This window comes from Melozone crissalis, unplaced genomic scaffold (genome assembly GCF_028551555.1).
Source record: "Melozone crissalis strain CALT ecotype California unplaced genomic scaffold, PUWL_Pcris_2 ptg000075l_1, whole genome shotgun sequence".
Taxonomy (NCBI): domain Eukaryota; kingdom Metazoa; phylum Chordata; class Aves; order Passeriformes; family Passerellidae; genus Melozone; species Melozone crissalis.
This window is the reverse complement of record NW_026535852.1, coordinates 246942-307889: the sequence shown is the minus strand read 5'-3', so window position 1 is coordinate 307889 and position 60948 is coordinate 246942. Positions and strand designations below refer to the sequence as shown.

The window sequence follows — 60948 nt, the reverse complement described above, 5'->3', positions numbered from 1 at the left end:
AGTGAGAAAAGATTTGGCAGATCCCAGCTCACAGTGGCTCCTGTGGCACCTGAGTGGTGAAGTTTCCAGAACTGCAGCTCTGTCTGTGTCATAAATGCTATGAAGCATTTTTTAATTGCTGTTTTTTGGCCACGCTCTCAGTTCTGATCTGGGTTTAACCTTGAATTACAAGGAGCCTGTTGCTGTGCAGCCTTTGCTTTTTCCTCTCAGTGTTTGTTCCTATTAATAAAGGGTTTGCTTTAATTGTTTATGCTCTTGCTTTACATGAAAACAATATTGATATTGTCCCTGATGGTGCTGAAAGCTGGTTGTTTCTGAGACAAAACCCTAAAATCCAGAAATGATAGGTGTAACACATCCATACTAATGTCAGGAGTCTGCCTTCTGCTGTGCCATTGACTGCAGCTTTGAGTCACTGAAAACAACAGCCAGTGCATTGCAATTCCATTTGACTGTGCCATAATCCCAGAGATGGGAGTAATGAGAACAGAAAGCCAATTTGCTAAAGAGTCCAAATTGATCCAAGCCACATTGCTCAGCAGCAAACTGCTGGCAGCAAAATAATTGAACTCTGTGAGTGCCGAAGCTTGTTTTGAATGGTCTGGAAGTGATAGATGAGGCAGAGGCTGGTGGTGCTGCTCCTTTCCTTGACACCTTCAGTCCAAATTCTTGCACTGAGGGCATCTTTTTGTACCACCACAGCCTCTTCTCAGAGCTCCTCTTTATGCTTTGGCAGCCTCATTCTATACCTAGTGTGTGTGTGTATGTGTGTATATATATATGTATATATATGTGTGTATATATATATACCTAGTATCAATGTTTAAGTATGAATTATGACTTCATATCTGCTCTGACAGCTGTAGCTTCCAATTATAAACTGTGTCTAATTCTACACCATCTTATTCTCAGTTTCATACCTGTATTTATGTTGCACATTGCTGTAGAGACTAAGCCAGCTCAGCTGACACTGGAATTTTTAGCTTTCTGGTGCTGCAGCCTCAGCTCTGCACGGACAGCAGGAATCCTCAGTGCTCTCCTTACTCAGTTTTTCCCTTCCAGTCCCTGCTTTGCTCTTGCCAGGCTTTATGTGAGCCCTGGAGAAAAGGAGGGATCATGGGGATGAGGAACAAAGCTGAGCTCTTGCTTCTCACCTGCCCTACTCCCCTCAAACCTGATTTTATTCTGTAACAGTCTGATTCCTTAATGTAGGAGTTTCTCATTTTCATAGAACAATATTTGTCCTGCTCCTGCCTCCTTCCCTGGTCACAACAGATGTTTGTTTCCTCTCCAAGGAAAGGCTATAACCAAAATTATTTAGGTATTAATTCTGTTCCACTCTGGTTATTTAGCCATTCAGGTTCTATTGGCCCTAATCTCTGCAAATCTCTTTTCAGCTGTGGCTTTGACAGAATAACAGAAAAGTCTGCAAGGTTCTAAGAAATATGGTTTATATTTAACTGAGACTCACAAAACCACATAAGTAATTTTTTTAAAAGCCCCAAAAACAAATTAAAAAGTTGGAGCAAGACTTTTTTCCCCCCACACCTACATGCCTAGGAGCATTTGCAGAGAAAGGTATTCTTGGAGCAGTGCTGGCACATGGCAAGGGAATGCTTTCCAAAATGCAATGACAGCTGCCTGCTTCTTGTCAGGCACTTGTGCCTCGTGTGAGGTGCTAATGGATCAAACATATTGAACAAAAAGCAGCCCTTGAGCTCTGGTTCCTGCTCCAGAACCCACGTTTGCTTTCCTTTCCCATTCTCCCAGAGAGTTATCCTAAAGTTAGCCAGAGGGAAAGGTCACCTTGCCTTCTCTGGCTCTCTTCTCCTTCCATCTCCTCCTGCACAGCCCTGTCCTGGTCAGAGCTCCATCCCAGCCTTTGGGCTCCTCTCCTGGCTGGGATGGAGTTCTGACCAGCTCCTCTCTCAAACTTCTCCACATCCCTGGGATACTTTAACCCTTTCATCCACTGCCTAAGCATAACTTCCTCAACAGAGGACAAAACATTGCCTCTCACCTCATTGACCTCTCCTGATACAAAATACTAGGCCCAGAAGGACTAGCCAAGGCAGGGTTTAGGCTTGAGCCAGCCTGGGTGCCTTCTGTCCCTCCTGACCACCTCCCTGCACGCCCTGCTCGGGGACACAGAGCAGCCTGGTGCCCCTCAGGGGTGTGGGGAGCTCAGCTGTGTCCCCAGAGCCCCAGGGAGCAGACACAGGGCTGTCCTGCTGGCAGGAACAAGCAGGGATGATGTTTCCGCTCTCAATACTTTCCTGCTGACCTGCTCCAAGCAGCAGCACAGAGCCCCTGGAACCTGCCTGGAGCTCTCTGGCTCTCACAGGCTCTCCCTGGAGCACAACCCAGCCCTCTTGGGTTGGCTGTTGATAATTGCAGTCCTGAGATGTGCAGGATGTCTCTGCTTCAGCCCGTGCGGCTGAAGAACGAGTCTGGACTCTTCACTTTTCAGTCTTGAGGTTGTTTATTAATTCTTATCTATAAAATTTTCTTTCTGCCCAGCCGAGTTCTGCTCAGCAGGGCAGCCACAGGCACTCGGTGTTGTCCTTTTATACTACAAACTACATATATCATATTTACACTTAATTCTCAATACCTACCACCAATGTTAGACAGTGCACTTCTACTCTAAACCAGTCCTAAAGTGCCAACATCACTGCAGAAAATGGAGAACAAGAAGAAGAAAGAAGAAGGACTAGACATGCCCTTTTTCCTCCATCTTGTCCCCATAACCCCCATAACAAAATTCCTAAAATCTACATTTTCACCCCGTGAATATTTTATTGTTACACTATTCAAACCTGTGTGACTTTCAGGTCCTCACACAAAGTTGGCAACTCACTGCAAGGATCAAAATCAAGTCTCCAGGTGTTCTGGGCAGCGTGCCAGGGTCTGCGAGCCCCTGATGGGGTCCTCAGCAACTCTGGACATCCAGAGCTCTGCCTTTGGCTGCAGGAGAAAGGCACAGAGGAGTGAGGCAGAGCAGAGCTGGGCTGCCAGAGGCCATTTCTAGACACCAAAGTCTATTCCATGTTTTCTTCTGGACCTGCGTTGCAAATGGATCCTTCTCTCCAAAGCTCTTCTCCTAGTCCTGCTCAAATTGCACAAATGTGTTTTGTTCAGCTGTGATAAAAGCACAGGATTCCTAAAAGCCTGACAATTATTTTTTTCCTTCTTGAGTTGTTTTTACCACATTTCATGTTTTCAGACAGGAGGTAAGTTATACAAATATGATAAACTGCAAATATTTTAATTGTATTCCTGTTGTGTATATTGTGTTAGCTTCAGTCTGTCTGTTGGCTGACCCTGGTGCCCTCAGAGCTCTCAGAAAAAAAGAAAACAGTCCTGCTATATTTGAATCTCTGCAGCTAATTCATATTTATCCTTATTAAAGTGTCTTCTGCTTTGGCTAGAGGATGATGCAGGCATTTTAATTCCATCTGATCTGTTTCCCAAGTGGGACACAGGGTGACTCAGCCCCTCTGGCTTCTATAACATCTCATTAGGAGCCAGCCTGATGTCTGTGACATGACTGTAGGTTGCTCGCTGCTAATTCTTAAACTCCATCTGCTTTTGTTGCTGTTGTTGGGGTTTCTCTCTGTTGTTTGGTGTTAGGGTTTTTCCCCTATCCCTGCTGAAGTATTTCAGTTTTAAGCAAAGCACCTTGTGGTGGTAGCAGTTGTGAGTTTCTCTGGGTCTGGATTGAAGACACTTCAATGGTGTTGCATGTTCAGACTCAGGGGTTTATTATTTCTTATCAGTAAAGCAGTCTCACTGCTGTGAGTTCAGCAGCTTTTCATCAGAAGGCACAAAATGGCAGCAATCTCTTGGTACAAGGGCTTTTAAGACTAAACTATCCAAGGAAGAACTGACACCTGGATTATTTTCCCTTTTAACCCAATAACTGATCCCAAAGAGCTACAATGGGGACTTTTCTGCCCAATTACAAAATGCCACCCAAACCCATGGAGAAGAAGGAAGGAGAAGCATGAAGAAGAAACCCAGGACAACACCCTGTGCCCTCCATCTTGCTTCCATCCACAACATACTAAAAACCCCAAAACCTCAATTTCTCACCAAGTGATACACCGACACTGCTCTCTATAATCTATTTCACACTTTTGTGGATTCCAGTCTATCTTGAAGTTTAGGAAACTTTCTCCATGGATGAGGGTCAGAGTCAGTGCTGCCCTGGGGGTCAGGGCACCCCAGAGCAGACAGAGAAATATTCCCCGTGCCCTGGGTTTCCACAGCACCTAACAAGTTCACTGCTCATCAGAAATGGTTTCAGAACTCTGGAGGCTGAGTCCCATCCCCAGGCCTGTGTGAAATGATGCAGTTAATGACCTTATCCCTGACTTTGTTTGTACCCAAAGTCAATGAAGCACTGCAGGTTCCCAGTGGCTGATCAGCAAGGGCTGCTACAAATGCAGAGAGGCAGTGCAGGATCTCCAGGAATACCTTCAGTGTCAGATACCTGGAAGTGCTTCCCAGTGATGTATGAGCCCCCAATTTTAGCCTAGGGTGATGTCTGAAGGATGTCTCATTCCAGACATCCACTGTGACTCATCTGCCCATGAGTTCCTCACCCTTTGTTCCCTTTGCAGTCAGTGGGGAGTGATGAAGGCTTTGGCAGCAGGAGGCTGGACTGGGCTTTTAAACTGCTTGGATGACTCTGCCCTGCAAGTGCCTATTGTGCTCTACTGTTAATTTATATTAACATATGTAAATTTCCTTAATATTAACTTGAGTTAAACTGCCCCTTTTCTGCCTCGCACCTGAAGGCACCAAGAACTCTTTGAATTTTCTGCCAATCTTCATTGTTTCATGACCAAAGTGGTGCCTATGACAAGCAGTCACTACCAATTCTTTCTTGTGTCTGTTTTTTGAAGAGATGTTCTTCCCAACGTCAGCCTTCCTGGAAATCATTCATCTGTGTTGGTTCTGTCACTGCTTTCTTGTAACTCTGTTTTCCACTGGGTACTGCAGGGAACTCCTGCTCTGGGGTGATGCTGGAGTTCTGGATGTTGACAATTTTAGACTTTCTGTACAGACAGACTCTGACTTCCTGGAGAACACTGCACTTGACCTGGAAGGCCTGGAACAGGCTTCCAAAATTGATTGATAGCGCTGGGATTATGGGTGTGGAGTTGCTTAGAAATATGTAATATTATAGGGTGGAAAACTTAGATTTTTGGATTTTAGAATATAATAAATATGAAGCAAGATGGAAGGTTTAGGGTGGAGGAAGGTTGTTCTTCTTCATCTTCTTCTTCTTCATGGGTTTGGGTGATATTTTGTAATTGGGCAGAAAAGTCTGCATTGTGGGCTTTGAGTGATCAGTTTTGGGTTAAACAGGGGAAATAATCTAGGTGTCTGTTCTTAATTGGATAGTTTAGTCCTAAAATACCTTGTAACAAGAGATAGTTATCCATTTTTGTGCCTTGCTAATGAAAGACTGCAGAACTCACAGTTGTGAGGGTGTAACATTGATAATAAACAATAAACACCTGAGTCTGAACACAAACTATCATGTCAAGTGCCTTCAATCCCAACCTCAACAGAGGTAGAAAAAGGAAGCCAAAATCCATCAGGGTGACAAGTTAATGCTGATCCTTTTCTTTCCTGTTTCTGCTTCCTAGAAAAAGGCCTCTCTTTGCTAGGGTACCACCTGTGCAACTACACCCTGACCAAAAGTGTGCTTAAAATGGTCGCCTACCAAAAGTCCTATGAGAAGAAGGCATCCTGTGGAGTGTGGATCCCCTGGATGGTGTGTCCCCAGACACACCACAGAACAGAGTTCCACAGTGTTGAAGTCCCTGAGACCATCACTGTCACAGATTGCTGTGAAGGATATGAACAAGTTGGACTCTACTGCTCTCTAGGTAAGTTTTAGTCACAATAAGAGAGGAAATAAATGCTTCTTATGGAAGAAGATTCACTTCAGCTGTGATGTGTAAAGGCTTAATTCAGTCTGGGCCATAGGTAACTATTCACTGAAATAAATGAGTGTAAAATAATGTAAATTTTGTCCAGCATGGCAAGGAGTAGACATAGCAGATTAAAGCTCCTGATTCTTGCTCTTTGCCACCTCTAGTCACAAATTCACTAAACTCCCAGAGAGCCTGAGGAAGGCACCCGCTCATTAGCCCTCCAAGGGCTCATTACCTGTCCAGGTTCAGGCCACTATCCCTGGCCAAGAGCAATAATTCACTGTCTGGTGCCTGCAATTCACTGAACCCGCCTGCATTGACACCAGGAGCTTTCTCCTCAAAGGTAATTCAGGATGCTCTTGGGATAACATCTCCTCTGATGTGGAGTAGGGTCTGTTCCCAGAATGCAAACCCAATTTTGGTTCCAATTTGAAACAGCCTGTGACCTCAGGGCAATGTGATACCAGATGCTTTCCAATCAAAGCTAGACTGAGAACCCATTTTCTTAGGACTTCCTTGGTTACCTGTGACTGTGTGGGAGGTCTGAGGACTGGTGAGCTTTTTGGTGGGTCTGATATAAAATCTGAGTGTTAATAAGACTCTATTCAGGAAGATTTTATCACCTTTGATAAAGTGGAAGCTTTCCCCCCTTCCTATATCAGGGTTATCAGTTGTCAATCAGAAATTCCCATTTTTATCAGAAATTGAGACCTAGATTGAGGGAATTCCTTGGGGAAAAGGAACTTTCTTTTTCCAATGGATAAATTTAGATGCTTTTAAGCTGAGCAGGCATCTTGAATTATCTAAACCAGCGCTGAACTTTTCTGTCATCCAGAAAAGTTCTGCAGGACATAATTTTGTCTCTTATTTTTGCATTTTTCCTATTTCCACTTTTCAGTATGGACCTGGGCATTTACATAACCACACACAGGAACAGCAGATTGGAAGGAAAGGTCCTGTGGGAGCCCTGGCCCTTGTTTTGGGTCATAAGACTTGGGTGACTCAGATCTGTGGGAATGTCCCCAAACCTGCTCCTGCAGAGGATCATGTAACCATAAGGGGGGATGAGCCATATGTCCTGTCATGGGATCTGTCAAGAGCAATGTGCCCATCCCACATTTAAGTTGCTTCAGAGCATTGGAAAAAGAATTTCCAAACATTATTTTTCCCCCCCCACCCCAGGCGTTTTCTCCACAGTCACAGGTAGAATATTGTGTCTAGCAGGATTTTAACAGGATGGGAACACAAAAATGGTTGATGTATTTTATTTGTTCCTAAAATGATTTGCTAGAGAAGAGAAATTAAAGCATAATAAAATAAATAAATAAATGAATTCCTAATTTACTGTATCCTGCTGTTGTGGAGTCCCAGCAAAGCAGAATTTGAGATTACTGTGTGCCCAAGCAGATCTGTCAGACAGGCAAAGGACCTGCTGCTGATCATCTCTGTTTTCCAGCATCAGTTCCATCTCTAGTACATCTAATTAAGGTTGGAAAGTTACTTCAGTGAAGTCCTTTGGATATACAGACATGTGCATACATGTGTGCCTGTAAGTATCAAGTGGCAAGACTGAGAGGCAAGCAGAGAAAATGGCTTTTAAATTCTGTAGTACAAGGAAAGAGCTGTGCCAGCTAAATGTGGAAAAGTCACCATGGTTGTCACTGTTTGCACAAGAAATTCCGGTGTTTCTGAACCTCTGAAAGTCAAGACCATCTTCTTGTGTGGGGAAAAAAGCATGCTGGTAATGCTTGAAATATTTCTTTCCCACTATAATTCTGTCTCTTAAAAGCATCTCCAGGGATATTTTAGGCTTGAGAGCTGTTGATGATTCTGTTTCATCCAACATGAACAAATCTGTAAATCTCTTATAAAGCTGAGCTGCAGAATTTCCACCCTGCCCTTGCCATGTTGTTGATGGGTATTCTGGACAAGTTTGTCCATGAAATGCTGTGGTCACCCTGACACTTCTTCCTGTAGAAGTTAATTTGGGAATATTTAAAACCATTTAAGGATTTGTATGGCTTCTAGGTGATTCCCATGTTTACATTATTCTGGTATCTTTGCTTTTCAGGGCATTAGTCATAAATTCTGTGAATGGTAATGCACTGTCTAGACACAGTCTTAAATAAATGATGAGAAGAGAAACTGGAACTGCAGAAATTACTGCACAGCTCACTGCTGAACTGCTGTTATTTTCTTCATGACATTATCCATGCTGGCGTGCTCCCCATCCTGCCAGGGGTGGAAAGGTCTCCATGACCTTTCACAGCATCCTGCTCCTGGCCAGTCCTCACCTTCTCCTCCTAGCAGGAAACATTTACCCAGCCTGGGATATGGCAGGCCCTGCTTTTATTGTTTCTTTACTCTGATCAAGTTGCTCTGGTAGTTCTCACAGTTGTGTGTCTGTCCATCAGGATATTGTTACAGGTGCAAACACAAATGACTTTGACATTTTAAAATAACAGCTGGAAAGTTAAATATCTAAAAGTTAGGAAGTGCTGAGATTAATTCTTAAGGTAGAATTAAATTTAAAAAAATATTTTCTCTCTTTTTACCCATGCATGGAGATCAGTGAACCATTTTAATTAGCTGATCCAGCTCTGCCGTGCCCCAAGGACACATTTCCCTGTGCCCAGGGATGATGGAGCCCCTCAAGGAGCTCCCCAGTGTGCCACCCTGACCTGCACATTCAGTGCTCTGCTCAGCCTCTCACTGAGTACAGAATTATTTATCCCCTCTGAAGGTGAATCCTGGGGGATTCACAGGCAGAAATTTGTCTTCACAAAGGCTGTGGGTGTGCTGTTCACAGATGGGCAACTGAGCTGCAGAGAAACTGAGATCAAACCATTCTCTGTTGGTTTCAGACAACTTAGGTGCCATTTTTATTTTCTTCATGGATTGATTCTGATTTTCATGGTGCTTAGTGCTGCTTTTAACAATTTCTATGGTTGGAGCACAGGGCTGCAGGTCAAGCTCGTGGACCTGTGAAACCCTGAAGGTTGCTTCACCATACAGAACTTCTCCCAGCATCTTGTCTTTTAGTTAGAGACAGGATCCAGCTCTCCAGGCTTGTTTCCAGCTGCCTGAATGGATGCTGAGGGTATTTCTCCTGGTGGCTGGCTTGCTGCCCACTTTCCAGCACAAGATGAAACCAGAGAGCTCCTTATCTGCCATCTAACCCTGCCTGATCCCAGCTAGGGAGGGAAGGAGTACATCAGCACATGATGAAGGCTGGTTTTTAAGCACACACATACAAAAATACCTTGAAATAAAAAAGGTCAAGACAGCTTTAATTGTGGGGTTTTTTGAGATCACTTGATTTGCAATGTTAAAGTCAGGCTTCAATCAGCGTGCTTTGTGTGTACAACATCTGAAGAAGGTTTTTCAGAAAAACTTTTTCAGAAAAACAACTAAAAAGTGAAGAAAGGCTCATTGAATATGTCCCTCAGCAGGGCTGGGCCCTTGCAGAGCTGGCATGCAGATGTGGCCATGCTGGCTGTGAGCAGAGCAGCAGGAGCTGGGCACAGCTGTCCCTGCGCTCGGCTGTCACAGGGAAGCCAGGGGACACTGGTGTCACACATGGGCAGCCCTGCAGCATCAGCCTGGGCTGGGAAGGTGCCAGAATGTCCTGTGGGACTGCACCCAGAAGCAGGTGGCTCTGGCTGCCCTGCAGTTTGTGTCCCTTGTGTGCCCCCAGCAGCTGCAGGAATGGGATTATTGACACCCCTGCCTGTTCCCCTCGGTGTCTGCTGATGGGAATCCTGTCTGGGAATTGCCTTGTCCCTTTTTGAGCCCTCTGAAGCTGTCTGTCTCCACACCCCCTGTGCTGACAGATTGCAGAAGTTTCTTCCTGTTTGAGTAAAGAAGTGAGTTCTTTCACCCATTTTATTATTGTGGGCACTGGTGAAAACCAGCTCTGCCTTCACCTTGCCCCTTGCCTTTGGGATTTTGTAAATTTGATCACATCCTCCTTTGCCTTCCCCCCTCCAAGACAAAAGGAATACCCAGGAAGGCTGTTAAATATCTGTCAGATGTTGGATCAGCACAAATCCCAATTAAACCCCTGGAGAGGCAATCAGGATGGAAAACACCCACCTGAGCAAGCAAAGGCTACCAATGCTCAAGGACCCCAAAGTCAGGGTTGTGTGATGAAAACTGCCAGCCTGCCTTTGGAAGGCCCTCTGAAGCTGTCTGTTTCCACACCTGTGCTGACAAATTGCAGAAGTTTCCTCCTGTTTGGGTAAAGAAGTGAGTTTTTTCACCCATTTTATTATTGTGGGCTCTGGTGAAAACGTTCACCTTGCCCCTTGCCTTTGGGATTTTGTAAACTTTGATCACATCCCCCTCAGCCTTCTCCCCTCCAAGGCAAGAGGAACACCCAGGAATGGTGTAAAATATTTGTCAGATGCTGGATCAGCACAAATTCCAGTTAAACCCCCGGAGAGGCAATCAGGATGGGAAGCACCCACCTGAGTAAGCAAAGGCTACCAATGCTCAAGGACCCCAAAATCAGGGTTTTGTGGTGAGAACTGCCAGCCTGCCTTTGGAACAGACTTTCCCAGGGGCTTCTTCTGTCATTTCATAGATTTGTCTCCACCTTCTGATACCTGAGACAAATGCAGGGTGCTGGTCCCTGGCTCCACCACCCCCTCTGGAAGAAGCCATCCCTTCCAGATGGAAGGAGGGAGAGGAAGGGGGTTATGGCTGAGCTGATGCTGTCCCTCAGCATCAATCTCCTGGGAGATGCCCCATCCTGCAGCCACAGCAGATCCAGAGGCAGGCTGGCAAGTGACCTTTGGTTGCTAAGCTGCAGTTCTGCCTCCATACATTTATGTAAATAACAGAGGAGAAAAGCCTGTGCTTCATCCAAATGACACAGAAGTTGGCTGGCTTGCTCCTCACTGCTTGCCTGGTTGGTGACTGTCCCCAGCATGATTGAAGGGGAGAGCATAAATTGAATTTCCAAAGTGCATCTGGTACAATTAGGCAGCAATGTGAAGTGAATCCATCTCTGTTTCCGTTGATCTGAAAAAGATGACCTTTTGATTTCAGATAAATGGCCCTGTGGCACCCAGCCAGGGTTCAATAGTGTTTTCTGAGATTGCATGGCACTCATTAAACTATTTACACTGCAGTTAAACACACACACACACAAAAAAGAGACACAGGTGGGAAAAAAAACCTGCTTTGAACCTCAAACCTGCTTGAACTGCACTTGAATCTCAGAGCTGGAGGAATTTCCATGCTTGGGTCCAGCTGCCTGGTTTGAACAGTCAAGAGCACTGGTGAATAGGGAATTTTCTAACACAAGGAAATCCCTTGGTGCTGGTATTTGTGCAAAATCCAGGGTGAGAGGCTGCTCAGCTCCCTGCCCAGGAGGCTGAGAAGGAGCAATCACTTGAGGCTGGGAATGTGTGGGGGACTCAGCTAAGGGCAGCTGTATCACACCTGAATGTGGCTTTGAAAAGCAAGAAGGATATTTCTAGCAAAAGGAATTGTTTGGGGGAATCACCTGCAGTGCCAGCCCCAGAGAGAGAAGGACCTGGCACGTGCATGTGGCAGCAAGTTGTGTAGATTCAGTTTAAATCTTGGTTAATCAAGATAATTTCCCTGCCTGAGGCTCTATCACACCTGAATGTGGCTTTGAAAAGCAAGAGGGATATTTCTAGGAAAAGGACCTGTTTAGGGAAACTACCTGTGGAGTGCCAGCCCCAGAGAGAGGAGGAGCTGGAATGTGTATTTGGCAGCAAGTTATGTTTAAATCTTGGTTATTTAAGATAATTTCCCTGGCTTTATAAAGTTCAATTTAAATCTTGGTTAATCAAGATAATTTCCCTGGCTGAGGCTCTATCACACCTGAATGAGGCTTTGAAAATCAAGAGGGATATTTCTAGCAAAAGGACCTGTTTGGCAGAACCACCTGTGGAGTGACAGCCCCAGAGTGAGGAGCAGCTGCAATGTGCATCTGGCAGCAAGTTGTGTTTAAATCTTGGTTATTTAAGATAATTTCCCTGGCTGAGGCTGTATCACACCTGAAAGTGGCTTTGAAAATCAAGAGGGATATTTCTGAGAAAAGGACCTGTTTGGGGGAGTCACCTGTGGAGTGACAGCCCCAGAGAGAGGAGGACCTGGAACATGCATCTGGCAGGAAGTTGTGTAGATTCAGTTTAAATCTTGGTTAATCAAGATAATTTCCCTGGCCAGGAAGGTTACTTTGCTGAGATCAAAAGTGCTTGATTCAATATCCCCTCCTGCTTCTGAGAAACCTCACATTTACTCTCATCCAGAGCCTTGGGATAACAGAAATTGTAAACCCTCAGAACTGACTGTTCATAACAGATTTATAGTTTGCTGTGGAGTTTTCACTTGCTCTGGGCTTTCTTACGTCAAATGTGGTTTTCCTGCACCACAACTGTTCCTATTGCAGCAATCAGGTTCATTTTCTCCTGGCTGACTTCAATTGCTCAGTAAAGGATCAAAAACCTGGAGGTGCAAAAGGAATGGAAAAGATATTTCTTTCAGGTTGCTTAGAAAGACCAGAGCTGAGCATTACCTGGAGCTGTGTTTGAGAGTGTGGGTAAAGAAGTGAGTTTGTGGGGCTTGGAAATATTTTTTCTTTTCCTCCCTAGAAGAGATTTTGTGCTGGCACTGACCCAGAACCACTGTCTGCCCTTGGCTTGGGAATCAGCCACCTCCTGCCTCAGCTGTCCTCTCTGGCGTGGGCTACCAACCTCCTGGAGTGGCCAGCTGGAACACAATTACTGCAACTCCGGTTAAATTTGGGCCACAAAATGTTAAATGAAAGTTCTCAACTTCTATCTTACCTGTTTTCTTTGATCATTAGATATTATTTGGATTAGTCACAGCTGATATCAGGCATATTTTCTGTTTCTCAGTGCTTCAGTATCTCCACATTTAGAAACTTACCTGTGAGCCCATCCATCCATAATTATTAATGGAAAGTTAGAAACTTAAAATTTCTGTAACAGAAATGTCATGGACAAGAGAAAGATCTGAGAATATTTACATCCTTGAAATGAAATAATGATATTTTAGGCTGCTGTTTTCTTCCCATTAAAAACTCAGAACAGACACGCTTCTGAAATGAGGAGGAGGTGTTTGGTATAATTGAAATATCACAATTTTATGGAAACAACTTTCTGTATTTCTGTTCTCAGAAATGTTTTTGTTACTTAGCACTCAATAGATCCAGTGTATTTGCCTCAAGACCTGGTATTTGTCCAGTGAAGGATATGGAAACATTTGATTATCCTTGCATGTTCGACACTGAATGTCCAGGGCTGAAAAAATGCTGCAGCTCATCCAAAGGAGCAGGCTGTGTGGATCCCATGCCAGAGGGTATGTTACTGATAAATTCAACGCTGCTTCTAACAGAAATATCCTTCATTTTCCCTCTTGAGGGTGGGAGTGGGCAGGAAAACTGTTACCATAGCTCTTCCTAAAACAAATACGGGAATGTGCCTTGGGTGGATTCCAGGAGATTCAGCTTCAGTGCTGGCACCTCTGAGTGGTGTGTGGGTGCTGTGGGTCCAGCAAACCTTCCCTGGCTCCTTCTCCTGGGCTGGCTCCATCTCTCTGTCTGTGGCATATGGCAAACGAGGCCCTAGCTGGGCTGTTTGTGACCCCCCAATGTTTGCCAAGTGAAATCTTGCTCGCTTTCCTCAGAGCCTCCCTGAAGCTCTGTGGCCTTCTGTAGCAGCAGACCTCAGATGACTTGGCTGTTTTATTTCCTGCACTGCAGGGAGGATGTTCTGGTACAACGTGACAGTGCTTGTGAAAATGGATTTCAGTGAATTGATCCGGGTGGATTCCCACCTTCTGAATCATTCCCACCTCTTGCACTCCGTGGTATGTACAAAAACAAACTCAAACTCTTCCCTCCTTGTGCCCATGATTCTGTTACTCAGGGGCCACTCTTTGCTCCCCTTTGGTTCTGCCAGATTGATTTTTTTTGCCCTATTTCTGATTATTTCTGTATTTCTGATTATTTCTGTGTTTCTGATTACTGAATGTCAGCTGCATCCTTAAGCAATTCAAGTAACATTGATTTATCAGCTTCTTTAGCAAATTTTTCAGGTCTCTTCCAAAGGCAATTTAAAGACATACCAAAATAAAGGAGATTTTTCTGTTTAAGTAGTTTTTTCTCCAGCTTTGTCTCAGTCCAGTTTTGGGCCTATGACAGACTGGGACCAGACTTCAAGACCTTCAAAGCATGATGTTTTCTGATATGGAATTTCAAGTTAAGCCTTTCTAAGACAAACCTATCTGCCATAATCTGCTGGCACTGATGGGCAGCAGAATAGAAAAGACAACAACAGCATGGGTGTCCTTCTTCCTCCTGATTTACCCTTCTCATATCCTAAAAAAGTAAGAAACCCTGGTCCTGTGGCTGTGTAGTAGGGAGTAGGGGCAAGGATCCACCAAGGCTTTTACATCTTGGTCTAAAACAAGTAATGTGAAAGTCAAACACTCAAGAAATGGGGAGTTGAGGTGAAGCTGTTCAATGAGCTGCTCTTCAGAGTGTCCTGCTGTCTGTTCCACTGACTCTTAATGCTCAGCCCACCAACAAATCCCTTCTCCCATTCCTGACTCACAGCTGGGATGGCTTGGTCTCTCTGTGGTCTCTCTGTGCCTCTTAATCCCACCCCTCATCCTGAGTCCATTGCTTTTCTTCTTTTTCTTCCTATTCCCTTTGCCAGCAGTCCATTTAGCTGTTCAAAATAAGAAGTGTTGGGCAGCTTTATTGCAGGTGAATTGCAGTGGCCTGTGTAATTTATTGTAATCCATTGAGACTTTGCAAAGCAGGACTTTTCCTACCTCTTCCTGGGTTACTCCTTGTCTTGGATTGAAAAGCCAGGTGTCTCCTAAGGAAGGCAGGAGCCTCCCCTGAAATGGAAAAATGTAAACCCCCTTCCTCCAAATTACTATGATTTTGAAATTAAGAGGTTATCAGGCAAAGATATGGGAGTAGGAATAACAGTTATTTATAAGGGAAAAAATAAAAATGAAATTAAAATGTAGTAACAGAAAACAACACTGCCAGAGTCAGACCATGCCCTGTCCCCTGTGTGTCAGGGCGGTGTCCCAGCCCCATCCCATGGGGGCTCAGCCCTCCTGCAGTGCCAGCTGTGGCTCTGCTGCAGCAGGGATCCTGCACAAGGGGGGAGTTTTCCTCTGCAGCTCCAGGGCTGCTGCAGATGGGCCTGGGCTCCCTCTGGCCATGCAGGGCAGCAGAAAGCTGCTCCTCTGGCAATGCAGGGGGCAAAGGCTGCTGTGCTGTGCCAGGCCCAGATTGGATCCAGGTAGGAATGCTTGGCTCCTCCCCTGGGCGGAGCATCTCCCCATGGGATGCTGGAATTGGATCAGCCCTGCAGGGACACTCAGTGGCCATGGACAGCAGAGATCTCCTGGAGGGAGGGTTGGCTGTGGGAGAGAGAAAGGAAAAACTGCCCCAGGAACAGCAGAGAACTGCCCCAGCTCTGACAGATGGGAATGGAACACACACATTTTACAACCCAGGACACTCCTTCTGAAAAGCATTTTGAGATCAGCTCCACACCCCCCTGAGCCTGGCATTTCTGTAACATAAATCTGCTGTGAAATGTGAAAATAAGAACTCACCTTTCATAAACACAGGGCTAAACCACTTTGCCATGGTTTCTGAATTTCTTCCTACACTCAGATTATGATAATAACCACTGCATAATTCATGTGCTGGGAGATGACCAAGGTGCTCCAGTGTTTGCTGCCCTGTTTTCCAGATCACTGGTGCACTGCAGCCCCTGAATGCCTCTGTGCACCACATCCAGAGTAACCATGGGGACATCTACGCTGGGACAGTGGCCTCCCAGCTTCTCCTGGGCCTGCAGCATCCAGCTCCTCTGGCAGAGGTCTCCTCCTCCCTGAAGGCCATGGTGAAGCGCGTGTATGAAGTGATTGACACACAAGTGCAAGGTCACTGACTCTAATCCTGTCACATTTAGGGGCTTTGTCCCTCTTCACTTGGGATCTCATTTATATAACCGTTAATTTACTTTCAAATAGCACAGAGATATACACAAGATAGCACAGAGGATCTTGCAAACTTTGCAAACATGGCCCTGACCTTTCTGCTATAGGATGGAGAATTAATTATTATTTTAGAGTGAATAGTTTGGAAGGGAATGTCTCTGAAACCTCAAATTTATTTTCTCCCAGTAACATAGGAAAAGCAAATATGTGCCTATTTGTAGCACAATCATTAGTTGTATTAAACAGGCTCTTAAAAAACCTGTTTTCTTGGGAAGCAAATATATTACTTCCAGTAGCTTGTATGAAACAAGTCATATTTGTAGTCTATTAATTACTATAGCATATTGCTACATACTTTTTAAATGTTACATAAACATTTCAATATATTAATTTTAAATTATGTCAAGCTACTTATTGCTCTGCCGTTGTCAGAATATTTCACTCCTAAAATGCATTCTTCGTATTCTGTGTTTGCTCAGTCCAGCTTTCAGTGAAATCACTGAGTAGTCCTCCTTCCTCCTGTGCTGACATCTCAGGTTTGGAGGGCGTCCTACAGGTGTAAGCAGGAGCTGCCCCTAATTGTCCTCTAATTCCAAAGAATTGGGGTAAAAAGTGATAGGGTGGTAACATCCAGAATGGCTTTAACATTAGCATTAATGTTAAATTAATTTAACATTAGCATTACTGCAGATTTACACTGAATTTATCATAGCTAGAGCCTGGTCTACACACAGTGCAGATGAATCTTGATGCTGCTCCCAGTGTCTGTGCAAGGTGTGTTGTTCTTCCTAGATGTCAATGAATGCTCCTATGCTGAATTCAATGCTTGCCCTGAGAAAAGCAACTGGGTGAACCTGGAGGGCTATTACAGCTGCCACCCCCAGCACGGACATGCCACTGTCACCCCTCACTGGCTGAGCCCAAGGAAGGAAGGTAAGAAGTGTAGGAATCACCCTGGGAATGCTGGGGATGTTCCTGCAGGACTTTGTGCTCTTTTGCAGGAGTCACCTGCAGGAATTTCTGGTGCATGAGTGCCCCTTCTCCTCCTGTTGGGAGAAAATGCCACATACACCTGTTACCTATTTCTGATGGAAATGCAGAGTATTCATTTCACAGTCTTTTGTGTTTCTTCTATTTCACCCTCAGCTGTCCTTACTCATCTGCCAAAACCTAAAACTTCAGACCCTCCTGCTTCTCAGAGCACACTTGTTGTCAGGGCACCTCCCCAGCTGTGGTGGTGTTCACAGGGGTCCCTGGACGAGGGAAGAGATGAGAATCTTGACTCCATGTTTCAGAAGGCTGAGTTATTATTTTTTGATATATATTATATTAAAAGAAAATGATAGAGTAAAACTTTATGATATCTATTATATTAATATAAAATGATACATTAAAACTATACTAAAAGAATAGAAGAAAGGATTTCATCAGAAGGCTTGAAAGGAAAGAATGGAATAATAACAAAAGCTCTTGACTCTCAGAGAGTCCGAGCCAGCTGACTGTGATTGGCCGTTAATTAGAAACAACCACATGAGACCAATCACAGATGCACCTGTTGCATTCCACAGCAGCAGATAACCATTGTTTACATTTTGTTCCTGAGGCCTGTCAGCTTCTCAGGAGAAAAATCCTAGCAAAAGGATTTTTCAGAAAATATCATGGCTACATCCCGCCTCTTGAGAAACAATTGTTTGCATTATTTCTACCATTTTCTTTGTTCCTATTTCGACTGCAGTGGTTGTGTGATCCCACCCTGAGCTCCTGCACTACTGCTGAACTCTCTGCTGCAAGCAGCTGGAGTTTGGCACTGGCTGAAATAATTCCTTGTGGTACCAGTTCAGCAAAATACACTTACAGCCCACAGACATCAATAGGCCTGCTAATAGGCTTTAAGATAATGAGATGAATAATTGCTTGCAGATTCAATGCTTTAATTAGAAAACAATTTTACAATCCCTTAATCTCAAAAATTAAGATTATGTGTTACTTTATGCTTTTGTGATATGATAGCACTTTTATTTTTTATTTATATTACTTCTATTGCTGCTTTTCATGTGGAAAACCTGAATGGTATTATTTTTGGATTTGTTTTCTTAGGAATACTCTAACTCTGATAATCTGATTTTCCCCTAGGCATTGTACATCTACTCCAAGTTCAGTAAATGCTGTTAGCACTGGCAGTAGCTCTCCTTCTGTGAGGAAATCAAGTCTCTTGTCCATAACCAACCAATCTACAGATGCTGAGTGCTGTAAGTAACTTGGATTTTAATAAATGTGTTCTTGATTTGTGATGGGAACAAACCTCGGTAGATTTGTGTTTATATGGGTGATCCGGCCCTTTCAGGCAAGAGTTATTACACTCCTCTTAACAAACCCTGTTCTTCTGTGGGAGGAAATAGATTTAAGTTGTTTGAGAGTTCAGAGAGACAAGCTGGGTATTTTTGATCTTCATCCACAACTTCTGATTGAAGCTGAAGCCAGAGGAATTAAACTGAGGCCCCTCTAGCACAGGGGGGAGTGGCTTTGGGGGTGTTTGGCAGCCACCTGGCTCAGAGTGCTGGAAAAAATTGTGTTCTATTGATGAAAAGAATTTATGAATGCATGAAAACAAGCTTTTCTCCTTAGTCTAACCATGAGCATGAAAGGCCTGAAGCTGTGCAGCAGCGTGCCGTGGTCTCTGGGTTAGTGTGGGGTGTGATGCTCATCCCTCCTGCTCTCTCCAGCAGAGGTGTCTTGTCTGGGCTCTCTTTCTCAAGCCAGACAGACTGACTCTGCTGCAGGGCAACTCATCCTACCCACTTAAACACCTCCTCCTCCTCCTCCTCCCAGGACAGGAATGATCTCTGAAGGGCCCTATCTTTTCCCACTGACATGACAGTGATTGCCCTGCACTGGAGTGCAATGACAGGTGAAGTGCTGCACGCCACTCTCCCCCAGCCTCTGTTAGCTGGGTCTGGGGGAGTTTCCAGGATAAATCCAGGCAACCTTTGCCTGAATGGGGGCAATTTGATGATTAAAGTGACAGGAGGCAAAGCAGGTGTCAGCACATGTAGAGTACCCAGAGTCACTCTTCCAAACTTGTTCCTGGTGCTGACTGGGTGATTATTTCTGTGACTGGAGATTTGGAGGAGATGAAGTTGTGCAGAGGGATTGGGGCTGCCTCATCCCTGGAGGTGTTCAGGGCCAGGTTGGACAGGGCTCTGAGCAGCCTGGTCTAGTGGAAGGTGTCCCTGCCCATGGCAGGGTGTGACACTGGATGATCTTCAAGGTTCTTTCCAGGCCAGACTGTTCTGTGACACTATGATGCAACAGAAATCACAGCAACAGAAATTCTTATAGTAAAAGGAAATAAAATGGTTAAACACTAAATCAGTCACTCTAGTGGGATGGTTCATGGAATGAGGGGATCTGCTGGTGTGAGAGGGGCAGATTCTGTCCTGACCCTATTGACTGTCAAAGTGCTTGTCTGTAGTGGATTTAGAACAGCACAGAAGTGAAATGTTGCTTTTTCTGTGCCAACTCCTGCAACAGATCCCTCTGCAGTTACAAACCATCAGATCCTCAGCATTACCAGCAGCAGCTTTGAAATGTCCTGGCTTGTCAGTTCCACTCTGAACCACACTTTCCATGTCCGGGTGGCCAAGGGCAATGACACTGTGCAAAGCCTGAGGACTGAGGAAAGGCAGGTGGATGTGTCTCACCTGGAAGCAGGTGTGATGTATTCAGTAGAGATCAGCTATGAAACTTGTAGGAAAACCATTATCTCCCATCAAAATGTTAAAACAGGTAAAGAAACACTTTTAAATACATATATATATAAAATATGTATTATATTATATTATATTATATTATATTATATTATGTTATATTATGTTATATTACATTATATTATATTATAGTATATGATATGATATGATATTATAGCATATTATATTATATTATACTATATTATACTATATTATATTATAGTATATTTTTATAATATATATTATATATTGTAGTATTATATATTATATATATTAGAAGATTATATATAATATATATTATTATATATTATATATTTCTTGTTATATAATAGTATATCTCTGTCTTCTCCATTTTCCTCCTTCCATCCCCACTCACTTGCAGTTCAGCAATGACCCTTTGGTCCTCACTGAACAACTTCTTCAGCACTTTTTATCTCATCTACTCCAGCATTTATCCAATCCAGAATATCAGGCAGGAGAACTTTGGCCTTATTTGATAAAGTAGTGCTGAAGCTGATTAGACTATTACAGATATCAGGCTAAGCTAGCTATAATTCTTTTTAAAAATTTATTTCTTTGGTGCCTGGTTTTGCTTTCTGCTGCCACCCATCTCCCAGCAGGCCTTGTTTTTCCTTGGTTGATGGCTGTGGCCAGAGGGAAATCCATGTAACTGGTTTGTCAAGGGCTCAGCTGAGCTAACAAGAGTGCCCAGAGGAAGGGCAGATTGTGCTGAATAAAGGATTAAAGAGAATTACAAGCTCTGAGTAAGAACACTGCAGACTACCTGCCCAGTTCTGTTCAATTAACTGGTGGTGGGAGCTTCCTGAGGCCCTAATGTGTTGATCAAACATAATTTTGCTTTTTCTCTAGTCTTAAATTATTTCCTCAGCCTCCATGCAAATAAAGAAATAAATCTCTCCCCTCTTTTTCAAAGAGCAGGCAGTGAACTCTTTATTACTGACCACAGTGGGAATGCTGCTGTTCATGTTTATCCCTGAGAGCATTCCCTTTGATGAGATGAGGGATGACTCCAGTTTGGGTCAGAAGGAAATTACTCTCTTTGTGGAGGGAAAGTAGGAGGTCTAGTGGTTATGAAAACAGAGAGCTGAACTTCAGAGTATGAAGTTGGAGCCTTTGAGAAAAAGAAAATTTTTCCAAGGATCAGTCCAAGGAGTAACAGCCTGGGAGTGTTTATACAGGACAGAGCAGTTAGAGATTTCTTGGCTCTTGGTTTTGGCTCCTGTGCTCTGCACAGTATCTGTCAGGGCTCACCATACACACAAGGGACATGCACAGCTTTCTGTTGTATTTTCAGTTTAAGAATATATTTATTATCCCCACTACCAAGATCAGGAAAATGGATAAATAAAAACTGGTGGGCCAGAGATGAGCCCACAGACAATTCAACCCTGGGTACAACTTCAAGGCAGGAGTTATGTAGGGCCAGGCCAGGTATGTGTAAACCCACACAAAAAGTATGTGTACACCCAGCTCTCATGCAGTTGCAATTAGGCACCAAAGTATCTCTTTAGACCTGATATAAATGCATCTTCTCAATGTATCAGAAGCTTGTAGGAGCCTATTTGCCTTAATTTTTTTATTTAATGCCAAAATCTCTCAATCCTGTCCTCCTTTCTTCCATCAGCTGAGATTTTGGTCCAGGTACATAATTTTTAACTAAACCCTTTCCTATTTTTTCAGTGTGTTTTAATGTTGTGTTTTACAGAGGCCAAGCTATTTGATGTTACTATGAGGATTCTCAACTACAACTTCACTGATGATTTCCATAATTCCAGCAGCTCAGCATATGAGGAATTTTCAAGGATTTTGCTTACAGAGGTAAAATGACTATATCTCTATGTAATATACATATTTTTTTTAATGTACAGTTTATTTAATCTAATAGAGGATTTTATGCCTGGATGAAATAGTCCTTCAAAAATCAGCATACAATTTCCTGTGACCTTTCTTTATAATTGCAACAAAATTCAACTGACTAGACAGATCAAGCCCTTGGCCTTATTAGCAATGAAGCCAGTGAGAATTATCCTCTGCAGAAGAGTGGAGGAATTATAAATGCAGACATGCATCAGGGGCTCCTTTCCTTGGATCTTTAATTTGGCAATAAACTCACAGTAAATTAACTTGAGGCTTTTAAATGGATTATTGAAATGGCATTCCTGGCATTCATTTCAGCACAGTCTGCTCAATAAATGTCTTCCTCCTCTCAAATAAATAGTTCTCTGCCTGCTGACTTTCTTCTTTCAGGGAAAGTATCTGGATCAGGCTTTCCTCTCCTTGCCTTCACACATGTGGCCACTGTCCGCAGTCAGGTGTAATCAGCCAGAAACAAAACCTGAGTCATGAAGTCTGGTGGCAGCTCTGAGCTTCCCAATAAAGGGGGAGGTTTCAGATGGAGCACATTTCCTACAGTTTTGCTGCACAGAACAGGGCCCATACGGAGGAATTGGGATCTCCACCCAACACAAGGCTTCCCCGAAACAAAGGGAGAATTGTAATCATGTGTGAATTTAAATGCAAGAGAAAAACCCAAAACAATAATGGAGCTATACATTCAAGGGCAGCAGAGGAGAAACATTTGCCCAACAGAAATTGCAAGTTGAACCTCCTCACATGGCTTTATTTCCCACAGTTGCAAATTGCTCATTTCTGTTGTGTAGGGAGATTTTGGTAACTGAGTCTTCTCTGGGATTAATGCAGACCTGATTGGCTTCATCAGGATGAGAAGCAAAAGGAGCATTGCCCATCTGTGTTTCTTCTGCCTCCTTGGGTGTTTGTGAGCCCTCTCATTTCTTCTTTCCTTATTTTCTTGCTGCTCTACCCTGATGTGAGCTTAGACCAGCTGCACATTTTGTTTGTAGGGATCTTTTTGAGCAAGCTCTGACTGAATGGGAGCAAAGCTGTGCTGATTTATGGCTCTGGATTCCTGCTCAAAGACACGCTTTGAGGTATATGCAGCAACAAAAGGCTCAAGCAAGGAGCTGCCTTCTAGATATGTAAGGTGAAACTGCCAGCTCCTGCACAGCTCAAGTACTGACAGCAGTGTGCCAGCTTCAGTGTTCAGAGTAATTGTAGCCATGATATTTTCTGAAAAATCTTTTCCTTAGGATTTTTTCTCCTGAGAAGCTGACAGGCCTCAGGAATAAAATGTAAACAATGATTGTCTGCTGCTGTGGAATGCAACAGGTGCATCTGTGATTGGTCTCATGTGGTTGTTTCTAATTAATGGCCAATCACAGTCAGCTGACTCAGACTCTCTGTCCGAGACAGAGCCTTTGTTATCATTCTTTCTATTCTATTCTTAGCCAGCCTTCTGATGAAACCCTTTCTTCTATTCTTTTAGTATAGTTTTAATATAATATATATCATAAAATAATAAATCAGCCTTCTGAAACATGGAGTCAGATCCTCGTCTCTTGCCTCATCCTGGGACCCCTGTGAACACGGTCACAAGTAGTGCCATTTGTTCAGCTGGTTTAGTAATTAACCATGATGTGATTGTGATGCTGCCTTGAAGCTGGGCTGTCTCAAACACTTTTTTTGAAGTTATCCACCCCCATTTTTCCTTGTCTGTCATCCTGAGGTTTTTTTGTTATTGGACTGGGCTGCAGGCTGAACTTGAACTGGTGAGTTTCAAATGCTCCCTGGGAACTAAAGCCATGGCCACACTTGTAAATGAAATAAAATGTATGTGTGACATACAGAGATAACATCAAGACTCTGCTGCATGCATTTACCAGGACAGTTCAGCTCTGCTGCAAGCAAAAGGGGCCAGGGGGAATTCTGCTCCCTTGGAGCCAAAATTTGGAGCTTGGTTTGTAAGACCAGTGGTCAGATGGATGCAGTTTTCAAAGGTATTGTAGAATTATATAATCACTGAATGGTTTGGGTTGGAAGAGGCCTTGAAGATCATCCAGCCCCAAACCCCTGCCATAGGCAGAGACATCTTTCACCAGACCACGCTGCTCAGAACCCTGTCTAACCTGGCCTTGGACACTTTCAGTGATGGGGCATCCATAGCTTCTCTGGGCAACCTGTGCCAGGGCCTCACCATCCTCAGAGTAAAGAAGTTTTTCCTAATATCTAATGTAACCCCTAACCTCTGTCAGTTTGAAGTTGTTCCCCCTTGTCCTGTCACTCCAGGCCCTTGTAAATTCTCTTGCCTCATCTTTCCAGTAAGTTTCCTTAAAGTACTGGAAGGTCACAATTAAGTCTCCCCAGAGCCTTCTGCTTTGCAGGCTGAACAATCCCAATTCTCTCAGCATTTCCTGACAGCAGAGCTGCTCTGATCCTGCTGCCTCCTCTGGACTGGCTCCAGCAGCTCCTTGTCCTTCTTGTGCTGGGCTCCAGCTGCTCCTATGCAGCTCTGCAGGTGGGGTCTCACCTGAAAGGGGCAGAGGGGCAGAATTCTCCTCTCTCCTGCTGCTCACGCTGATTTTGGTGAAGCCCAGCACACAGAGGGTTTCCCAGTGCACACAGCCAGGGCATGCCCAGCCTCTCATCCACACTCAAGTCCTTCTCAGCAGGGTTGCACTTCATGCCAAAATAATCTCTGAAAAATAAGATTTCTGAAACACTCTGGAACTTTTTCCAGCATCTTCTCTGTTGTGCTTCTATAAATATTTAAAGAGGTACCTGTTGGCTCCCTAATTGTCAATGCTTCTCTCCCTTTGCTCAGCTTGAAAAGTCATTCCCACCCAACATTTCTGCCTTGTACACATCTGGGAAGCTGAAAGTGCAGATTGAATCCCTGGCAGCAGGAAGCATCATTGTGAGGCTCAGAATCACCATGCAGGATCCCGAGTTTCCAGTGGATGCCTCCACATTTGCCCCAGTGCTTTCCTACCTGCACAATGGCTCTGTGCTAGAGGTGGATCAGCAAAACACTGCAGTAGAAGGTAATTTTTGGGGTTTTTTTTGCAAGAAGAAAGCATTTTTTTTTTTGATCATGTGCAGTATCACCAATAATTTTCACAAAATAGAAAAACAAAGGATGTGGTTTGTTGAAGAGAAAGCCATGATGTGAGAATTCTTCATGGAGTTTTATTCAAAAGCCCAGGAGGGACAGACAAAGGAGCACTGGCTGTCCCCAGGTACCTGCGGCACTGCTACTCCTCACTGTGGTTAACCCAAGTGGAGCCCTTGGTTTCCCTCTTCATTTTCCTCCCTCTCCTCTTTGTCCCCAGCAGGAATTTTGCCATATCTTTCTCAAGCTGAAAGGCAGACAGGATTACTGTGGAATATCTGCAGCCTGTAGATCCACACACCCTCTAGACAGTTTTGTGCTCCAAGACTGGGGGGCAAAGTTTAAGAAATCTGACATCTTCCCTCTAGAAACCCAGCCAGAGGAATTCCCAAATGTCCTTACTATGAATAGGACTGAAGAAACATGCATGGAATTTATGTTAAGCTAGGCCTTTGTTTGATCTTCAGTAATCACCACTTTTATCTTCAAAGAACTGAGTTCTGTCCTCAGGTTTCCCAGCTGGCAGAGACAGCAGAGTTCAGAAAGTTGCCAAAGCCAACAGAATGGGTTATTCTTCTCTCTTGCTGTGTTGAGCCTTTCTGAGCAGGAAAAACTCCCTTTGGAGTTGCAGAGCTCATGCAGGTTAAGGAGAACAGGACAGGAAAAAGCCAGGAGACAAATTGCACTTGAAGCCTGCAAATATCACAGTGGCAGCTGAATTGCAAGAGGCTGATGTGTGCCAAAATACTTTGTAAATGTTATTGATCCTGGGACCAAAAGGCTGAGGAAGAAGAAGGTGATGGCTCTGGACTGTCACTTCAGCTGCAGAAAAGCAGGTGGCTTCCAGCAGCACCACACTCATCCAGGGGCACAGCCAACACCTTCACTCCTCCTCAGAGGCTGAGAAAAGGGGTTTATTTCATAGCTCTACCCAAAGAAGAGTTTCTTCAACGTGAAGTTCCTAAGTGGAAAATAAGGAGTGAAACACAGGAAGGAAGGATTTGTATAATGGGGTGTTTTCCTTCCTGACCCTGGAGAGCCCCAGGACATGACCTCTGGCAATCAGCCCACCCAAATCCTGTCCCCTGGATCCTCCCTGCAGCCTGGCCACACCTGGCTTTGTGCTTGCTTTAGTGACAGTCCATTCAGCTGTGAAAAGCAGGGATGAGCAGTCAGGAGGGACAGCACAACTGAAGGGAGTGGACCAGATCTCTTTGAAGATGCATTAATTATTAAGTTTATTGCCATGATGAATAAAGACAATAAAATCTGTTTTGTGGGGCATGGTGAGAGAAGAGAAAGGGATGTGTGCTGAGTCAGGCCCAAGATCCTTCCAGCACAATGTCCCACCCAGGAGCCAATTCCTGGAGAAGGCATCACCTCCCACAAAGTATCCCTTAGCCAAAAACTGTTTTCAGCTCCAGGATTCCCTGAATCCAGAGGGCTTTCTTTGGGTTTGTTTATCCCCCATGAATCTCCCCCATCAAATCAGATAAATCTTCAGCATCTGCAACATCATTTGGCCAGGAATTTCACAGATTTTAGTCTTTGCATGTACCCTTTATATGTGTATAATAGGTAATCAGAGTGAACACAAAGATGGCATTTTGATAAATTTTGGACTAGGATCGTTGGTTGAGCTGTGTGTAGGGAAGTGCCAAATGTGAAGGACCAGAGAGGTGCCAAGAGTGCAGAAAGAGAGTTCAGAGCAGATTTTAGCTGAGATGTGATGGTTTGGAGAGGAAAAAAGTGCAGTGTGTGTGTGTGGATGTGCACAAGTGATGCACCAGTCAATGCCAGCGTTTTGACTCGATGCATGATTGAATGTGGCCATCAGGGGTGAAGGAATTTGCTTAAAAAGCCGTGCTAAGTGCAGAAAAAGGAAACCCTCAGAGACAATGGAGGCAGTGAACGTAAGTGATTTGGCAATTAGCATCTCTCAGATGGTGTTGGAAGCCACCAAGGGTCACAATTATTTCATAGCACAGTTAGGAATTAATGAGATTTCATCTCCGGTGTTCAGTCAATCCTGCACCTTCCTGCATTCCCCCTAAGTGGTTTAGGCTGGAATAATAGGCAACTGCTGGCCATAGGCACATGACATTTTCTAATGGAGACTATCATGGATACAGCAATTACCCAATGACAAAAAAGTGAAAAGAATTGAAATATTAGCTAGAAGGAAGGAAAAGCAAGCAGAATGATGAGTGTGTGTATGTGCATGCACATGGAGTGGGATATTCCTTTGTTTCAGAGAAATAATCACCATCATTAATCTGCAAGTTTACAAGCAGAGTTTATCTGCTTGTTTATCTGCAGAACAAGCACTTCTGTTAATTTGTTATTCAGAACAATTTTCTAGCCTGTGATCAGAATTATTTGCCCCAAGACACAGTTTTTAGCCTCATTTGCTGCTCTCCCTCTTTCAGGGCCCTGAGGCAGAAGGTGAGTGCATAAGGCTGTCAGACAGGGAGGGCTCACCTGGGATTCACTGGAATTATTCCTGTCCAAAGGACTAACTCAACCCTTGCAGATTTGCTGGAACAGGGTGTGAATGGCAACACAAGCCTCCAGATATAAATCCCTCAAAAGAGAAGAGACTCAGCAATAAAATAGGTCTATAACTGCATGAAAAGGCCCCTCTAACTGATACAGAGCAGCTGAAATCAGACATTAGGAACACCCTTAGAGCATCTTCATGCATTGATGAATCAGGATGTCTTTTCTGACACTACCAGAAAGAGGGTCATGGTTTTACAGCATTATTTTTGAGAAGAAAAATTGTATAAGAAGATATTTTGCCCTTAGCACTTCTTCTGTTAAGAACAGAACAGTGCTTCCCCTGGGAGTTACTGGCATTTACTTTTTATGTGAAGCAGAAGATTATTTGGATTAAGTCTCTATTTAATGTTGTATCTACTGGTAACTAGTGGTAACAGATCTATTCATTACCTCATATATCTGGAGATGCTGTACACAGAACTTGGCATAGTGAGTGATTTTGACATAATTGTAGTACAAATCTACAGCATTTTTTTTCACTTTAAATGTGTTTATCTCTAAAAGCAATGATTTTAAAAGTCTTTACTCAGAGAAAATACTTTTCAGAGTACAAGAGCAAGAGAATAACAAAACAGTTAGTGTTCTGCATCACTCAAAGCTTGGCTGACAGGTAAATGATGAAAAAGGAAAACCATATAAGTAAATTTAAAAAGGACTACTTAATGACTATTTCTAGCCTAATGCAGCCAGCAGGGATGCTCTCTGAATTTTGCTCTTGTTTTGGTCCCACAGACTGGGATGAATGTGCTTCCCAAGCTGAGAATGACTGCTCAGTGTTAGCAGAGTGCATCAATTTGATGGGCTCCTACATGTGCAGGTGCAAGACAACCATGGATACCAACCCATCCCGACCTGGAAGGAACTGTGAGGGTGAGAAAAAGGCTGGCATGTAGGGGTCTTTTTTGCCATGAAACATTGAAATAAGTTGTGGGGTCTTACATCTGCTTTTAGAGTATCTGTTTATATAATTGCACTTTTGCAGTCTGTGGCTGAAGGGGTATATATGACCTGTCTCTAACTATATATATATGTGTGTGCGTGTGCGTGTGTGTGTGTGTATAAAATTATTCTTTAAATAAATAAATAAATAAATAAATAAATAAATAAACAAATTCAGGTGAAATCTCTCTGAGATCCTCCTTGATAAGCCTGATAACTGCAAGGAGTACTTTTCCCTCTTTTGCTATGTCTGTGGCTAATTTCCTCCCACCAAGTTGATCCACAGCCTTGCCAACTAGAACAGGAGACTCAGGAATCAAATCTGCTTCTTTGTATCAGCCCAAACCAGATTCAACCCTAGAAAAATCCCAGGTTCTACACTGTTCATGACCATCCAATACCTAATGCTTTTCTAATTAGAAAACCTAATGGTTTTCTAATGCTGCCATGGGTGGTTGAGTACCCTTGGTGCCATTTTCAGGCCAGGCCCTGGTGCCTCCTCCTCCAGTTTGAGGTCCCATTTCAGGGTGTGTTTTCTGTGTTGCAGGTGAGATTGTGGATCCTCTCACCGAAACCGTGGCTCCTGAAATAAAAACCAGCATGGACTTGGCTCCTGAGGAAGGTAGAAGCCCTGCAGGCCCTGCTCCCACTGCCACCATGGGGACAGCGGCTGCTGCAGGCCCCGCGTCTGGCGCCACCACATTCTTCCCTGCTGCTCTGGCCTTGAGTGACAAAACAGTGTCCCACAATCCCAGCAGTGCTCCTCCAACCCCTTGGCAAAAAGGTCTGGCCCCACAGATGGCTTCCAGCAGGACCAGCAGCCTTGTGGCCATGGGTGTCACTGTCAGCAGGGCACTTGCCATGGGGACAGCGGCTGCTGCAGGCCCCGCATCAGGTGCCACCACACTCCTCCCTGCTGCGCTGGCCCTGGGTGACAAACAAGTGTCCCACAGTCCCACCAGCGCTCCTTGGCAAACAGCTCTGTCCCCACAGATGGCTTTGAGCAGGGACAGCAGCCCTGTGGCCATGAGTGTCGCTGTCAGCAGGGCACTGCCCATGGGGACAGAGGCCAGGAGCCCATTGCAGCAAAGCTCCATGGCCAGGGCTGCTCTCCCAAGCACAGCTGTGGGCACAGCCAGGCATGAGCAGCTCGGCTCACTTGAACTGTTTCCAACTCAAAGAGCCTCAGCTGCCACCAGCACTCACACAGTGCCCCAGGGCAGCTCTCCAGGTGCCCCCACACAGCTCTGCTGGCCAGGAACATTGGCATTGCCACCCCCAGAGCAGATGGAGAGGTGGGAAGGGAGAACAGCTCTTGGTCTGAGGGACACTCTGGAGCCTTGGGGACACCAGCTTAGCCAGGCACCTCTCCAGCCCCCAGCCCAGCCTGCAGTGAGTACACATCCCATGGGGTCTGCACGTATGGGAGTTCACCTGAGGGAGAAGCAAGTCTCACTCAGAGTTCAGAAAAAGGCATCTAAAACTATCTTTTCAATGTCAAAGTTATTGTCTTGGTGCCTGCAATGTTTTTCTATGTCAATAATATTTTCTGCAGGAATTGGCACTTTCTCTTTGCTAAATCAGCTTGTGAAAGCAATTCCTCTTCCTGGCAATTTAGCAGTTGCTTTTATTGATGTTACATTTCTTCACCCCAAGAGGAGGAAGCACAATAAAAGAGTGCACTGAAATGTGGCTCATGGCAACGTTTACTACTTGTCCTTTTGCCACAAATCCTGGTTTTTCCTGCAGCCTCTGGCACCAGGACACAGCAGCAGCAGCTGTGTGAGGAGTTAATTTAGGGAGCCAGGGAGGAAAAGGACCTGCCTTCCCATTGCTCTCAGCAGAGGATGATTAGTCAGAGTCCTCCACAAATCCCCTGTGAGGCAGGAGCTGCCTGGAAACCCGAGAGACTTTGCTCCAAGAGATGCAATTGAGAGCAACAAGGCTGCTGAAGGTTTCATCTGTTTGGGTTTGGGCAGATGTATTGCACTTAATTACGGGATTTTTCTGTTGACTGGAGCTGAATCATATTTCAGAGAGTCAGATTTGGTGTTAAAATTACAGTTTTGTTTGGGGTAGGAATACTGCTGTCTCTGCCCATCACTAAATGTATATTTTTTCTGTAGTGTGTCACTATCCAGTTTGGCTATTTCAGTTTTGCTTCTGCTTGTCTTTATTCTGTCTCTCATGCCCTCCACATCTCTCTGATCTCAAGTCACACATTCCTCTGCTCTTTTATCTCCCCCTCCCCTGTGATCTCATGTTTCTGGTGGTCTCCACTGATCTAGCCCCACTTCTGGTGCTCCCTCATTCCTTTCTCCCTGGAAAATGCCTTTTTCAGCCATTTTTCACCCAATGCTGCTTCTCCAGCCTCTCTTGTCCCCCCATCCCTACTCATCAGGTGTCCCCTCCTGTCATCCTGCCCTGCCTTGGGCAGCTGTGCCAATGCCCTGCTCAGCTGCTGTCTTCTCTCTACCTAAAAAAGATGTTTTGTTTTTTAAATGAAAACAAAGATTTTTTTTAAGTATAAAATTAGCTAATTTTAACTGACAAAAAGCCACTTATAGGCTGTTCCCAGTTGGGGGAAAAAAAAAAGAAGGATTCTACTCGAAAAGAGTTCAGTTTATAAAAACTTGTTTTATATTCTTGGTGAACCAAATATTCAGCCAAGTGCTTTTGTTGGGAAAGAAGCTTGTGGAGGGATTATGCCTAAGAGCCACCAGAGTGGCATCTCACCAGCCTAGGGTAGGAAATCCAGAGGGCAAAAGCCCATGTTTGGTGAAGTTTCATATGCAGCTCCTCCTTGTGGCATCATCTCTGACCTGGAGGCTCAACCTCAGCCAACCCTTCATAGTCCGGTCTTTTAAATACCAGGGATATTTTTTATTATTATTTAAGAATAATAATATTCTGAGAATTGTTGAGAACATTTTCCCCTCTCACCTGAGACAACTGAAGTGTTTTATCCCCCAATTACCTGTGTTCACATGACAGGACAAGCCATGGCAAAAAGCAAACTCAAATCCTTTGATCTAATTGTCAGTGGTGAGGATTCCTTTGGGATCAGAATCATGCTGGGATGAAGGAAACCTCCTCCAGTGGGCTCAGGAGGTTCAGGCAGGCATTTCTCCCCTCTCCTGTAAAGCTTTACCTGGTTACTATTTATTTTCCTCCCGTACCTGTCCTAGTTCAAGTGGTTATTTTCCCAGTGTGAGTAGAATTGGGTGTGAAGTGGTCCACAGATGTTATGCAGAGCTTTATAATTCCTTCTGTTTCACAGAAAGCAGCTAAAATGGCAGATTAAAACTGAATATAGGAGTCAGGCAGGCTCCGAGCTGGAGCTTGGTGCCTGATCCCCTGTGGAGGTGCAGTTGGGTGTGTGCAGGGAGGAAAGCAGGTTGCTACACCAGAAAGTAACCATTGGTAACTTGATTCAGAATTTTAAACTGAATCCTTAGCCAGATGATAAAGTTCTTGAGGTTTTGACTATTTTGACTATTCTGTATTTATATAAACCATTGAAACATTAGGTTTTGTTGTTGTCAGGAGTGATGATTTGTTAGGAGCTGGGGGCAGCGTGAAGGCAATTTGGTGGCAATGGTCAGCGCTGGATGATTGCAGTCATCACTAAATGCATGCCAGGGCTCAAACCATGCCTTGAGAAGCCCTTTCTCCGCTCTCTGATCACTTCGGTGTCTGTAGTAACAATGCCAAGCCCAGAGACACTGGGAAACACAGAGAAATCAGGAAATAAACTCAAAATGTTTGAGTCTGCCTTGATGTCATCCAGCAGATGTGAACTAGGAGGGAAGTGTACACCCTGTTGGGATTCATCTCATCCCACCACAGCTGTCCAGAGTGTAGATGTGCGAGCTCAGGCAGCAGCCCAGCCTTCCTCTGAGGCTGCAGGGCGGATTTGGTGCTGCAATGGTTTCCCTCTGGAGGGACTGGTGGGACACCCAGCTGAGCCTGGGAGAGCAATTCCAGTGCCTGAATAGAGCAAAATTCCAGATATCGCTGAGGATCCAAGGCAGAGCTGGCAGATATGAGACCTGCAGGAGGTCAGTGCCTTTCTTGAGAGCCATCTGGGGCTCAGGCAGGGCAGACTAAGATGCTGGACGATTTATTTTTAGACTTTTGGTGTTTGGGCTACATTTCAGAGGGCTGGCCTTCTGCTGCTGTGAATTGATGCTTGTGGCCAGGGATGCTGGACCCTGTGACACACCTGTCCATGGACTGCAGCCAGCAAAGCACATATTATATTTATATAATTTCTATATTTATAATTTATATATTTATATGATATATTAATATATTTGTTATATTTTTCTTACCTTGCAGCCTTCCAGAAACTTAGTGGCACAGTTCGGATAACAAACACAGAATATTCTCCAGGCTTTAACAATAACAGCAGTGAGGAAAATCAAACCTTTGCACAGCTCTTTGTTGCTGAAGTAAGTGGTGAAGAAGGATGTGACCTGTTACCTGTCTCAATAAAACCCTGTGTATTGTCTTTTTCCCCCCAAAGCCTGTATAACTCATGTGTGCCCCTTGGCACACCTGTAAGGTTTGGCTTCCCCTGACTGCCTGAGGCTGCAGGATAAGTGTGCAGCTGTGTTCTAGAGGAAGATCAGGATTTTGGGATTCTCTGGTACCTCCATGTCCTCCCCTTCTCATACCCAGGTATACTGAATTATTGATCTTCTCCAGGGGTATGGTGGAAAGGTAATGGAACCAGTAAAGTGCTCGGATACCCTTGCCCTGAACATCTCTATCCTAATTAGCTGTATAATTGTTATTTTCCTTTGCAGCAGTACCTCAAGGCTGACAGTTCTTGTACTCATCCTGGGTTTTGTAGCCCCATATCTAGAGAGGGAGTGGTTTCTTGAAAAGTCACCTCTGCCCTCACTTGTAATTAGAGTGCAGGATATCAAAGCACAACATGATATCTGTTGTGACTTTAACCCTCTCAGCATTTTGGGGTGTTGCTATCTAATATTGCAGTGAATTTGCCAGAAATTTCTTCCTTCTGGTGCTCCCTCCAACACACCCATGCCTGGAAATCCAATCCACTGATTATGCTGGGCTGCTTGATTGCCTCCTTTACCTTCGCTGTCTGTGTTTTCAGAGGCTTTGATAAGTGTGGTGATAAATCCATCACTGGCTATTTGATGGATTTTCAAATCCTGCAAAGGCTCCCAAGACTCACTGGGGGCAGAGTCACACTGGAACACAGCTGGCACAGGGGCACAGGCCAGCCTGGGGTCACAGACAGCTGCAGGGAGGGAAGAGGGGATCCATTTATCCTTCTTGCACATTAAATCAGCTTCCCACTGGTTTGCACCTTCCTGGGTGTGTTAGCAGAGCACAGCTTTCCTGGAGCTGTTTTGGCCCCAAGCTGTCACATCAGAAAAACTGTGACAAAATGAGAGTGATGTGATTAGCAAAGTGAAAAGGGAGCAATTCTCCACTGACCTCTCTCTCATTCAGCACCACGCTCTGCCCGAGGCTATTTCAGAACAGCACAGTATTGAAATGGACTGAAATTAATGTATTCCCTTCATTCAGTCAGATATCTTAGTCCAGGAATATAATATAATATAATATAATATAATATAATATAATATAATATAATAGAATATAATGTAATGTAATGTAATGTAATGTAATGTAATGTAATGTAATGTAATGTAATATAATATAATATAATATATTTAGGAAATATATTATATTACATATGATATGATATATGATATATGACATATGATATATGACATATTATATATTATATATTGGAAAAATAGAAAATATTTAGGAAATATATTATATATATATTTAGGAAAATAAATATATGAGATATTATTATATAATATATTAAGGAAAAAATATAAAAATAATTGTAAAATGGTTACATGTAAAAGAACAAAAAATTTTCAAATGGTTACATGCAAAGGAACAAAATGAAGTTTTGTGTCAGTTTTACCTGGGTCTCAAATTTTCAGGCAGGAAATGATCATTTGGGATTATAAGGAACTCCCTCCTTTTCCCAGCTCTCTGGTTTTGTGGATCAGCTGGAGAGATGTGTTAGTGTTGATTCCTTCCACCTCTGAGCCACTGTAAATGGGCTATAATTGCATAGCTGCTGTAAATAATATTATAAATATTGTATTTCTAGATGCCAAAGAAAATTTAAGAGACCAGAAAGATCTTATATTTTCTTTTCAGGTTATGAGGATGAGAAATGAATCTTTTAAAGTAAATGAGGAAAGTTTTATGAGCTTTAAAAGCACTCTCAAGTTCCAGTTAAATACAGTTTGCCAGACATTTTTTTTAACCTCTTTGGAGTCATAATCTACAATTCAAAGGATTTATAAATCCTAATGTGTATAATGTTTTTAAGCCCCAGTACTTGAGTGCCATGTGGTTAAATTGGCAGAACAGCAAATGGAAATATTATCCTTTAAATAATGAGAAGGAGGTAAAATCTTGATGTGACAACCTGCACTGTCATTGTCCAGGCCAGTTCCACCACCTTTCTTGTAATGCCACTTAAAAACAACATAGCTAAAGGCAAAAAAAAATATTTAAATCCTGGGGTTTGTTCAGCTTGTGTTTTACAACACCCCAAGAATGATATCCTCATGGCTTGTCCTCAACAAAATGTTGGGAAAGCAAAAGATTTGAACTGAAAATACATTCACTGAGGTGCAATAAATTCCCAAGTGGAAATCTTGTTCTGAATTTGGGTGTCTTAAACTTAGCTGAGTGAAAAAAGGTGTGAAACTAATAAATGTTAATATCTAATGAGTGACCCCCTCATGTGGAAGGCACATGGCCTGTGTTTGTGTAGCTGAATGCACCTAAAATGATTGTAGTTGAAGATATATGAATGTGGAATGAGTGTAGGAACAGGGATTAAGGAATTTTCACTATTCCAGTGAAATTTCACCCTTTTGTTAATTTTAGTTTCTCCAGCTCCACATCCTGGAAGCTGCTGGTGATGGTGGCTGGGCAGATGTGCTCTGGTACCTTCTCCCTGAAGGTGCACCCAAACCTCACACAGTGGGGAGGGTTATTTCTTTTTTCCTCTCTGAGTGAAAAAACAGTCTTCAAACAATATTCTGTTCTAATTACTGTACCTTTTACTTATTTATTCACAGTTTCCACACCGTCCATGCATTCCCTGCTTAGATTTCCTTTGTGTGCTGTAGAAATTGCAGATATAATGACAGACCTGAAGATAATTTCTCTTGTAAGAACTCCCCATACCCAAGGGTATTATATGTTGAATATTTCATTCCAAAAAGTTCCGTTCCCACACCCCCATCCCGTTGTTTGTTTTTTTTTTTTTTTCCCCCCAGCCCTGTTTCATCAAGCGTTGTTTCGATAACCCAGGGTGTGGTACCTGTTGGGAAATCCCGGAGTCTCTTGGATAAAGGGGTTTGTAGTGTCACCTAGTGGCTAAATGCAAACACTGTGAATGTGCTCTGACACTATTCAAGCTCTGGGTCCTGCTTTGGGAGGAAAAATAGGAACAAGGACAGAAACAAAACAAAAAAAAAACCCCCAAAATCTATAGGTAGGTGAGGGTCGGGCTCTGGTCACAGGGAGCAAGATACAGGACAAGAGGAATTGGCTCCAGGGTACTGCAGGGGAGGTTCAGGTTGGACATCAGGAGGAATTTCCCCATGGAAAAGGTGCTCAGGCCTTGTCGGGGGCTGCCCAGGGAGGTTTGGAGTGCCCATCCCTGGAGCTGTCCAAGGAAGGCCTGGAGGTGGCACTCAGAGCTCTGGGCTGGGGACAAGGTGAGGATTGGTCACAGGTCAGACTTGATGATCTTAGAGGACTTTTCCAACCTCAGTGATTCTGTGATTCTGTGGAAAAGAAGAACTGATAAAATAAAATTTTCAGATAGGGAAAGAGGATGAAATCAGGGTGGGCTAAGAGGATGTCACAGGTGCCTGTGTTTAATGTTGAGATGTACAGACAAAAATTCTGAAAGCTGAAAACTCAGGTCTGACCTCCAACTTTTCGGTACCTGCTGGTGAAACAGCAGAAAGAGAGAGCAGAAGGAGCCCAAGAGGCCCCCTCTTGGTGAAAGGGGAGGTTTGGGGTCTGACAAGGACAGTTCATGTTCTGCCCAGGTGTTCAGAGGGGAGCCAGGTGTCTCCATCCTCCCAGGTCTGCTCCAGGAGGCTCTCCCAGGTTTGCTGTGTGGGACTTGCAGGCACAAGGCAGCTGTTCCCAGGGGCACACAGGGGTTTGCTCTGTGCCATGTGGCCTTGGCACCCAGCTCTGGGGACTCAGGAAAGGGCTGCAGGACACCTGCAAATCCTGGGACTGTCTGCAGGGCTGGGAAACAGTCAGGGAGAAGTCAGGGCTGGGTAATGCACAGCAGGCAGGGCACAAGGCTGTGCAAAAGCTGTGAGAATCCAGCACTAAAAGCACCAGCTCTGAGTGTGGGTGCAAGGCAAACAAGGCTTCTGGTGGCTCCCAGTGCTTGCCTCTTCCCTGGGCTCTTCCTGGTGGGAATCACTGCTGGCATCCCTGAGAATCACACACTGCAATAAACTGTGCCTTAAACTCATGGCTGAAATCCAGCCCTGCTGCTCCAGGTATTCCCTGCAGAAATCAGGGAGAGGAAGAAGCATTTGGAGGTGGCCACAGTGTAGCCCCCACCTGGGCCCTTAACACTCTGGTGTGGGCATTTAGAAGGAGGTGAGTACTGCTTGGCTCTAGTGGGAAATTAGCTGGAAAGCAAAGCTTGAAGGTCACCTGCTCCAGGTTGTAATGTTCCTGGGCTGAGAGAGCCCTCTGAGCAGTGTCAGGAGCACCTTCACTTCCACCAGCAATTCCTTGGATTGGATTGGATTCCTTGGATTGGATTGGATTGGATTGGATTGGATTGGATTGGAATTCCTTGGATTGGAGTGGATTTCTTGGATTTGATTGGAATTCCTTGGGTTGGATTGGATTCCTTGGACTGGATTGGATTGGATTGGATTGGAATTCCTTGGATTGGATTGGATTCCTTGGATTGATTGGATTCCTTGGATTAGATTGGAACTCCTTGGATTGGATTGGAATTCCTTGGATTGGATTGGATTCCTTGGATTGGATTGGGATTCCTTGGATTGGATTGGATTCCTTGGATTGATTGGATTCCTTGGATTAGATTGGAACTCCTTGGATTAGATTGGAATTCCTTGGATTGGATTGGGATTCCTTGGATTGGATTCCTTGGATTGGATTGGGATTCCTTGGATTGGATTGGATTCCTTAGATTGGATTGGATTCCTTGGATTGGATTGGAATTCCTTGGGTTGGATTGGATTTCTTGGATTGGATTGGAATTCCTTGGGTTGGATTGGATTTCTTGGATTGGATTCCTTGGATTAGATTGGAATTCCTTGGAGTGGATAGGAATTCCTTGAATTGGATTCCTTGGATTGGATTGGAATTCCTTGGGTTGGATTGGATTTCTTAGATTGGATTCCTTGGATTGGATTGGATTCCTTGGATTGGATTGGAATTTCTTAGCTTGCCCCTCTCCCCAGAGGCATTTGGAGATGCAGAACGTGGGAGCTCCCCTGCAGCCTCCTCCCTCCCTCTCTGTTACCAGAGGCCAGAGCTTGTGCCAAATGCCAGATGAGATGTATTAATTGCTTGGCTCGTTTAATATTCATGGTTAAATGTGCACCACATCCTTCAGCTGCTCTGGACTGAAAATGTTACAAAGCAAAAGGTCAATTTTCTGCTGCTTCCCTCCAGAGCAGGAAGCACAGCACTCATTTCTGAGCAGTGTACACAGCCTGGAATGTAATTGTTCCATCTGCCCATCCCCACACACATTTTGTTTTTATTGCAGGTGCAGAAATCTCTGCCCCTTGAGGTGCTGCAGCAGATGGATGCTGGTCTGATTCAAGTGCTGGTAACTGGTGTTACTAATGGGAGCACAGTGGTAAGTTTCAGTTTGCTGCTTGCAGAAGAAGTGGATGCCCACCATGTCATCAGCACTTTTTGTGAGGCCTTGGAACACAGCTCCTACTTCACCATGGACAGGAGCAGCCTCTCCACACACGGTGAGGAGCAGCTTGTGCCCCAGTAATTCTTCATAGCCAGATAAACGACAAAATCTATTATTAATCTGTGTTTTCTGAGGTGAAAATACTTGTAAAATACATGGATGAAAAGCCTTTCCCTCTCCTTATATTGCTCCTGCTTATCCATCCAGTAAGATTTTCAGAGAACACCCACAGGTGACAAAGGAAGGTACCACTGATCCAAAAGGACAAAACCAACTGGTCTTTGTGACAATTTCTAGAATCAGTTTTAAGAGAAAAAAGTAAGGAGATGATAGAGGTCATGGACTGAGGGGTTTATAAGCTACTTATTTCCACGAGTCCCTGAACACAGCCATAACTAGCACTGTTTAAAATAATTTAAAAACACATTATGCTCTGCTTTGCACTAAAATTTTTTCCAATAAATAGAAATCCCAAGAAATAAATGAATATGTGAATTCTTCTTCACAGGGAATAGTTGTTTTCCTCACACACCTGTGGGTCTGGTCTGGAGCTCAGGTGAAAGCCCACACTTTGCCAAGCCCAGCATGATGGCTGATTATACAACTTCTTTTCTTTTAAATGGAATTGAAGCTAGTAACAAAAAACATTAATCTCCTGACTAAGAGCAGCTGAAATCTGTTTCACAAGTCACCTCTGAAAAAAACCCCAAATAATGAATCCCTGACATGATCCATTTGTTCTTTATTATGAGCTGTCAATTAGAACCTCATGCAAAATTACTTCAGAAACATTTATGCTCTGCTCCTTTTTTTTTTGGTCTTTTTTTTTTTTTCCTGTTACACTCACAGCTGTAAATCTGGAAAGTTACACATCCTGGTAATAAGAAGGATCACTACTCTCTTGTGGTGGTGCTTTGTAGAATGCCTGTCCCTCTCAAACCTGGGCTAAAACAAAGAGTTTGTTTAGGGACAGCTCCCCATAGAGCAGGTGGCTGCTTCTGCTTTCTGAGTCCCACCTGTGCTCTGGTTTGCTCCAGTTTTTAGACTTTGGAAAGAGAAAGAGAAGTAAAAGCATATTTTTTTTCTCTCAAAAATGAATGTTTTGGCTGGGTAAAAATTAAGACAGCAACTAGATTACAACCTGGACCAGTCACACAAGCCTTATGCTTCACTCATGCTGGACATTTGTTGAGCATCTCCTCAGAATTGTGAAATGGGGGGAAAATTGAGGAGGCCCCTGGGGTTAGAAGCATCCCCTTGGGCAGTGGACGTCTTTAGAAGTGGGAATGCACTATATTAATATTTAATGCTCTAAGATTCTTTTAACAGTTCTGTTTCTCATATTTACCACAAAAATTAGACAGGGTTGTCAAGGTTCTTAGTGATTAGCAGTAGCAGAGAGGACAGAAGAGTTAATAGAAAAAGTAACAGAAAATACTTGATAGGTGGCTTGACCTCTGTATGGCAGCAGAGAGGAAATGCTGATGTTACAAACTACATTTTTCTATAAGCTGATTCATCAAGCTTCTCTTTCCTCAGGTAATTTCTTAGCTGCTGTATGATGGGTCTTTAATTTCCTAAATTCTCTTAGGCTTCTTCAGTAATTTATATTTGTAAATTTGGTTTTGTAACCACAATGATAAGGAACATTTTTTACTGAAGTCACTATGATTTGTCAATTGATACCAACATTTGTTCAGTTTTATCTAAGATATTAATGTGATTATAAGCTTTTGGGAAATCCAGCTCTGGAAGAGCTCCAACTTTTATTTTCCTTCCTTTATTGTGCAAATCACTGACTTCTTCATTTGGGGCATTTCTGGAATCTGGGCAGTTCCATAAGGATTTATATATGTGTACAGATTTTATATATTGCTTGGGAAATAGGTGGTATTTTTATGTTTTAGCCACTAAAATTATTTAAGAGAAGTTTTGTTCAATGAGGCACATTGTTTGTGCTTTTCTACAAATTGAGTTTATTATCCTGATTCTCTGTCAGTCAGTGGTGGGTGAACTCAGGGTGTAACTCAGGGTGTAACTCCAGACCTGTGTTGGATGTTGGGTGTTTGACACACATTGATCTGAACCTGTGCTTCCCTTTTTCCCCACCTTTTTCTTCCTGGAACCATTACAGATTGCCACTGACACATTTATTCCTCTCTCTCAGAACACACCTGCAATATGGGGCTGCCACATGAGCTTTGTCCCATGCATCCCCCAAAATGAGTTTTCCAAAGCACTCAAGATCCCATATTTTGGTCACAAATGAGGCCTGTGCTTTTTTATCAAACTCCTGGTGAAGCCCCCAGCTAGAACTGGGCAGTCTCCTACAGCTCCAGGCAAAAACATACAAGCACTTGCTGAGCAACCTCCAGTGGGGAATATTGTGCAAGCACTGATCTTCCAAAAGCTGTATGTACATGTGTTACACGCTAATTATTGCAGCTGCCAGGAAATAAAGCACTTCAGCTTTACTGATGGACAGGCACTTTATGTGTCTCATGGGCTCCTTTCTAAAAAAAGCCCCAGCTTTGGCAGTAAGTAGAGCAGGTTAAAAGAACAAAAGAAACTGCTTTCCTGCCAGTAACTGTGAGTTTCCTCCTAAGAGTTTGCTTTTGCCTAATGAGACCAATGTAAATTACAACAGTACCTTTATTTTTGGCTCTCTTCAGCACTTCCCTTCAGCCAGAAGGCAACAGTGACAGATAAGAAACCTGTGAACAGCACAATTTTACCTGTGACATCTCTGCAAACTTCAGCTCATGTTTCCTCCCTTGTTTCACTGGACTTTTCTCCTGCTGAGCACAAAGCTCTGGAGCACCCCATGTTCTCCAGCACAGGGCTGAGTCTTCTCACCATGGATCCCATGGCATCTCCTGATGTTTCTCCTCAAGCATCTCCAGCCCCCCTGGTCAAACCCACCCAAGAGGTTTCCATTAAAGATGCTGTGAGTGTGTTTTGTGAGATTGAGAGGATTGTCCTTGCCATCCAGAAGAGGTTCCTGCAGCAGGAGTCCATCCCAGAGAGTTCCCTGTTCCTGGGGGAGCCTGGCTGCAATGTGAGCACCAGCAATGGCACCCACGTCGTGCTGCAGGCGGGCTGGAGCGACTGTGGCACCCAGCTTGAGACCGTAAGTCCTCTGATAAGGGAATGCCAGCAAGCCCTGGAGCACTTTATTTCTCTTTCAGGAGGGGAGAGGCAGTGGCAGATCTTCAGCTAGGTGTGCAGTCTGTTAGCTGCTGATCTTCTGTTGGAGAAAGAAATCCCCTTCCTGCGATGGAAAGTTAACTCTGTCACCAAAGAGAAGGGGAATCTTTGAGGTCAGGCAGCAAAACTCAAGGGTCTGTCCAAACTGAGAGTCACTTCCCATGCCTCTTCTGGGTTCCCTTTGCAGCTGTCTTTTCTTAAAAGTAATTTCATCACCTCATTGTCACAGACATCTTTTCATGAAAACCCTTTCCTTGGGATTTTTTTCCTCCTGAGAAGCTGTGAGGCCTCAAAGACAAAATGTAAATAATGGTTATCTGCTGCTGTGGAATGCAACAGGTGCATCTTTGATTGGTCTCATGTGATTGTTTCTAATTAATGGTCAATCACAGCACAGCTAACTCTCTCTCTGTCCGAGCCACAAACCTTTGTTATTCATTCTTTTCTAGTCTTAGCTTAGCTAGCCTTCTGAGATTAAACCTTTTCTTCTATTCCTTTAGTATAGTTTAAATGTAATATATATCATAAAATAATAAATCAAGCCTTCTGAAATATGGAGTCAAATCCTCGTCTCCTCCCTCATCTGAAAACCCCTGTGAACACCGTCACACCTCATGCTGACAAATACTTCAATAGATACCAGTAGTGGGGACAAAGAGTGACAGCTCTCTTTGGATCCCAAACCAATGGCTGTGTTCAGACTATGCCAAAGTACAGAAAATCCCTCCTGGAGCAATGACCATTGCTAAGTAATGATCATTGTCCCACCCCTAGAAGTGTTCAAGACCAGGTTCCATGGGACTCTGGGAAACCTGGTCTAGTGGAAGGTGGCCTTGCCTATGGCAGGGGGTTTGGAACGTAAAGATTTTTAAGATCCCTTTCAATCAAAGCTGTTGGTAGAGTTCTGTAGCTATGATATTTTCTGAAAAATTCTTTCCTTATGATTTTTTCTCCTGAGAAGCTGAGAGGCCTCAGGAACAAAATGTAAACATTGATTATCTGCCGCTGTGGAATGCAACAGGTGCATCTGTGATTGGCCCATGTTGGATGTTTGTAATTAATGACCAATCACAGTCCAGCTGACTCCGACTCTCTGTCTGAGACACAAGCCTTTGTTGTCATTCCTTATTATTCTATTCTTGGCCAGCCTTCTGATGAAATCCTTTATTCTATTCTTTTAGTATAGTTTTAATATAATATATATCATTAAATAATAAATCAGCCGTCTGAAACATGAAGTGAGATCCTTGTGAACACCGTCACAGAGTTCTGTGATTCTATGTTTCTATGATATGACAAAAAGGAAAAGGAAGAAGACTGGTGTATTTTCTTTCCCTCCCTGTACAGCAACAAAGATACTGGAGGTTTAATCTGTTTGATTTTTGCTGTCAGGAGAATGAGGAACACCCAAGCACCTGAAAGTGGAAAGCTCTGGTACAACCCTGGAAATATTGATGTGTTTTCTCCTTTCTGTGCTGCAGAACATGACTACTACAGTGGTGAGAACCACCCTTTGGAACGATGTTTCTGCTCAGGGAATAATCCACCACTTGAACATTGCCAGTCCCATCTACTGTGTGTTTCAAAATGAGATCTTGACTTCCTCTGGGTTCACTGCAGAAGGGTGAGTAACACTTCTCTCTGCTTTGAAATTCTGTGTGGCTGATGCTGCTGCATTGGGAAACCCCCAGGGGCTGTAGCTGTACCCAGTGTCAGCAGTCTGCCATCCTGAGAGTCCTGTGCTCAGAACGATGCCTTAAGTTTTAGCTGTTCTATTTTTCAGATCCTGTACTGCATTCGTGTGTAACTCTGAATTCCATGTAGAGTGTTTGTAAGCTCTCCTCACAGTGTGGTCAGACAAAACAATCCTTCCAGGCCTGAGAACCAAAGTCATCATCACAGCCTCATGCCTGAAAAGTATAAACAAAATTAAACTGGGGGGAAGCAAACTGAGGGAATGTGACTTACTTACTGAAACAATTAACCTCTGATATGCAAATAGACCAAACCTGTATCTGCCTGAAAAACTCATGACCCTCATCCATCTTGGCTGTAGCCTCTGCCAGGCTCCTGCACAGCCCAAGGTGTATTTGTTAAAGGCCTTTAATAAATATCCACTTTATTCTCTGACTCTGTCTAGCCTGTGCTCTAGGTAGCCAGTCCAAGGCATCAAGGAGATCCCTGCTGTGTGTTCCTCTCCTACTCCAACTAATGTGCCAGTAGATCCAACAAGTTGGCCTTTACCTGGCTAAACCACAGGTGGAAATAAACCTTTGGGAACTGCAGGTTCAGGAGTCAGAATTCCCGTTCTCCTCATTGCCTTCCTGGGCAATCCCTTGTAGCAAAACCAGCATTTTTCTGCTTTTGGAGCATATAAATTATTCATCTTTCCACCTGATATGGGCCTGCAGATTGCTATGTGGCTTCTGAGAATGGCAGTTTTTAACCCTCCACTAATCCTTATTTGGTCAACTTGAAAAAACAGAAGATACATAATACAAATACTTTTTTTGTTGTGAAAGGCCCCACCTTCAGGTAAGATGGAATCAGAGCCACTCTTCCCAGAAAATCAGGGCTGTGCTGACAGAAAATGTGACAGCACAAGCACAAACTCTTCTGTCATGGGAGTGTCCTCCCTTCAGACAAGTGCACCTCCTCTCCTGCCCATCATCCTGCTTAAACTATTGGCACCAAATCCAGTTCCTGTTTCCTAGCCCTGTCCAGAGATTGTATTTTCCTTCCTATTCCCCAGAAAAGTCTTTGTCAGGCCACTTTTCTTTCAGCTCTATAATTTTCTCATGTCTTTCACTTTCTGTTCAGATTTTCCCTGTCTCATTTTTTTTTTGGCTAAGCTTTTACTGTCCTTATTTTGAGCTTTCAGAGAGCTTATAGCCTTGTTCCCCTTCGGCTCCACTCTGGTATTTCTCTCTGCCCTGTTTGAATAGCTGAGACCACCCTCTGGATTTTCCCACTTGTGTTTCCATTCTCTCTACCTTCCCAGCTGAAAATTCCATGCTTTTCCACCTTTCCTTTTGAACAGTGTCCTGCCATCCTGGACTGCGGATTTTAAATATGTGGGGAAACAAGCACTGATGTAAGACTTGCAGAAACTCACAGTCAACTTTGTGGTCTTTAAAAAGGGATAATTGATTTTTCAGACTTTACTCCATCTTTGAGGATTTGCATGGACCTGGATACTTCAGAACAGAAATGCAGTTGTTCATTGGGAGCTCCCCAGTGCCCCGAAATTTCAGTGTCTCTGCCAGTGAGGATGTGCTGATGGAGGTGGGGATGCAGAGGGCAGACAGCCAGCTCAAGGTGGTTCTCACTGACTGCTGGGCCACTCCAACCAACAATTCAGTGGATCCCCTGCCATTTGTTTTCATCAGCAACAGGTACAGCAACGCCATTTGCAAATACTATGAGCCCTGCCTTAGGTCTTACAGCAATACTGACTAATAATATGTTATATTTTAAATGGCTTTTACATCTCTTCTCATCATTCACATGCACAGTCCCTTTCTATCTGACCTGGTTACACCTTCTTTGAACAAGAAATGTTGATATAAAAAGGGATTTCAAAGGGCTATGTGAAAGTTTTTTGGGTTTGGTCATCTTCCTCCCAGTTTTGTGAGGGAATTGTCCTTTTAACCTGAAGAAATCACTTGAAGGTGATTTTGGCAGTCAGTAGTGAAAGAGCATTTGAAAAATGGGTGCTTTATCTCCTGATCTATGGTTCAGAGCTTGTGGTTGCAGCTTTATCAAGAGCTCATGTGTCTCTTGTCAACAAGGAAATAGGATATTTAATTCCTCACATATGATATTAGAGCAGCCTCTGGTGAAAGAGGAGGTTTGTTCCTGTCTGGATTCCTGATCTCACCCCAGTTTCATATTTCTTAGGCACACCTTAAAATACAGAATAATCATTTTGCTCATCTAGTTCTCTAAGTTTGAGGGTTTTTTTCAATTTGTGTTTGGTGAAGCCAAGTTTAAATCTTTCTTTCTGTTGCTCTTTCCTTCCTTCTCCAGCTCTCCAACCACTTCTCACAGCTCCTGTTCCACTTGGTTACTGTGAGAATAAAGCAGCAAACAGCCCCTTATCACCATTGCACTGCCAGAGCTGCTTCTTGAAGGGTCTGGCTGTGACTTCCCAAAGAAAGGAAAGCCTTAAAACCAAGTTCTGTGCTATAACCAAAACCTGCCTTCTCTAGCCTTAGTTGCTCTGTGTGGTTTTTGTCTCCCTTTTCAGCTGCCCCATCCCAAATACTTACACCACGCTGGTGGAAAATGGGAATTCGAGCAAAGCTCAGTTTAAGATGAAAATTTTCTCCTCTGTCAACAACTCTGTGGTTTACTTACACTGCAGAATTCGTATTTGTGTGGAGTCGCCAGTAAGCACCTGCAGGACTGTAAGTGTTTTGCTCTGATTTGCTATTTCCCTCCCCAAAAATGCATTTTTCTCAGTGCCATGTGGAAAATGTATGCAATGGGATGGAAGGAGTAATGTTTCCAAACAAGGTTTAAAATAACTCTAGAGTTTTCCTTTGTTCTCTGCTGAGAGCAGAGAGGAGTGGGGAAACACCACAACCATGTGGAAGTATCAGCTTTTCCTGCTAGAAAAAGCATGGAGCTTGCACAGAGCTGGGAACCTGAGAACTGGACCTTTCACTCATTTTAAAGATGACTAAAAGGCAATGAAATTAGCTTGGGTAGAAAAGTATCAGCTCAGATGGATGTGTCACAAAATAGGAACTCCCAGAGTAGCAGTCTCAGAAGAATCTCTGAGTAAATTTGTATTTTGTTCTGTCCTTTTTTTCTTATCCCCTACAGATTTGCTTCTTCAACTGAGCGTTTAGGTGGCAGGAAAGGAAGCTCAGTGTCATTAAGTTTCTAGGGCTGTGACTTTAATAGAGATTATTATGGCTTTTTAAAAGCCTGATTGCTTTTTAAAGCAATAATCCAAGCCATGTTCTGATAAGAACTGCAGTTTTTAATTGTCTGTGCTACAAAGCATTGCATTGTTTCTTTTTACTTGCAAGTAAGTGATACACAGCTTTATCTGAAAATGTGTTGCTACCATAGAAAGAAGGAAAAATATGTTTAACTGATGGCTTTTTTTATTACTAACTGACACTTGGGAATTCTCCTCTTCCTTTGCCAGCCTTCCTGGCTCTTTTTCTATCAAGGATGTTTTCATTAGCAGCTTGGTGTTCCCCCATTGTTCAACACTTTCCTCTAGCTCTAAATAAAACAGTTTAAACTCATTATAAAGCAAAGGGTCTCTTCCTAAAGGATTTTAAAATGCTACCAGAAGATGCTTATTTCCTTTCTCAAAGTATAAGGCTTCCTCCAGATTAAAAGAAAATAATAAACCAAAAAAAAAGTAGGGACAGGAAACATGACAATGGTAAGATGGCTCCAGTTTTTGCAGCTGAGTATGAATATAAATATATCTATAGGATTAATTGTTCTTTCTCCTATGCAAAATTTACCCCTATTCAGAAGTAGAAGTCCTTGTCTTCCTCACACCACAATTTAACCTCAATTTAGTCAACTGAGGCTAAATTGTGATGTGGGAAGTCAAACACCAGGCATATCTACACAGGGTGAGCAATGGCTTTTACAAAGAAGGGAAGAGGAGCTGCAGAAGGTGAAAAGATCAAGGAAGATGAGCAAGAACAGAGGATATTTGTAAATATTGCAAGATGGCTGGGAAATTGCCCTGGGCCTGGGATCTGACCCTCTGATCTGTTACTCTGGGGAACAGTGACTTTCTTCAGGGCAGGTTTAGCTCAGCTCTTCACCCACACACTCAATATTTACATCTTGGATCATTTCCTCTTATTCAGTCTATTTATTCCTTGTTTCCTCTGTGGAAGAGAGTAAGGTGCTCTCAAGTTTAGAGCTGAAAAATATTGACTGGCTGAGGAGAAAAGCAGCAAGAAATGAGTGAGAAAAATTGCTTTGAATGGGAAGAGGAGTGATGTGCCATCACCATGCAGATGTTTGGTGGAATGTGGCTGCTCCATGGCCATGTAGAACCAAAAATTCATTGCCACCAGGGAGCAACTACATAAATGTGTTCTCTAATGGGAAAGCTACTTGAGAGCAGACCAAAGTCATAAATAACCACATGGGTATTTTTCTGGGGGCTGACCCAGCTGCAGACACTTTTGCTGGCAGGGGATTGTAGAGGTTTTCGAGTGCAACCAAACTGATAACTCTGATGGGACATTCTGGTGTAAACAAGCTGGTAAGACACCATCCTGCTGATTTTGTTGGTCATGGTATGATGTTGCCACTTCTCTGGGGTTTTTTGTGCCCTTCCAGGAGAGCCACAGTACCGTTTGAATAATGCCAGGAGGTTTTGGTTCCCATCAGGGACCTTTGGGCTGCGACTTAAAACAAAAAGGCAGCAAACATAAAAAAAGGAAGTGCACAGAAAATGCCTGTGAATGTGCTGCCAGGACAGGGATTTCAGCCTTGTAGTTCCCAGATTAGTGGTTTTCTGTCACTGAAGCTGTGGGTAGCTTCAGAATGACACCTGGCTCAGCAGGATCTGAGAGCTGCTGCTGCTTTTGCTGGTGCTGGCTGCAGGATCTACTGTGCCTGCCATGGGCAGCACAAACATCCAAACAAAAGTGCTTGCAAACCCCTGGCATTAGTGATAAATTTATTCTCCCATAAGGTTTCTCTTACAAAAACAAACAGCAAGTTAATGAAAAGGTTGTCTGTGTGAAATGTCTGCTCACAGCAGTGTGTTCCAGTGTGACTAATTACAGATTTTATACCGATTTTTCCCCGATGCCATTTCTTTTGGTGCTAATTTCAGTTTAACAGAGCATAACATTAAGAAACAAAAGGTGGTTGGTGAGAGTAGCACTGGGCTCTCACAAGCCCTTCAGAGAGTTTTGTATTTTGAATTAATAAGCCACATGAGTTGTTGGAGTTTGAATTATGTTGCAGAGGTGCCACGCAAGGCCTCGAATCCTGAAGGCTGGAGAAACCATCTCCCTGCACAGAACATCCTGGGGACCCCTGTGGAAATCAGCTGGTGAGTTGAGAACAGACTATCATGCCAGGATTATTTTGTGCTGGCCTGTGACACTGTCTTGGTTTGGAAAGACAGAAGTCTGCTAAGAAAGGCAGGAGCCTCCCCTGAAATGGAGAATGTAAACCCTCCCCACCCCTCTGAATTGCTATAAAATTTAAATTAAGGGGCTCTCAGGCAAAAAATATGGGAGCAGGAAATAACAGTTCTTTAATAGGGAAAGGAAAAAAAAAAGGATAAAATAAACAATGCAGTACACTAGAACAACACTGACAGAGTCAGAACCCAACCTGGCACCCTGTGGGTCAGGGTGTTGGCAGCAGTCCCATTGGAATTGTGGCTCAGCCCTCCTGCAGTGTCAGGGGTGGTTCTGCTGGAGCAGGGAGCCTGTAGAGAAGGATGTATTCTACCTCTGCAGATCCAGTGGGAGAAGAGACAGCTGCTGTTCCTCTGGGGAATCCTGTGGAGAAAGCCGTGCTGGTGTCTCAAAACCTCTGGATTATATCTGGGTAGGAATGCTTGGCTCCTCCCTCTGGGCTCACATCTCCCAGTGGGATGCTGTAGTTCTTATCAGTCATGCAGTGACATTCAATAGTCTGTTATCAGCAGATGTTCCCTCCCGAAGGAGGAATGATTGTGGTCACTCAAAGAGAGAGATAAGGCAAACTGCCCACTTGACAAAGGTAATCTGCCTTACAGAGGGTAATGGAAAACATCTTGCATTGCAATCTTCAACAGACACACAGGGGTTTTTGTGCCCCTCTGTGTTCCTTGGGAGCAGGCATTCCTGCTGGAGCCACGTGGCAGCCTGGAGAAGCACGTGCCCTCCTCGGAACAGGGACTGTCAGGCTGTCAAGGGAATGTAGAAAGGAAGATAAAGTGCTTTTGTGTGGCTGTTTGCACAGGGTAGCAAGTGCAACAACCACAAAATCAAACAATTATTTCAATTGTAAGGTGTGAAAGCGGAGTCGATCTTTCAGATTGCAATCGGTTTTCCAAGTGTTTACACTGCTGTTAGTCTGCAATTATTTTGGGCTCTGAAGTCCCAAATCAGAGGATGCAGGAGATTTTATTGTTGTGTTTCCTTTGGCTCCCTGGTGCTGACTTCATTACCACAGTGAGGGAAGTGGCAGAGCACAGCTGATGCACAGCGCCCTTGGGTAATTTGGTGCAGTGCAGGTTAATTGAGGGCGAACACCAGCACTAGGGACAAGCAGAGTCTAATTTGTTATGCACCTGAATTTTCTGCATTTAACCTGAGTGATGCTTTCAAGAGCACTCTTGGTCTCCCATGTTTTCAGTCATTTGGCCCCCTCCAGCTTTACATTTATACCTTAACATAAAACACTCATTGAGAGGGGTTTGGCTCACCAATATCAGAGTTTTGAATCATGGCTGCCATAAACTGAAAGTTCATAATGTTCTTTTGGATCTAGGAACTTACTCTGACTTAGGAGAAAGTATTTTTCTTCCATTACATGGTCTGTTCAAACAGGCCCTCTGTGCTCACTTCTGAATTAGTTCTTGAAAGAAGAATAAAATAAAGTAACGAATGCAGCTTTTTTTGTTTAGCTCTTACAACAAGTAGCTTCCATTCCCATTTTTGCTGGAGATCCTGATTCATTTCTAATTTTGAAAAATGGTCATTTCCCTAAAAGGCCTCTGGTGAGAGGAGCTTTCTCTGGGTTGTGCTAAATTGATAAATTGATTTCTAGGCAAAGGTGGCACTTTTGGATGCTGTCTCTTATTTTTAGTTTGGATAATCACCCCACATTTTAAGTGATCTACATCTCTGTGTTGAAGGGGATAACATGGATAATGATGTCAGGTAATAACAGCTGTAAATGCTGCAGTGAACATGAAAAACCTTACCTGCTCTGCCAGCACTTGGTCACATGCCATGGCAAAGGCCACTGTTCCATGTCCCCAGGAGGGCCTGCCCTGTGTCTGGCCACAGGCTGCCATTTCCACTGTGCATGTTCTGCTTTATTCCTTTGTTCCATGCTGAAATTCAAAAATGAGACTGATTATATTACACAGCACTGCTCTGGCCTGTCTTGGAAAGATGCCCTGGGTGTCTGTAGCTTGAACTGCTCTCACTGACCTCTGTGGCTGCCAGCAGTGCCCTTTGGCCAGAAACCTTGTCTCTAATTGCAGTGATATTTATCTTCTGTGTGCCTCAGGTACCACACAAGTGCCTGGCAAAACAAGCGCTGTCCTGAAGGTGTAAGCAAACAAATGTTTTGTAAATGTAAGCAAATGCAGGAAGGAATTATAAGAACTTGTACAAACATGAAGAGAGGCATAATAATAAAGGGAGAGGGGTTTCTGCTTGCAGATTTGGACAAATATATGGAAGTGTTTCAAAGGGAACCAGGAGAACACTTTCTGTCTGTGATCTATGGTGCCTTGGGAGGCACTTGGCAATGTGGGACTTGAGTTTTGCCCACTCTGGGGCATTTGGGTCGTTCTTTTCTTCCCCCCTGAGCCTGCTCTTCCAGCAGAGCACAGGGCTCCTGCAGGCCCTGTGTGCCAGGCTTGTGCAGACATTGCAGACAGCCCCAGGCTGCTCAGCTGGCTCTGAACGACTGCTCAGGTGCAGCACTGACACCAAGCCAGTGTCACTCCACTGAGCCACATCCAGCAGAGAATCCTCCCCCAAATACTCTGTGTTTGAAGAACAGTTACATACATGAGAAAAGCAAATCAACTCATTTTCATTATCACAGATGAATGGAGGCAGGGTTAAGATAGGGGAATGCTTCCCCTCTAAAGTACTTCTGAAAGTAAGGGAGCATTCAAAAAGTCACCAGTACTAATTCTTTAATTCTTACTTTAGCTGAAAATCACACTCATGTCTTCAGGGACTCTACACTATAAAGAGAGAACATGGTCTGTCCTCACACCCTTTCCATGAGAATCACCCTCCCCAGAGGCTGATACATTTCTGTAGCACAGTTCTGTACTGGCACATTGCTAATTAACATGCAGGGCTTGTTTCTCTCCCCACTAAAAGATCTAGGAATTTCAAGATTTTTTCTTTCACCTCTTGATTAATTTTTTTTTTAAGCATCTGATTCCAAGAGAGAGAAGGAGGCTGGAATGGGAATTGGATCCATCATCCTCATAGCCCTTGCTGTGCTTGGTTTTGTGCTGGGAGTTGTGACCCTGCTCATTTTCCAGTACCAGCGAAAGACAGGAAGATGCAACCTCAGGATCAAGTCTGACAACTTCAGCTACCAAGTGTTCTATGATTAGTGACTCACATGTAAGTACTCAATTATGATCAGTTGCATTTTTTAGCTGTTTATCTCTTTCTGAAATGGTGAAATATTTGTATATGACCCCCTTTTATATAAGAATATTTGAAGCTGCTCTCCTTTTTGTTGTGGGTAAAGGCCATACAAGTAAGAAAGAAATTCCTACTGTTTTTCTCTATTTTCAAATGATACAAACTACAAGAGGAGAAAGACAGCATTTTGTTCTTCATCTTCCTTCATGACTTTGATCTCAGTCAGAGCAAATGACACATCACCTTAGAAAACACCAATAAGCATTTCCACAAAAAAAACCGTGTAATTTTTGGGTTTAAATCGGTGTCTAGTGTAATAAAGGAGATAAACTTTACCACTCTCTTTATAAATTTTTCTCAGAAGTTCAAGAAAGCTTCTCAGAACCCTTTCTGCAAAAGCTTGGGTTTAATTATTATTTTTTTGAGATTTTTTTGAGAAAGTAGTGGGATGTTAAACATAAAGAGCTTGAAATATTGAGATGCATAAGCAGTGCCTGCATGTGCTTGCAGAGAATCTGAAAACACAGCTCTGAGGAGAAAACCACTGCCACATGGTCTTGGGAATTTAACACTTTTTCAGGATAGCACAGGATTCAGCACTTTTTCTGTAAAATTAGTCTGCTCTAGCAGGTCAGCATCATTTGCATGCTTGTCTCTTTAAGGGGAGGAGAGAGAAGTGAGAAAGCTGGCAGGTTGAGGAACAACACCTAACAGCACTTCACAGCTCAAGGATGTTTGCTGTGGATGGAATTCTGTTCCTGGAAAAGGGTTTATTTGCCATTATTGCCAGAGTTAGTCAGTGACCCTTCCCTGGTGCAGGCCTCTCACAGGACAATGCACTGGACACATCCCTGTGGCATTTGCAGATAATCCATTTCAATTTAATGAACACAGAGTTATATAATTTAATATACACCCAGGCAAAGGGCAGGGAGCACCATCCCAGCTTCCTGCTTTTAAGTCCTGAGTGGTCACTGTATTTTGCTGTATTTCCATCTCTTTCATCCCAAGGCCACCCTCTTACCCATCTCTGGGCAGCTCCTGGGAGATGCTGCAGGTGAGGGTGATGCTCTGGTGGCTTCCCAAGGGCTGGACGTGCCAGGAGCCCCAAGGGAAGGTACCCAAGACTGCTTGGTACAACTCCAGCAGCTGCAGTTCCATCCTAAATCCCACCATGGAGCCAGCTAAAAGGGCATATTGAGGTTCATTGAACTCAAACCTACTCATGGAATCTCTGAGTCTCTCCACAGGGCAAGAGTGGCTTCTCTTGCATTCATCATTCTGCTCTTCTGAGTAATTCCTCCGTAATGGGAATTCTGGAGTTGTGCAAAGGTGCTGTAGCATAAAGGATGTTGTCAGGCTCGTAACACTTCTCCATCATGATGGAGCCTCAGCTGATGGCTCCATTTTGGAGCTGGCACTACTCAGCTCTTCTTTCCCATGTATTTACTGTCTTTGGAAGGGAGTTGATTACCTGTCTCAATCCTGATTAATTTGGTTTATATTTTGTTTTCTAGTGGAGTCATATCACATGGAGAACTGAAGTTTGTCTTCACTCAACATTTGGCTTTCCTTGCTCTGCACATCACTGACTCTTTCAAATTATTGTAATATATAAAAAGCTTCTCTACCCCCTTTCTCCCCTGCACCTTTTTTTTTCTTAGCAATCTGGTTCTTCCCTGGTATCCTGAGAACTCTTTGTGACAACAGCTCCAGGTTGAAGTGAATTTTGGCAGCTTTTCCACTGATAAAATAGGAGGGAAGAAAACAAAGACATCTGGCTCTCTCTTTGAGTTTCAAGATCTGATTTTCTCACTGTGACATATCACTATGTGCTCATCTTAGCATCAGTTGTGCCATTAATATTGACAAGCTGCATGTTTCCATTGATATTCAAGGAAGTAAATCAGCAGACCCTCAGAGATATTTCTTTTTCAGTTTGTCATTTGCTGTTTACTCAGGGTGAGGTTGAAACTTTGAGCTGCAACATAGTTGAAGAGCCAATTGTGCAACGCCTTAGGTATACAGAAGCTGGGGAACCACCACTGGACTTGCCACCCAGTAAGGAAATCCACTGTGGATCTGGGGTTTAACCTGCTCAGGGTGTTCTTCAGCATGAGTTTTTAAATTTGATTCATTCTGCAATTGACAAAGTTTCAGTGGAAAAGAAAGAAAAACAAAAAAAAAACCCCTATTTTTGTTGCCGGCAGCCCATGTTTTTCCAGATAAATCAATTGGTCCCTGTGTATTCAGCTCAATTAAACCCTAATGATTTTGCAGTGAAGCCACACACTGCTGCCCACCTAAGTGAGAGCTCTCCATTTGCAAATGAAGAGATAAATTTGGCCTGAATTTTGCCTGGCTGCACGACCATCAGTGCAGCAGCACAGGCTCACTGTGCACAGTCCATTGGGTACAACAACAGTCTGGTCAGCTGCATAAACTGGAGCAAAAACCTCTTTATGCAGGGCTCTCTCCTGGGCTGCTCTTCTCTGCTGCCCCAAATCTCCTCCTCAGTGAGGGTGTTGGAAGGTGGGAGGGGAAGAGGTGACAATAACTTGTCCCACCAGCCCTGGGTTCTGTTTGCTGCACTCACTCCTCCTACACAGAGATAATCTGCTGTGCCTGGGTCACATCCAACTCAGTAACTTATAAATAAATTCCTCCTTAAGCTCAATGGACAGCATTATAAATAACTCTCAGTGGAAAATGGTCATCAGCTTGAAGTCATGGATGTTTCCAGTAGTCACAGCACTGAGGTGCTGATTTTTGGGTACAGAATAGCATAGGAAGGTGGCTTTTCTATCCTCCTAGTCCAATTTCCATTAGGTAGTAAGATTACTGGGTAAAAGACTTTCACATTTTGCAAAAGGTTGAACTGATTGATTTTAGAGATTATTTATATCAATAAATTTCAGAGTAATCATTTGCATTCTGCTTTAGATTCAAGTGACTCTATAAGGACTAAGACACTTTGACTTGTCTTTTCCTTATGGAAATAAGAGTTATGAGATCCTGATTAAACAAAAATCCATTTAGTTGTAAGTGGTAAAACTATAAATTATCTTTGCAGTCTTGGTCTGATGAACGTGCAATTATAGAATGGTTTGGGTTGGACGGGACCTTAAAGACCACCTAGCTCCAAGTTCATGCCATGGGCAGGGACACCTTCCACTGCCCCAGGGTGCTCAGCCTGGCCTTGGACACTTCCAGGGATGAGGATTCCACAGCTTCTTTGGACAACAGCATAACCATGAGTTCTTGTTAGGTAGGAGTCTCTTAACTTTTTCTCAATTTGCTGTCAAATGTGCAATGTGTTTGGCTTCTGCACTCAGTGTCAGGCTCAGCTATTTTACTGTAAATATTTTTCTAGTTTTTAGTACATACAATCCTGATCTTCTTGGAGGTGACAGGATTAGAGATCTGCCTGTTGATTTTGGTGGAGCTATGCCATTTTCAAAAGCTGAGCACCACTCCTCAGGATGAAATGTGAACCAGTAGCTTGCATTTGATGCCTTGCATGCTCAGCAGAAACTGCTATTTGTGACTGAGTCTGTTTATAGGAATTTTTGTATCTTAATAAAAGCAGCCTTGTAACTTATTGCTGACTTCTGTGCTGTTATGTTTCCCTGTATGATTTGGTCACAGGTATTAAAGATGTGCACTTGGTGGATGTGGCAGCTTCTGAACTGTTCCAGTATCAGTAAAATCTTCAGAAATCACTGAAAAAATGACACAGGACCTTATCCAAACCCCAGTGAACTGCAGTTATCACCAACTGCAAGGGAAAAGGCCTCCTAAGGATCACTTTCTTCATCTTTACAAAGGGCAAACACACTTTAGGTTCATCCTTTTCAGCAAAGACAACCAAAAGAGCATTCAGCATTCCCAGTCCAATTTATTGCAGCAGTGTGGTGATTCAATCTGAAACTACTGTCACACCAGCCACTACAGGTGTTCAATTTGCACAGTTCTGGCAGCTGCTCCAAAAGAAGAACTGAGTGTTCTTTGTTTGAATAAAGAGGTTCCTAAAGAGTGGCCAGCTCTGCACAGCTCCTTTATCCCTGAGGGAAGGTGTCCAGGGAGTTGTATCCACTGATTCCTTAAACAACTGAAAGTTTGGTCTTCTAAAATTCAGAGTTCTGACTCCTTGCCTGGCCTGTATACCTCAGGTGTGGTGGTGTCACAGGGGTCCCAGGATGAGGGAAGAGACCAGAATCTGACTCCTTGTTTCAGAAGGCTGATTTATTATTTTATTATATATATTATATTAAAACTATACTAAAAGAATAGAATAAAGGATTTCAGCAGAAGGCTTGAAAGGAAAGAATGATAATAAAATCTTGTGACTGACCAGACAGTCTGAGCCAGCTGATTGTGATTGGCCATTAATTAGAAACAACCCCATGAGACCAATCACAGATGCACCTGTTGCATTCCACAGCAGCAGATAATCATTGTTTACATTTTGTTCCTGAGGCCTGTCAGCTTCTCAGGGGAAAAAATCTGGCAAAGGGATTTTTCAGAAAATATCATGGCAACACCTCAGGCTTGTGAAAACCACCAGGCCATGATCACTGCAGCCTGGGCTGCTGCTAATGTTGACATTTTTACCATTTAAAAACATACATGCAAACAAATAACGTATAAATAAATTAAAAAGCCCCCAACATTCATTTAATCTATGCTGGTAAGCACCAGGTGTAGCAATGCTCCCTCTCTTTTTGCACCATCTCTTGGATTAAGAAATGAACCTCCTTGTGCCCCAGAGCCTCACTGATTGCTTTCAAATCCCTGAGCTGCTTTTCCCTTTTCCAATTTGGCATTACCCATATTTTGTTCTTTCAATTAAGCACTGGCTCTAAATAATTATTTAAAACAATGGATGGAAAATGTGGAGAAATGAAGATTTAATTTTGGCTTCTCACACTGTTTCCTAAGGAGCTCTTTGGGCCGGTGGTGTGCAGGTGTAATGTCCCCATTGTTCACTGGGAGCAGCACTGCTGACACCTGATGCAAAACACTCAACACTATTCCTTTCCCCCACATTATAATGCTGCCAAATTCTGGTCCCAGTGGGGTTGGGAAAAAGCTGAGATATTGGAAAATTTCCTCATCCATTACAATATAAACAAGACACATCTTTAATGCCTGCTTGGAAAGTTTTCTCGCAGGCTGCGGAAGGAAACAAAGGAACTGGAGAAGTTTGGCTGGAATTGATCTAAAACCATGATGTTGAGTGAGATTTAGTCAAAAACCTAGAGCAGAGAGCCTCCTAATGGCTTCTCTGATCCACAGGCAGCAAATTCCCTTCCCTGCCTCTCCTGCCCTCCTTTCCACAGTGATTTTTCCTCTGAAATCCGCAGGAAGAGATTTCAGAGACCTAACACAAATAAAAACAACCGTAATGCAAGTGTAAAAGAAGAATTGAGAAAAAACCACAGTATTTGGAGATGGCAAAGAAAAGATCAGAGCAATGAAGCTGAAATTCTGTGTGGAAGTTTCACAAATAAAACACTGGTGCAGTGCTTGCAATGGATCTCAAAACATCCACTCACAAAATTCTCTTTAAATCAGCTGATGTTCAGTCCTCTCTGTGATGAAGGCTAAAACAATTAGGATGGATGGGGTAAATGAGTGTTTCTGCTTAGAAACTGGATTTGGTGAAATAATAACTGTAAGGAATGAGAAAATATTAGTTTTATCCAACTATCTTTTTGCTTTTTTAGGTGTGTTTTAGGGGAAGTTAAGCATATTTAGGAATACTGCAATTTTATAGTGCAGAGAGATCAATTTGAGCTCACCTTTTCACTTTTTTCCTCTCCCTATCCTTACAGAGGAAATACTAGTAAAAGTGTTTTTTCCTAGGTAATTTTCTCACATATAAAAACATTTAATACCTTCTGGAAAATTACAAGTATTTGTAAGAAGATGAAGTAATTACAGGTGAATTACAGGCATATTACAGGTGAAGTAATAAAGATTTATTTAAACTGTGATTTTCACCTTTTCTGCTTTATGAGAGAACTAATCAGTTTCAAAAGTAAAGTGGCATTTCTCTTCCACAACATTTCTGTTTAAGCCCATAAAGAACACAATCATTTGGCAGCTGCTTTTCTTTGAGTTGTTGGGTGTCTGGTTTTGCTACAGGTAACTCTGAGGAGGACCAGAACCTAAGGAAAATGAGAAGAGAAAATAAACTTTGGTTATTTCATTGCTGATGCAGTGAATATTTGGCAAATTGCTGCATGGGACTTTTACTCTTTCTTCACCTGGATCAAGCCTTTGGGAAAATCCAAGGAAAAATTTGATATAAGCTTGGGACCTCTGGGTATGGTGGCATTTGGAGTTGCTTTCACTGGTGTTTGGAGGCAGATCAGGCATGGTTCAGGAGGATATGAGGAGCTGCTTTCTCAGCAGGCTGACACAAATCCATCCCAAAAAATCTTTCCCCTTCCAGGACTGTGAAGGTGACTCTGAATTCCAAGAGGAGGCTGCCTTCCTGACAGAGACATTTGGGTTGAATTTTCATTTAGTTGTAATTATTCCAGCAAACAATCCCACTGCATCCTTGGGAATGTGCTGGCAGCCAACAACACCAGTGACAGTGTGGATTCTTCATGGCTTATGCTTAGTGATACTGAAACCCTGCAAATCCACCCAGGAAATGTCTGGCTTTGCCTCTCAGAGTGTCTGGAGCTTTGATGTGGAATGCTGGCCACGAACAGTGCTCTCATTTATTAGCTGCCTTTGGCATCTGGCAGTTTGAAAAGATGAAGGGAGGGATTCACAGCAATATTTTGAATAAATCCAGCTATTATTGGTACATGGAGACAGAAGGGTGCTGTGTTTGTTCTTGTGCCAGCCTTGAGAGAAAACCTGGTGAAAACCACCAGGGCATGATCACTGCAGCCCAGGCTGCTGCCAGTGTTGACATTTTTACCATTAAAAAACATAAATGTAAATAAATAAACATATCAATAAATAAAAACACAGCCCCCAACATTGATTACTCAATTACTGAATGTTATATATCAAAAGTGTTCTCGGCATTATTCCAGCACATTTAATTGTGCTCTGTACCATACCTGCCCAGTGAGCAGAGTTGTCCACTGGGTTACTCAGCATAAAATGTTAAAATATGGAGGAACTGAAAGTCAGAATTTTACATTTACTGAATCCAACTTTAATTTTTACAGAGCAGCTCTGGGGCCCCACCTTTGTGTGTGTCTGTAAGGAATACAGCAGGACTTACAGCTGAACAAGATGCTGTTTGCTTCTGGGCATGTTTTTATTGTCCCAGAAAGATCTTCAGCTGATAAGTTGTTTGAGACTACATTTTGTAGCCCTTATAAAAATCAGCTGGCTTAGTCCCAGGAGATGGTAGATACTGCAGCAAATTTCCTGAGTTTCTTGGCATTTATTTGACTACCTGTTAGCATTTATTTGACTACCTGCTAGCATTTATCTGACTGCCTGTTCTCCTCCTTTTCACTTTATTGGCCACAGCTGTGACATCAAATTCTTGACCAGGACAAAGGCACCTCTGTTTTCTGAAAGGTCAGTGAGAAGCATGACCTTGTGAAGTTCAGTCTCTTCCCTGAAAGGACATCTCACTGTCACCTGAGTTCTCAGAAAGCCAAAGTCACCATGCCAGGATGTCCATGCTGTGTCTTTGTCCTGTATCTGGGATGTTCTGTATCCTGCACTTCTCTTGTGACACAGATAACACAATTCTTATGTTCTTCTGTGACTCTCTGGTACTCCCTGTGCAGACTGGAGGCTGTGTGGCTTCCCTGATAAAATGCACATTTGGCATCTTCCAGCTTTGTTATTTCTAGCACTTCCCCAAATATTAAATTTTTTTAATTGGGATTTTCATGGGGTAAAGCCATACACACCAGAGAAAGGAGCACCTGGGGTGGCCTCTGCTTGTCTCCCCATCCACATGAGCAGCTGATATTTGTGCCATGTCTTGGTGTGCTGCATCTTTGAATTCCCCAGAGCCTCTCAAATCCATTCAGCTGCTGTGGCTGCCCTGGCACTTGTCCCTGAGAGCCAGATGTGACACACATTTGCCTCCCAGCAGCCTTCATTCAGGCCTGTGCAGGCATCCTCTCAACTTTGTCAAGGAAATTCAAAATTCAGAGTAAGAGATGCAGTTTGAAGTTCATGTGATGGTGCCTGAGTTTTTACAAAGTGGGGTGCTGAGTGAAAATACAACTTCCCTCTGTGCAAGTTGCTGATATTTGAGGTGAGTCTTCATGGCAGCTTCTTGCTGGAATTCCTGCTTCATTTGGCAGGTGATGGATGAAGCAGGAGATAGAATTAAGGATGAAACAAAGGCTTAAATTGTTTCTGTGATTGTACAGCTTTTGTTTGTGTAGGGACAGGTATTAGTGGCTGTCAGCTGAACAAACTGTGTCTGTGCTCTAAAGTCACCTGCTTGGAGTTTGTTTCCTTTCCCAGTCTCCATAAGGATGCAAACAGGTCTGTGTCTATTTTAGCACTTCCCTGGGGAGTCAGAGGGACCCTGCTAACCTACAGAGTCCCTCAGCCATGCTCTGCATTTACTGACACAGTTTTACTCAGGTTTTCTGTCTAGTTACACACAAAATCTGCAATTACAGCTGCTGGAATTAATAAATCCTCTGTGGTGCCCTTGCAAACCAGCCTTACATTATTAACATGCCCAAGTAAAATCTCATGGAAAGTTTTACTGCAATTCCCTTGCCAACACAGCCTTGACTGATTCACTCAGCACAGGCAGGTGAGTTAATGTTCTGTACCTGTTGCCCAGTTTTCTGAGCTGTGAAAAACACCAATCACTTGGTTTTTAAAAATTTTAAATGTTTAATGATAATAAAAATGGTTATAAAAATAGCAATCTAATTAGAGTAATTATAATTTGGACAATTTGGATTAGGACAATATGAGACAATAAAAACAAAGAGTTATGGACATTTCGGGTGCCTCTTTCTCAGCAAAATAAGCCCAAAAAAGGACCCAAGTTAACAGAGGATTAACCCTTAAAAGCCACAGCCTGTTGCATATTCATACACCTCATACATGGTGCATAAATTCCATTCAAACACAGGATTCTCTCTGGTCAGTGTCAGCTTCTTACTCTGATTCCTGATGGTGTCTTCAGAAC

At 43.4% G+C, this 60948-nt stretch overlaps 1 protein-coding gene across 1 annotated transcript; it reads left to right on the top strand.

Annotated features, from left to right (window-relative positions):
- Positions 1–5550: 5550 nt before the first annotated feature.
- On the top strand, positions 5551–51760 carry UMODL1 (uromodulin like 1). Its single transcript, XM_054290049.1, has 22 exons — positions 5551–5584; positions 5661–5903; positions 13149–13310; positions 13714–13820; positions 15734–15926; positions 16776–16916; positions 16985–17084; positions 18117–18232; positions 19515–19769; positions 21456–21568; positions 24429–24648; positions 28011–28148; positions 28765–28839; positions 32559–32671; positions 38086–38299; positions 40917–41374; positions 42933–43075; positions 44610–44846; positions 45701–45860; positions 48418–48509; positions 48848–48857; positions 51593–51760. The coding sequence occupies exons 1-22, from the start codon at positions 5551–5553 to the stop codon at positions 51758–51760; spliced, it is 3492 nt and encodes a 1163-aa protein (XP_054146024.1).
- The last annotated feature ends 9188 nt before the right edge of the window (positions 51761–60948 follow it).

What these genes read in the sequence shown, in the direction of transcription:
- UMODL1 (XM_054290049.1), top strand. Translation starts at nt 5,551, where the DNA reads ATGTCAAGTGCCTTCAATCCCAACCTCAACAGAG. An exon ending in GAGCAGCCTCTCCACACACG is followed by an intron (nt 38,300 to 40,916) that starts GTGAGGAGCAGC and finishes GGCTCTCTTCAG; the next exon opens with CACTTCCCTTCAGCCAGAAG. An exon ending in GTGGCACCCAGCTTGAGACC is followed by an intron (nt 41,375 to 42,932) that starts GTAAGTCCTCTG and finishes TCTGTGCTGCAG; the next exon opens with AACATGACTACTACAGTGGT.